Genomic DNA, 72,089 nt, shown 5'->3' with positions numbered 1-72,089 from the left:
CCCATCGTCCACGAGGGTGGGGGCGCGTAGGGCGCGCCCCCTGCCTCGTGGACCCCCTAGTGGCCCTCTGATGCCCATCTTTGGCTATATGGAGTCTTCCGTCGAGGAAAAAATCATAAGCTAGCTCATGGGACGAAACTCCGCCGCCACGAGGCGGAACCTTGGCGGAACCAATCAGGGCTCAGGACGAAATCATCACCATCGTCATCACCAACGATCCTCTCATTGGGAGGGGGTCAATCTCCATCAACATCTTCACCAACACCATCTCATCTCAAAGCCTAGTTCATCTCTTGCATCCAATCTTTGTATCCAAACCTCATATTGGTACATGTGGGTTGCTAGTAGTGTTGATTACTCCTTGTAATTGATGCTAGTTGGTTTACTTGGTGGAAGATCATATGTTCAGATCCATTATGCATATTAATACCCCTCTGATTATTTTCATGAATATGCTTCCTGAGTAGTTACGTTTGTTCCTGAGGACATGGGAGAAGTCTTTCTATAAGTAGTCATGTGAATTTGGTATTCGTTCGATTTTTTGATGACATGTATGTTGTCATCCCTCTAGTGGTGTCATGTGAACATCGACTACATGACACTTCACCTTGTTTGGGCTTAGAGGGAGGCATTGGGAAGTAATAAGTAGATGATGGGTTGCTAGAGTGACAAAAGCTTAAACCCTAGCTAGTTTATGCGTTGCTTCGTAAGGGGTTGATTTGGATCCATATGTTTCATGCTATGGTTAAGTTTACCTTAATACTTCTGTTGTAGTTGCGGATGCTTGCAATCGGGGTTAATCATAAGTGGGATGCTTGTCCAAGTAAGGGCAGTACCCAAGCACCGGTCCACCCACATATCAAATTATTAAATTACCGAACGCGAATCATATGAACGTGATGAAAACTAGCTTGACGATAATTCCCATGTGTCCTCGGGAGTGCTTTCCTTTATATAAGAGTTTGTCCAGGATTGTCCTTTGCTACAAAAAGGATTGGGCCATATTTAGACACCTTATTTACTTTTATTACTTGTTACCCGTTACAAATTACCTTGTCACAAAACTATCTGTTACCGATAATTTCAGTGCTTGCAGAGAATACCTTGCTGAAAACCGCTTATCATTTCCTACTGCTCCTCGTTGGGTTCGACACTCTTACTTATAGAAAAGGCTATGATAGATCCCCTACACTTGTGGGTCATCAAGAATCTTTTCTGGCGCCGTTGCTGGGGAGTGAAGCATGTTTGGTAGGTGGAATTTGGTAAGGAAAAATTATATAGTGTGATGAAATTTACTGTCACTTGTTACTATGGAACATAATCCTTTGAGGGGCTTGTTCGAGGTATCTTCACCCCGACCAGTAGAGCAAAGAGTTGCTCCTCAACCTACTGAACCTACTAAAAATGTTTACTTTGAAATTCCTTCGGGTATGATAGAGAAACTGCTAGCTAATCCTTTTACAGGAGATGGAACATTACATCCCGATTTGCACCTAATCTATGTGGATGAAGTTTGTGGATTATTTAAGCTTGTAGGTATGCCCGAGGATGTTATCAAGAAGAAGGTCTTCCCTTTATCTTTGAAGGGATAGGCATTGACATGGTTTAGGCTATGTGATGATATGGGATCATGGAACTACAACCGATTGAAATTGGAATTTCATCAGAAGTTTTATCCTATGCATCTTGTTCATCATGATCGTAATTATATATATAATTTTTGGCCTTGTGAAGGAGAAAGCATCGCTCAAGCTTGGGGGAGGCTTAAGTCAATGTTATATTCATGCCCCAATCATGAGCTCTCAAAAGAAATGATTATTCAAAAAATTTATGCTCGGCTTTCTCTCAGTAATCGCCCCATGCTCGATACTTCTTGTACTGGATCTTTTATGATAAAGACTATTGAATTAAAATGGGATTTATTGGAAAGAATTAAATGCAACTCTGAATATTGGGATCTTGACGAAGGTAAGGAGTCAGGTATAACACCTAAGTTTGATTGTGTTAAATCTTTTATGGATACCGATGCTTTCCGTGAATTTAGCACTAAATATGGACTTGACTCTGAGATAGTAGCTTCTTTTTGTGAATCCTTCGCTACTCATGTTGATCTCCCTAAGGAGAAGTGGTTTAAATATAATCCTCCCACTGAAGTAAAATTAGTTGAACCTATTAAAGTTGAAGAAAAGACTATCACTTATAATGATCCTATTGTTCGTACTGCTTATATTGAGAAACCACATTTCGCTGTTAGAATAAAAGGATCATGCTAAAGCTTCAACTGTGGTTAACAAAAGTAATATTCAGACACCTAAACCCCCTGAGCAAAATAAAGTTGAACCTAGTGTTGCTATGGTTAAAGATCTCTTGGCCGATAATACTGATGGACATGTTATTTACTTCTGCAATGAATCTGCTAGAATTGCTAGACCTGATACTAAAAATAAACATAGACCTATTGTAGGCATGCATGTTATTTCTATTAAAATAGGAGATCATTGCTATCATGGCTTATGCGATATGGGTGCTAGTGCAAGTGCAATACCTCATTCCTTATACAAATAAATTATGCATGATATTGCACCTGCTGAGATAGAGGAAATTGATGTTACAATTAATCTTGCCAATAGAGATACTATTTCACCAGTTGGGATTGTTAGAGATGTTGAAGTCTTGTGTGGGAAAGTTAAATATCCCGCTGATTTTCTTGTTCTTGGTTCCCCACAAGATGAATTTTGTCCCATTATATTTGGTAGACCCTTCTTGAATACTGTTAATGCTAAGATATACTACAATAAGGATATTGTTTCTGTTAGTTTAGGGGATATGTCTCATGAGTTTAATTTTGCTAAATTTCATAGACAACCCCATGATAAAGAATTGCCTAGTAAAGATGAAATTATTGGTCTTGCTTCTATTGCCGTGCCTCCTAGTGATCCTTTAGAACAATATTTTCTAGAACATGAAAATGATATGTTTATGAATGAAAGAAGGGAAATAGATGAAGTATTCTTTAAACAGGGACCTATTTTGAAACACAACTTGCCTGTTGAAATTCTAGGGAATCCTCCTCCACCCAAGGGTGATCCCGTGTTTGAGCTTAAACGTTTACCTGATACTCTCAAATATGCTTATCTTGATGAGAAAGAGATATATCCTATTATTATTAGTGCTAACCTTTCAGAGCATGATGAAAAGAAATTATTGAAAACTCTGAAGAAGCACCATGCTTCTATTGGATATACTCTTGATGATCTTAAGGGCATTAGTCCCACTTTATGCCAGCACAAAATAAAATTGGAGAAGGACGCTAAACCAGTTGTTGATCACCAACGATGGTTAAATCCTAGGGATATTTAAATTAGTGCCCCTGGTTCCTTAGTTGTGCTCACTTTTCCCCACGCTCCAAACTTTTGCTCACTTTTCCCCTCTTCCTTAGATGAAACTCTCACAAATGCTCATAGCGGGCGTTTGCCGTCTTGACCGTCCATTGACCGTTAATTGCTGACGAGTGGGGCCGAGTCTTCGTTTGACTGTTGCTTGCTGACGGGTGGGACCACAAGGAGACACATATTGGGCAGCTTGTCCGAATCTGAAACAGATCTAGATAGGCCGCACCGCACTGCACCGCTCCGCCCCTCCGCCGGCGTCGTGCCACGTCCACCGCAGTTGTTTCCTCCACCCTATGCCCCTATTCCGTTCGTCGACGACGCCGCGTCTCTGCCATATATAGCCCACCTCCCCATCTGGGATTACATAGCGATGTTGAGTGAGGACGCCCGGAAGGCAGTCGACCGTGGAGAGGATTGGGTCGAATCCGCGGCAGATAATTCATGGATTAAACCTGGGTAAGCATCGTTTCCTCTCGAATTGACGTTCTAAGTCGTATTCTAGGCCGTATTTGACTTCTGTTTGCTTGAATCGTTCGAATTTGTGCTTGATTTTACCCGGCTAACTGAAGCCTTTGTTTCAACAAAATAGGATTGATCCCACGCTGGCTTTCCGGCTGGCGATTAGAATGGAAACTAGTGTACTGCGTGGTACTAAACCGCATTTGATTTCATCATTTTCTATCCCAAAGTGGTAGAAACCAGCATATCTTCCAAAGATTTGCGAGCTGAGCTCCGAAACACCTATCCCTGGAGTGATGCCGATGCCGTTGAACTGAATTACTTCAGTAGTGACGAGCAAAGATTTCTCCCACTAACCTGCGACGATCATATGCTGTTGCTTTTTGCTGGGATTGCTGGCTGCCGATTCAGTAAACTCCAAATCGATGTGCTTTAGCCAGCGCAGAACGGGCGAAGGGGAAGGGAGTTCAGACATCATCTGTCTCTGCTAATAGCCAGCACCCCGGCACTCCTTGTAGGTCGACACCAAGTAAATCAAGTGGTTCATGGAGCCACAACATGCCTACTACCAATTCTGGTTCTGATTCAGTTGCTGCTTCTGATGTACTTTTTGCAGTTGGTGTAGAAGAAGATGCAGAACTTGATGAGGCAGTGCCTACAAATGATGAAGACGAGATGATGTTCCCTGAACTGGTCGATGTAGCCAGTCAGCAAGCAGTGGATGATGAATGTATGGAGGAGCCCATCAGCCAAGCTAGGTTTGATGACACTGACGATGAAGAGAAGGTGGAGAACATGGACAACTTAATCGAGGATGAATACGATGGTGATGACATGCCAACAATTGGGTGGAACAGGGAAAAACCTGAGCTTAGTGTAGGTACCATTTTTCCAATCAATGGTGGACTGTCGGAATGCAGTGACAACATGGTGCATTATATCTGAAAACACCTATAAGATTAAAAGGAGTGAGCCAACAAGGTTCATAGTTTTTTGTCCATATCCTAGGTGTAGGTGGAAGTTGCATGCATCTCGTATGAGAAAGAGCAAACATATTCAGGTAATACAAGTTCAGTTAGTAATTTAGTTTCAGATCATTGAGTAAGGTTTCTTAACTATTTTTTTTACCCTTTTATTTTGTTTTAGATAAAGAAAAACCCACACAAGCACACCTGTCCACCTGGAGGGGGAGGGGCGAAGGCCAAAACCAAGCTAGCAAAAACTAGGTGGGTGGTAGATGCTATATTGGATTGGCTGAGAGAAGAACCTGGACTTGGTCCAACAACACTCCATGGGAAGCTTTTTGAGAAGTACAAGATAGAAACTCCTTACATGAGAATTTTCAATGCTAGGGAAAAGGCTCTTGACAGAATTAATGGTCAATGGAGTGACAGTTTTTAGCTGCTTTACACTTTCAAAGCTGAAGTGGAGATGGCAAGTCCAGGGAGTGTTGTAGAGATTGACAAGCATACAGTTCCATTCAAAATAAAAGGGAAGTCATTTGAGAAGGAGTGCTTCAGAAGGGATTTTGTTTGTTTCAAGGCTTGCTGGCAGAGGTTTCTAGATGGTTGCAAGCCCTATTTGGCTGTAGATGCTACACATTTGACTGGAAGATGGAGAGGACAACTAGTAGCAGCTTCTGCAGTTGATGTACACAACTGGCTATTCCCAGTTACATTGGGTGTGGTGGAGGTAGAGTCTAAGGAAAGTTGGGTCTGGTTTCTGCAGCACTTGTGCAACATTATAGGCACACCCCAGGTTTAGCTATACACACAGATGCTTGCAAGGGTTTAGAGAGTGCAGTAGAAATTGTATTCCCTGGAGTAGAGCATAGGGAATGTATGCGACACCTAGCGCATAATTTCAAAAATAAGTTCACAGGTAAAGTTTATGATGAGAACTTATGGCCAGCATCATACACATGCAGCAAAAGGAAGCATGGACACCATTTGAGAGTGTTGTATGCTCAAAATCCTCTTGTGAAGGAGTACATGGATGCACATCATGGCAAGGTGTGGTCAAGAAGCAAATTCAACGAAATCTGCAAAGTAGATTATGTGACCAGTAACCTTGCAGAATGCTTAAATTCAAAGTTCAAGTCAGTGAAAGGGCTCTTATTGTGGCAAGCATTTGACAAGATGAGGCAGATGATCATGATAAAGATGGCTCTTCGCAAAAGAATTGCAGAAACACAATATGTTGGTCATCAAATGCTCCCATCACTGATTAAGGCATTGCACTTGAAGGCAAGAGGACTGAAGATGAAATGTATTCGATCTGGTACATATGAGGGAGAGGTTACCTATACTGACACTAAAAATAGGGTATGGAGGTATCCTGTGAACCTAAGTACTAGAGAATGTACTTGTAGGCAATGGCAGATCCGTGGGAAGCCATTCATACATGCCCTACATCTGATGACTGTTATCGGGGTGCAGATGGTGAAGTTGATCAATATTGCTCTGAGTATTTCTCTGTTGCCAAATTTATGGCTGCTTATGCTGACAATGTGCATGCACTCTTGGGGAAAGATCAATTGAACATAGTAGATCCAGGGTTCAAACTCCACGCTCCTGTCATTACTAGACCACCAGGAAGACCAAGGAACCAGATGATTAGAGCAGGTGAGGAGGGTCGTCTACCAAAGAAGCGTGCTTGCAAAAAATGTGGAGTTCTGGGGAATATTGCTAGGCTTTGTACCAATGCAGTGGATGCATCATTTGGAGAGGAGGAAAGATGGACAACAGCCAATGAAGAGGAGAATGCAGCAGCAATGGAGACTGAAGATGCAGAGGAGAATGCAACAGCAATGGAGACTAAAGATGCAGTGGAGAATGCAGCAGCAAATGAAGCAGTGGAGAATGCAGCAACAAATGAAGCATCTTGGTATGTGTTTGCATTTGTAGAATGCAACTACCCTTTTGTTTGCATTTGTTCTCTTTTTTGCCTATGGCTTATAATTTTATTTACCAGCTCTAGGGAGAAAAGTCTAAAATATGAAGAAGCCAAAGATTTTGAAACCATGGCCTTTGATGGTTTTGAAGCTATAAGAGAGGAAGAGGAGGGGTAATTTTTCCAATTGTGCCTTTAAAGATTACTGAACCCATAGATGACCGTCAAATGGTCGTCAAGTGCTCGGCGAGTGAACTACTCCATTAGCACCTCCACGGCGAAAACCCCAAGTAAAGATCAAAAGGAACAAGAGTATGAAAGAAAAGAGCATCTCAACTAAGGAAACCAAGAGCAAGACGGTGAAGCCAGCTGCAAACACAAGGAGCAAGTCAAAAATTTGAATTAAGTTGTTGGGAAATGTTTGTGTTGTCAATTTGAGGGCGAGTTAATCGCTTAAAACTTCGTAGATTTGTATTAAGATGTTGGCATCTTAAAACTTGGTAGATTTGAGCTACTGTGAAAACTTATCAGTTGTAATAATGTTGCTTCTACTTTGGTTTATTATTTGATTCAGAATTCAAATTTCCATCAAAATTTGAATTTAAATCAATATTTGAATTTGGGCCAAAATTTGGATTCGAGCCAAAGTTGAAGTTGAACATTGGAGGTTCATTGCTCTGTGTGGTGTATTTGATCGAGCATTTGAAGTCCAATATTCGTAGGTGAACAGTCCGAATGAGAAATGTGCTAGAAACGAGCTCGAAAGCTAGGGTAAACAACCCTATTTGTAATCAAGTTTTTTTGACCTTGTCTAAATGAGGAATATATATTTTTATTAACACTTGTTCCATATATATAGGGTAAAAACGAAGTCTCACTATTTATTGATTAATATTCATATTACTACATTTTTTTGAAAAAATATGCTTTAATTCAAAACCGTCAAATAACACGTTTTAGATATGAAAATGAAAAAGTAAGTTCAGATCCTTCTTATTCACTCCAAAATGAAGCTATGGAGATTTTTCTGTTTTTTTGAATTATTTTGATTTTTTTTCAAACCCTAAACCCTCTCTCCCTATTCTACGAACTCTAAACATGTTCATAGGTGATAGCTCATTTGTGTGAAGCCTTTTTTCATAAAAATGACCTGCACCAAGTTTATATTTTTTTCTCCTAACCTTGTCACATATGACGGCTATGTGCGCAAGAATTACAACATTTTGAATTTTTTTAAAATTTTTAGAAATATTTGAACTTGATTTCGACAGATCACTTCAAAAAATGATTTTTTCAAAAAACGCCCCTATACCGAGTTTATATTTTTTTTATGGTAACTAGGTCTCATAAACGGACGAACTACATTTTTTATATTTTTGCGATTTTTTCTAATTTAGTTATGGCCATTTGAAATCTGGTCAAACCCTAATAGCCCCATTGACTGGCTCATAACCCCGCAGAAATGCTCCAAACCCTAGCGTCGAACGTCCGCCGTCGGATCCTACCAAGCGCCAAACACCACCCGTCAGATGTGGGGGCAGGCATGCACGATCCGCATGACGCTGGTTTTGCATCCTGATTGGCTACTGCACTATCCTTCTCGGGTTTTTACGATCTGCCCCACTTTACATATGAAATTGTATTTTTCGCACATGACCACCACATGTCAGTGTTATGAGTTGGTTCAAATATTCAAACTGCAAAATACAATGTGGCAAATTGTCAATATAGCTTCCCCTTCTCCTCTTCTCCATCTGACAGACAAAGGCATCGAGCAGATCTCGAGCAGTTCCTCTGTTTCTTTCTCCATCTTCTCATTCTTCATCCTCTCGAGCAATTCCTCTGTTTCTTCCTCTCCGGCGATATGTCGACCTCCTCGTTAGCCCCCCGTTCCATGTGGCCAGTGTATGATCTAGTGCCGATGAATCGATGCACTGACTGCCCACGGACTGCGCCACTGAAGCGGTTGATTTCGAAGGAGGAGAAGAATGGGAACTTTGGGCGCGAGTTCGTCAAATGCGAGAGCAAGCCGGAGGGGCAGGTTAGATTTGAGTTTTCCTCACATCCTTTTATCTCTAATTTCTCAAAAATCTGTCAGATTTGGGATTTAGGTTACATGATTTCATTTTCAGATCGTGAAGAAATGCCACCATTTTGAGTGGATGGATGATTACATCCAGAGGCTTCAAGGGTTGGGCTTGCTGGATTCGAGGGGGAATGCAATCCGCGAGTTCAATCTGCCCCATGACAGTGCCGCTCCGGCAGCAGCAGCGCATCCGGAATACCTGACGGTGGTTGATGTCGAACTGAAGACGGAATTGAAGAAGATGAATAAGAACTTCAAGCAGCTGATTGAGTTGAAGAAGCAATCCAATCTGATAGCTTTAGGAATACTTGCTCTAGGAATTTTTACTTGATGTCCATCTCTCGTTAGATATGTTTGTCTACTGGTGTTGCCACTATTTAGCAATCCAAGTCTGTTTATCTCAAATGCAATTCTGTTTAGTGCAACTGTTGATCTCTGAATGTATGCAGTTTACTGTTATGTTTCGACACATTTAGTTTCAGCAGAAGACAATTACCAGTTCGGTGATAGGATTATTTTGTTAGCTAATAACCTCGAGTTTTGGATCATACCCTAGCTCGTCAGATAATAGTAAGCAGTACTTGAGCAGCACAAGGGATATACATCAAGTTCATCTCTTCTCTCTCGCACTTGCCAAACTTTTGTCCTTGAGTTCATCAGTTCTGCTAAAAAACCTAGTTCGCGGTCCCAAAGAGAATCAAGCTGCAATAGGCCCACAAAGGATAAATGAGGCCTAGAAACAAGTGGTGTTTCTTTTTTTGTTTAGGAATGATTGCTTTGTTGTTTTTTGTTTCTGATTGATTTTTTCATTAATTTGATTGCCCAATCTCTTCTATTTCATTGAGGAATTTTTTTGGCTTTCCTTTATGGGTCCCTTCATTTTTTTTGATTTGATTTCTCTTCATCGTATGTGCTTTTGTTTTGCTTGCTCACAGTCTGGCTTAGTTTGGCGGTGAAGTAATTTTAGAATCAAAGTATTTGCAAACCACAGTATTATTATGCCTAGCGAACCAATACTTCAGTATTGGAAAAAGAGGTCCAACCCTCTTTTTTATATACTTCAAAAATAGTGTAGTTTACTAGATATTAAAGTATATAAAACTACACTTTTGACTAAAGCCAAACATCTCAAAGTATTTGATACTTCAATATTTCTGGAAACCAAAGTATTCTTGGAATACCTAAAAAATACAGAGCTCCCAAACCAAAGCCGTGTACAATATGTTCTTATTTTTAGAAGGCATCTATAAACACATCATTTTTAGTTAGTTTGGTTAATTTTGCCCACGTCAATTAGCCATGTCTAAACTTGGGACAAACAAAATACAAACATAACAAGGCAATAATATAACACACATAACTTAACTTAGATAGGGTTGCTAGGGAAACACAAGTTCTTACATATAACACGACACCGATAGATAATTAACCTTACATAGATAGGGTAGCTAGCTCGGGCAACACACACACCAAACTCGCACTACATAGTAGATAGGGTAGCTAGGGCAACACCGCCATGTCTTCACCGTCGTCTTCACCTTAACCGCCGGCTTCACCGTCTTATTCGCCGCCGGCTTCAGTACTGCTCCTCCTGCCGTTCTCGTCGAGGTAGTACGGGAGGCTATGCATGCGGTTGCGAGCGGGGAAGACGCTCTCGAAGTCGGTGAATATGTTATAGGTGGTGAATGCGATGAACTTGCACCCACACCAATACACCTTGCCGAGCAGGTAGTAGGCATCAAACCTGTTGGTGAAGTGGGCGACGAGCCCTACCACTGGAGCGTTGGCATGTGGATGCTGCTCCACGAGGTTGAACATGAGCGGCGAGCCCGCCGGGAGGTGGTTGAAGCCTGCACGGAGGAACCCCCGTGCAAGCTCAGTGCTACCCCTCGAGCGTGAGAATGCCCACACGCGGAGCGATGCCTCAACGACGATGTTGGCGGGGTACCGCCGTTCCGGCACGGTGGGCGGCTCGAGGAACGTCGTCCTGTTGTACTGCATCTTGCTCGCTTCGCTGAGTGTTTGCTTTGGCTTTTGGGGGAAGAAGAGAAGGGGGAGGCGCAGATGGATCTATAGAAGAAGAGGCAATGAAGGGCAGTTTAAATAGCCGAGGGAGACGAAGAGGGTACACGCGGAAACGGCGTAGATCGTGACTCAATTCGTGCGTGAACCGATGTGATCATCAATGTGTGAATGTGAATCGATGCAAGCGTGCTCTGCGTGCACGTCTGCCTGCCTCCCCCTTCTGCGTGCTCTGCGTGAATCGATGCCACAACTGAATCGAGCGGCAGCCGTGCGACGTGAACCGATACCTGGACATATGGACGCGAGCGTGCAGCCTTCCCCTTCTGCCACCGACACGTAGGCCTGCGACGCGTGAAACGACGCTGCGGAGCGACTGAATCCACCGGCAACCATGCGGCATGGATCGATGCATGCGTGGCGGCATTCGCATGCATACCAGGCTGCATCGATGCCAAAGCCGGGCATGCATAGCAAGCTGCATCCATCGATAGCAGGATTTTTTTAATTTATTACGAACAAACTAACGGGCCCATCCTATGAACACAAACACGGCCCAACCAGTGAAACCACAACCACAATCAATAGAGTCCAATGTGGGCCCACAAGTCAGAGTTAACGGTCAAGATGGCAAACGTCTGCTATGAACATTTGTGAGAGTTTCAGCTAAGGGAGTGGGGAAAAGTGAGCAAAAGTTTGGAGCGTGGGGAAAACTGAGCACAACTAAGGAATTGGGGGCACAGATGGAATAATCCCTAAATCCTAAGATGAAAGAAGTGGTAAGAAAATAAATACTAAAGCTTCTTGAGGCAGGTATAATTTATCCCATTGCTGATAGTCAGTGGGTAAGTCTTGTCCATTGTATCCCTAAGAAGGGAGGTATTACTGTTGTTCCTAATGATAAATATGAATTTATCCCACAAAGAATTGTTACAGGTTATATAATGGTAATTGATTTCCACAAGTTAAATAAAGCTACTAAAAAGGATCATTACCCTTTACCTTTTATTGATCAAATGCTAGAAAGATTATCCAAGCATACACATTTTTGCTTTCTAGATGGTTATTTTGGTTTGTCTCAAATACCTGTGTCAAAAGAGGATCAAGAAAAGACAACTTTTAGTTGCCCTTTCGGTACCTTTGCTTATAGACGTATGCCTTTTGGTTTATTTAATGCACCTGCTACTTTTCAAAGATGTATGACTGCTATATTCTTTGACTTTTGTGAAAAGATTGTTGAGGTATTCATGGATGATTTCTCCGTTTATGGGACTTCTTTTGATGATTGCTTAAGCAACCTTAATCGAGTTTTGTAGAGATGTGAAGAAACTAATCTTGTCTTGAATTGGGAGAAGTGCCACTTTATGGTTAATGAAGGTATTGTCTTGGGACATAAAATTTCTGAAAGAGGTATTGAAGTTGATAAAGCTAAAGTTGATGCTATGGAAAAGATGCCGTTTCCTAAGGACATAAAAGGTATAAGAAGTTTCCTTGGTCATGCTGGTCTTTATAGGAGGCTCGTCAAGGACTTCTCTAAAATTTCTCGGCCTTTGACTAATCTCTTACAAAAAGATGTCCCTTTTGTCTTTGATGATGATTATGTAGAAGCATTTGAAATACTTAAGAAAGCTTTTATTTCTGCACCTATTATTCAGCCCCCTGATTGGAATTTACCCTTTGAAATTATGTGTGATGCTAGTGATTATGCTGTAGGGGCTGTTCTAGGACAAAGAGTTGATAAGAAACTAAATGTTATTCAATATGCTAGTAAAACTCTAGACAGTGCCCAAAGAAATTATGCTACTACTGAAAAAGAATTTTTAGCAGTTGTATTTGCTTGTGATAAGTTCAGATCTTATATTGTTGATTCTAAAGTAACTGTTCACACTGATCATGCTGCTATAAAATATCTTATGGAAAATAAAGATGCTAAACCTAGACTTATTAGATGGGTTCTCTTGCTTCAAGAATTTGATTTGCATATTATTGATAGAAAGGGAGCTGAGAACCCCATAGCAGACAACTTGTCTAGGTTAGAGAATGTTCTTGAAGACCCACTACCTATCGATGATAGCTTTCCTGATGAACAATTAGCTGTCATAAATGCCTCTCGTACTGCTCCATGGTATGCTGATTATGCTAATTACATTGTTGCTAAATTTATACCACCTAGTTTCACATACCAGCAAAAGGAAAAGTTCTTCTATGATTTAAGACACTATTTCTGGGATGACCCACATCTTTATAAAGAAGGGGTAGATGGTGTTATTAGACATTGTGTACCTGAGCATGAACAGAAACAGATCCTACGCAAGTGTCACTCCAAGGTTTATGGAGGACACCATGCTGGAGACAGAACTGCACATAGGTATTGCAATCCGGTTTTTATTGGCCGACTCTCTTCAAGGATGCTCGTAAGTTTGTCTTGTCTTGTGATGAATGTCAAAGAATTGGTAATATTAGTAGACGTCAAGAAATGCCTATGAATTATTCAGTTGTTATTAAACCATCTGATGTCTAGGGCTTTGATTATATGGGACTGTTTCCTTCCTCTAATGGGTATACACATATTTTAGTTACTGTTGATTACATTACTAAGTGGGTAGAAGCTATTCCAACTAGTAGTGCTGATCATAACACCTCTATTAAGATGCTTAAATAAGTTATTTTTCCGAGATTTGGAGTCCCTAGATACCTAATGACTGATGGTGGTTCACATTTTATTCATGGTGCTTTTCGTAAAATGCTTTCTAAGTATGATGTTAATCATAGAATTGCATCTCCTTATCACCCACACTCTAGTGGTCAAGTAGAACTGAGTAATAGAGAGCTCAAATTAATTTTGCAAAAGACTGTTAATAGATCTAGAAAGAATTGGTCCAAGAAACTTGATGATGCATTATGGGCTTATAGAACTGCATATAAGAATCCTATGGGTATGTCTCCATATAAAATGGTTTATGGTAAAGCATGTCACTTACCTCTTGAACTAGACCATAAGGCATATTCAGCTATTAAAGAGCTCAACTATGATTTCAAACTTGCCGGTGAGAAGAGGCTTTTTGACATTAGCTCACTTGATGAATGGAGAACCCATGCCTATGAGAATGCGAAACTGTTTAAAGAAAAATTAAAAGATGGCATGATAAAAGGATACAAAAACGTGAGTTTAATGTAGGTGATTACGTATTGTTATACAACTCTCGTTTAAGATTTTTTGCAGGCAAACTCCTCTCTAAATGGGAAGGTCCTAACATCATCGAGGAGGTCTATCGTTCCGGTGCCATAAAAATCAACAACTTCGAAGGCACAAATCCGAGGGTGGTAAACGGTCAAAGAATCAAACATTATATCTCAGGTAATCCCATAAATGTTGAAACTAATGTTATTGAAACTGTAACCCCAGAGGAATACATAAGGGACACTTTCCAGAATGTTTCAGACTCCAAAAAGGAATAGGTACGTGGTACGGTAAGTGAACCGACTCTAAAACAGTTCTAATGGCAATTTTTCTCCGTTTTGGAATATCTAAGAAAATAGAAAAATAAGAAGCCGACCGAAAAGGAAACGAGGCTTCCACGAGGGTGGAGGGCGCGCCCTACCCCCTGGGTGCGCCCCTGCCTCGTGGGCACCTTGTGTGCCCTCCGGACTCTGTTTTCTTGCACGATACTTCTTTTGGTCGGCAAAAAATCATTATATAATCTCTTGAAGGTTTTGACCACCGTATCAAGCAAATATCTTCTGTCTTTGTTTTGAGCTGTTTTTCTGATAGACCTAGATCGCCATGGCATCTTCAAGTGCCCCCAAGGACAAGTTCTTCGAGAAGGTCATCAACCCCTACCTCGTGGAGGTGCTGCAACACCCTCAAACCATTGAGATGCATGAGGGGTTGCTGCACATCCGTGATGTTGAGGGACCAAGGAGGACCGGAAGCGTGGAGACGAGGCTCAAGGCAATGGAGCAACAAGTTTTCAAGTGCCAGGAGATGGTGGAACGTGGACTCGAATCCAATCATATAATGATCATGGAGTTCACCAATAACCACAAGCTAGATGACAAGAACATTGGGGAGGCCATCTTCAAGCTTCACGAGAAAATCGAGCGCCTCCAAGCCCAGATCTATGACCTGCAAAACCAAAACTGTGAGTATGAATATAGATTCAAGAGGATGAGTTTGGCTGCAGATTTGAGGATCCCGGAGACTCGATCATCCTTATATGATGGTGAGCCTATGCCTTGGAAGATGGACGACAAGCCTACATCATCAACAACTCCATCATCACCACCTCCGAGGAAGGAAACATAAACACATGGGTATGGGTACTCCCCCTGGCAACTGCCAAGCTTGGGGGAGTGCCCCGGTATCGTATCACCATCACTTTTATCTTTACCATTTTTCTTAGTTCGATCCTTTTGGTTATATCTTGATCTAGTAGAATAAAGTTTTAGTATGATCTAGTTTTGAGTTTTGCTTTCTGATCCTTCTATGTAATCGAGTCCGTGAGCTATATATAATAAAGATTAGTGTCGAGTGATCTTGAGGGAATAAAATAAAAGAAAAAGAATAAAAAGAAATAAAGAGATCATATGGATCTTATGGAGAGTAATGACTTCACATATAAAGAGTATGATGAATAAAAGTTGTTGAGAGTTGACAAACATAGTTTTGTTCATCGTTGCAATTAATAGGAAGTAATAAAGAAAGAGAGGTTTTCACATATAAATATACTATCTTGGACATCTTTTATGATTGTGAGCACTCATTAAAATATGACATGCTAAAGAGTTGAGGTTGGACAAGGAAGACAACGTAATGGGTTATGTCTTCTTACATCTGAAATAAATTATATTGTCTTGGATCATCCAACATGTGAGCTTGCCTTTCCCTCTCATGCTAGCCAAATTCTTAGCACCAAGTAGAGATACTACTTGTGCTTCCAATTATCCTTAAACCCAGTTTTGCCATGAGAGTCCACCATATCTACCTATGGATTGAGTAAGATCCTTCAAGTAAGTTTTCATCGTTGCAAGCAATACAAATTGCTCTCTAAATATGTATGATTTATTAGTGCGGAGAAAATAAGCTTTATATGATCTTGTGATGTGGAAGAAATAAAAGCGACGGACTGCATAATAAAGGTCCATATCACAAGTGGCAATATAAAGTGACGTTCTTTTGCATTAAGATTTTGTGCATCCAACCATAAAAGCACATGACAACCTCTGCTTCCCTCTGTGAAGGGCCTATCTTTTATTCTTGTCTTATACTTCATGCAAAGAGTCACAGTGATCTTCACCTTTCCTTTTTACATTTTATCCTTTGGCAAGCACAATGTGTTGGAAAGATCCAGATATATATAGCTAATTGGATGTGAGGTTTCATGAACTATTATTGTTGACATCACCCTTGAGGTAAAAGGTTGGGAGGCAAAACTATAAGCCCCTATCTTTCTCTGTGTCCTACTAAAACTTCATAACCATAAATATCGCGTGAATATGCTTTCTGAGTAGTTACGTTTGTTCCTGAGGACATGGGAGAAGTCTTGCTATAAGTAGTCATGCGAATTTTGTATTCGTTCGATATTTTGATGACATGTATGTTGTCATCCCTCTAGTGGTGTCATGTGAACGTTGACTACATGACACTTCACCATTGTTTGGGCCTAGAGGGAGGCCTTGGGAAGTAATAAGTAGATGATGGGTTGCTAGAGTGACAGAAGCTTAAACCCTAGTTTATGCGTTGCATCGTAAGGGGCTGATTTGGATCCATATGTTTCATGCTATGGTTAGGTTTACCTTAATACTTCTATTGTAGTTGCGGATGCTTGCAATAGGGGTTAATCATAAGTGGGATGCCTGTCCAAGTAAGGGCAGTACCCAAGCACCGGTCCACCCACATATTAAATTATCAAAGTACCGAACGCGAATCATATGAACGTGATGAAAACTAGCTTGACGATAATTCCCATGTGTCCTCGAGAGCGCTTTCCTTTATATAAGAGTTTGTCCAGGCTTGTCCTTTGCTACAAAAAGGATTGGGCCATATTGCTGCACCTTATTTACTTTTATTACATGTTACCCGTTACAAATTACCTTGTCACAAAACTATCTGTTACCGATAATTTCAGTGCTTGTAGAGAATACTTTGCTGAAAACCGCTTATCATTTCCTTCTGCTCCTCGTTGGGTTCGACACTTACTTATCGAAAAGGCTATGATAGATCCCCTACACTTGTGGGTCATCACTTCTTCATGGGAGTTGCAATTTTCTTGCCATTCTTCTTGAAGTTCCCTTTCTTTCCCTTGCCCTTTTACTTGAAACTAGTGGTTTTGTCAACCATCAACATTTGATGCTTTTCTTGATTTCTACCTTCGTTGATTTCAACATCACGAAGAGCTCGGGAATCGTTTTCGTCATCCCTCGCATATTATAGTTCATCACTAAGTTCTAGTAACTTGGTGATAGTGACTAGAGAAGTTTATCAATTACTATCTTATCTGGAAGATTAACTCCCACTAGATTCAAGCAATTGTAGTACCCAGACAATGTGAGCACATACTCACTGGTTGAGCTATTCTCCTCTATCTTGTAGGCAACGTACTGTCGGAGGTCTTATACCTCTCGACACGGGCATGAGTATGAAATACCAATTTCAACTATTAGAACATCTTATATGTTTCGTGGCATTCAAAAGTCAAAACGTTTTTGAAGTCCCGGTTCTAAGCCGTAAAGCATGGTGCACTAAACTATTAAGTAGTCATCATACCGAGCTTTGTCAAACGTTCATAACTTGTGCATCTGCTCCTGCAATAGGTCTGTCACCTAGTGGTGCATTAAGCACATAATTCTTCTATGCAGCAATGAGGATAATCCTCAGACCACGGACCAAGTCCGCATCATTTATACCACCATATTTCAACTTCTTTTTCTCTAGGAACATATCGAAATTAAACGGGAAGCTACATCGCAAGCTATTGATCTACAACATAGATATGCAATTACAATCAGGACTAAGTTCATGATAAATTAATGTTCAATTGATCATATTACTTAAGAACTCCCACTTAGATAGACATCTCTATAATCTTCTAAGTGATCACGTGATCCATATCAACTAAACCATGTCCGATCATCACGTGAGATGGAGTAGTTTTCAATGGTGAACATCACTATGTTGATCATATCTATTATATGATTCACGCTCGACCTTTCGGTCTCAGTGTTCCGAGGCCATATCTGCATATGCTAGGCTCTCCAAGTTTAACCCGAGTATTCTGCGTGTGCAAAACTAGCTTGCACCCATTGTATGTGAACGTAGAGCTTATCACACCCGATCATCACGTGGTGTCTCGGCACGACGAACTGTAGCAACGGTGCATACACAGGGAGAACACTTATACCTTGAAATTTAGTGAGCGATCATCTTATAATGCTACCGCCGAACTAAGAAAAATAAGATGCATAAAGGATAAACATCACATGCAATCAATATAAGTGATATGATATGGCCATCATCATCTTGTGCCTTTGATCTCCATCTCCAAAGTACCGTCATGATCTGCATCGTCACTGGCATGACACCATGATCATCATCATCTTGATCTCTATCAACGTGTCGTCACATGGTCGTCTCGCCACGTAACATCCCAAAATTCTAAATTTTGGAATGTTATATCAAATAGATAGATCTGATTGATTGTTTGATTGTTATGTGACTGATTGACTGAAAGTGAGTGAAACTTGAATTTTTTTTGAAAGTTAAATGAGAGGGAATAAAAGGACTTTCCCAAACTTTTAGTTTTGCTTTTATGATCTCCGCGAATTCAAATTCATTTCATCATAAAACCTTAGAGAGAAGATGACATGACTTCTTCCATTTAAATAAATGAAAAGGACTTTTGAAAATATTTGAATTTCATTGGGAAATATTTCAAATTCAGAATCTTCAAGCAACTCAATGATTTTCATGAGAGAAGATAAAATGACTTCTTCAAAACATATGAAATATGAGTTGGGAGTTCAAAGAAACCAAATTTAACGCCCCTTTGAAATCATTTTTCAATTTGGAGTTATTTGGTTTTATTCAAATTATTTTTCTCCAAAAATCAAATATATGGAAATTAGGGTAAAATGATTCCCTACATCAAAAAATTGGAGAAAAATAAATTTGAATAAATTTTGGTATTTTTAGAAAGATTTTTAGTGGATTTTATTAGAGCAGTAGCACTGTTTGATTTATTTGAATTTTTGTGGATTTTATTTGCTGCTAGAAAAATGTTCACGTTCTAGAGAATCTTTTTCTGAATTTTTTTATATATTATATGCCTATATAATATTTTTATTTCTTTGGTTTTATTATTTTTGATTGTATCTGTTTAAAAATGTTTATTTTAAAAAAACTTCCCGGGCCGGCGAACTGGGCCGAAGCCCAGCCCAGCGCCCGAGCTTCGTCTTCCCCACGGAAGCGGAGACCCGCGCGCGCACGCCGGCAACGCTGAGTCCGCGCCGGCCTCCTCCTGCCCCCTCCTCCACGCAAACCCCGCCGCCCCTCCTCCAATAAATCTGCCCCGGGCCCCGTCTCTCCTCTCCTCCTCTCGCATCCCGCTGCCGCATCTCGCCGCCAACGCCGTCGCCGCCACCGCTGCACCGTGCTGTAGCCGCTGCCGCCGACGCCCCGCTCCGCCGCCACTCGTCGACGCCATCACCCTGCAAGTTGCCGCTGCCGGAGTCGCCACCGCCGTCCGCCTCGCCGCCGTCGAAGTCCACTGCCACCGGTAGCCCCCGTCCCCTCTCGACCGTCGGATCTCGATCCGACGGGTTAGATCACGATCTGTTTTTTTCTCTGAATCGTTTTTTATTTAGCGAACGGTTCATCCGTTAGCTTAGGCAGCGAACAATTCCGTTCGTTAGTGTCCCGTAGCGAACATTCGTTCGGTACACTTTTTCCTTTTTTGTTTTAGTTTTGGCCAGGGACCTAGATGTAATTATCTTTCTTACATATTAGTCCCTCTCTTTCAAACAAGCACAACTTTTTGCTCGTTTGTCCAAATTCAACGAAACCAACGCCCACTTCTTTGTTATGATCCCCTCTATCCAGTTAACCAACTTGAACATGTTTTTGAAAGTTTTAAAATTTGAATCCAAAAAGATTTGTATTTGAACTTCGTTTGATCGTAACTTGAGTTTTATAACTCCGATTTAGATGATTCGTTTTGCAAATCGAAGCTCTTGACCTAAACTTTCTGATACAGCCAAATTCACATAATTTTGGTACTGTTAGAAATTGTTTTATGTTGCAAGAGTTATTTGCTTGGTTTTGATGTTTTCTGAATTATCTTTTTCATTTTTTCCCGATCTTTTGAGTGATTGCTTATGTGTGGTTACTATTGCTTCCTTACGATAGATTGACCGGAGTGTGATGAGTAGAACTATCAGGAGTTGAGTGTGAATCATCTTCATCAATAGTATAGGCAAGTTCACACTTTGATCATATTCCTTTCATACCCAGTTTTTATGCATTTGGTTCACCCTCAAACATTGCATGGTTAGGATTTGATAACATGTGGGTATTGGGAAGTAGTTGATGAGGTAGGAACCTATTGCCCTACATTCAAACCTAGGGAGTTACTTCTACGTTGCTTATATTGCTATGCTATGCTCGTAGACGTGGTTTGGGTTTGAGTGTATTCATGACAGATGTGAGTTTTTAATTAATGGTTAACTTAAGGTGGCAACTTTAATACACATTTGGGTGGATTGAGACACCTGGGAATCCAGTGTTGCCCGTATTTTTGGAAACCCCGGGATACCGTCTGATTCTCCTATGGACTGCCACCCAGGCTCAAAGGGATCATAAGATTATTCATGCTAGAAACTTCCGTGTGCAGCCACATGCCATTATGGGCTCTGGCATAGTTGAGTATGTTGTGGGAAACCTTTCCATGATGGGCTAGCAGATGTAGGGGATTGTAGGTGTACAGGCCTATCTATCGGTTAAGGGGACCTCTTCGGAAAGACTGTGTCTCGGTCATCCATTTCTCAAACATTATGTAGTGCGAGAAATCCAATGGAGGAGATCGAGTCTTGTGGGGGGAAAGTGCACAAACCTCTACAGAGTGTACAAACTAATCATGGTTAGCTGTGTCCCCGGTTATGGACATCTTGAGTATCTGGTTCTTGGATTATCATGTTGATCTCATCACTCTAAATTAATTTTGTTGGGTTATTAATTACCTTTAATTGGGATTGAGATGGGGTTTACCATTCTCAATGATTTTCAACCAACTTTGTAGTTAAATAAAATATATTCCTTTGCAGTAGGGAAAAATTGGCTTTCCGCAAAACATATTAACCATACAGCCTCCACCAGCCATATATGAATGTAGTGATAGTTATTATTCATCATTATCCTATGGTGTGAATTTTCCAGTACATTCAATGTACTGAACCTTTGTGGCTGCAATGTCTCATGTTGTAGGAATCTTACGATGAGTAAGTGATACGTTAGGGTTACGATTTCTACACTCAACTTTGCCGTTGATGTTGATGGGAATCCACAACCTTGTTGTTACTTCCGCTATTTGGATTGAGGTAATAGTTTTTACGTTATTTTATACATGTGATTTACCTCTGTTATAAATCCTTGAGTACTGTGTGTGTGTCAGCATACCGATCCAGGGATGACACTTAAGCACAGAGACTTGACCGTCTAAGGTCGGGTCGCTACAAGATGGTATCGGAGCACATGTTGACTGTAGGACGTGACCCTAGAAACGGGCAAGCCCATAGGAAAGATTTTCTCTAAAACTTTATTTTCAAAAGGATCTTTTACCTCTCTTCTCTTCTGAGCTTATTCAACTATTCCCTTTTAGTGAGACCATACCCCTTTTCCCTTTTGACCACACGAATATTCAGCTGATGAGATCACTCCAAGAAGTTCAAGATATCAGACAACTAAGACCACTTCGGAATGAATAGGATTTTATCGTGCATTATAATAATGGAAACTACAACGGTTGAAGACTTTGAAGACTAGGGGAATTTTAAGGCTCTGAAGAATTCCCAGATTTGTACGACCTAGGAAGGCACCCTATCGGTGTCAAAATCGGCGGATCTCGGGTAGGGGGTCCTGAACTGTGCGTCTAGGATCGATGGTAACAGGAGGCGGGGGACATGATGTTTACCCAGGTTCGGGCCCTCTTGATGGAGGTAATACCCTACATCCTGCTTGATTGATATTGATGATATGAGTATTACAAGAGTTGATCTACCACAAGATCGTAGAGGCTAAAACCCTAGAAGCTAGCCTATGGTATGATTGTTGTATATGATCTATCGACTAGCCTGACCTCGGTTTATATAATGCACCAGAGGCCTAGGATAACAAGAGTCCTAGCCGAATACGCCGGTGGGGAGGAGTCCTTGTCTTGATCACCAAGTCTTGTGGAATCTTCCATGTATGCGGCAACTGTCCGAACTGGCCCATGAGTATACAACCATGGGGGTCCTCGGCCCAATCTAATAGATCGGGAGATGGCGTGGTGAGTACCCCCTAGTCCAGGACACCGTCAGTAGCCCCCTGAACCAGTCTTCAAGTTAGGGACGCTCCTGGATTCTTCGGAACTGCTCTTCATCTTCGGTCGCCGGTCTTGAAAACTGGTTCAACAAATCTTCTCATCCTCGATCTTGAGGATCGCCGAAATGCATTTGACGAGTTTACACGTCGGGTATCCGAGGAGCCCCTTTAAGTTTCCGGCCTTTATAAATGCCTTGTTATTTTTATGCCATACATCGGGTTTGAAGTTGTTCCCGGGAGGCAGTGTCCTCTTGCGTCCGAGCTCCAACGCCGGACTGTATTTGAGGTATCTTTTGCAGCCGAGAACCAACGCCGGACCACTTTCCGAGCTCCAAAGCCGGAATGTATCCGAGCTCCAACGCCGGACTGTATCCGGGCTCCAACGCCGGACTACATCGGAGGTGTCATATCACCTTGGTTCAAAAAAGTTGAAGGAGTTTAGCCGAGCTTAATGCTGGAAATGCCCTCTATGGAGCCAGCCAATAGCGCCCGAGCTTTATGCCAGACTACTTCCGAGGTGGTGCACCACCCGACCGTGGGCCGATTTTTTGTCAATATTTTTTATTGGTGCAATTTATTCTCTGCCGAGATATATAGCCAGTAGCCCTCAAGGTGTGTATCGATCTAAAACCCGAGATGCACCTGAAGGATGACGTAAGACCGCTGATCCCAGTAGCCGCTAAGACTCAAGTTGATTTGCAAAATCGTCCTGAGGATCAAGTCCTAGCTCGGCAGAATACTTCGGGACACAAAAAGCGGCATGCTCAGTCCTCGAGACTCAGGTTGGGTGCGGTCGACCAACCTAAGTATCAAAATCTCCTCAGAAACTGTATTGCACTTAAAATTTTCTGCATTGAACAGGCAATGCAGTAGCCCCCGAGACACTGGTCGGGTGGCAACACCAGATCAGGGGATCGATGTGCCCCTTTAAAATTTGTAAATAATAAGCCCGAAGCCCAGTAGCCCCCGAGCCTTAATGCGGGCACGGGTGGCCGAATTAAGGATCAATATCCATAGTAAAATCACAAATTATGTGTAATGACTCTATGTATCCAAGTACTTTACGTCATTAATGCTCGGATCCGCATTGTACAAAACTTTGTTGACCGACCATCAATCTGGCCATACGGTTTTATAAACAAAGGTACGCAAAGAGATATGTTATATTACTGTTTAACATAAGAAATGTCTTCCAAAGAAAATAGTCCCGCTATCGGTTCCTTTCTTTGGGTTGTCATGCTAAGCATGATCATAAAACCTCAGCTCTAATGTAAGAGCAAAATATCGAGGATTTAGTTTGGGAGGCCAATTAATAGCCCCTGGTAGTGTTCAGCGACAGTCGAGGTCAAGCTGTAAACACTTCGGCCATTGTTATGAATGGCACATCATTTAATACAGTCATCGGATCGCTGACCAGTTTATGCTTATTGTGACAGTCAGTTTTTGGCTTTCTCCATTGAGGTGCTTAACCATGTGAGCTGGAAGCACAATCACGGTGGTTCTCCCTTTGCACACCTAGCCGAACAAAGCGGAACATAGGAAGCAAGTGCAGGAGCCAGACAACCCAACTATTGATCGAAGACACAATTCAAAACCGATGCATATATAGCAATATCCGAGAATGTTTTTGCCGAATCTCTAAAGGTGTCCGGCGTTGCACTGTGAGACTTGTGCCGAAAACACACAAATAGTTTAAAAGTGCCATAAGCTTGGAAAAAGAAAAAACGTCAGTAAAAACTTGACGTCCGAACAAGATCAAGTGTTCGGTGCCAATCCGAAAATTGGCCTTAGAAAAAAAGTGCTTCTGTCGTGCTTTAACATGGCACATCCTATCTCAAGACTTCAAGCGGGTCAGCCTACGGCTTCAACCTCCTATCCCGAGGGCGGAGTACTTCTCATTAGGTCAGTTTAGCAAACTAAACTCTAGCAGCTTTGAGAGAGAAATTAGGCTCCCCGGCTAGTGACCACACGCTCGTGTCGAAAAAAGGAGTGACAAATAATAATAGTAATAAAAACTTTGCAACGACTCAGAAGAAAAACACTTATTACAAAACGGCTCATATAAATTTAAGAGCCCCCAAGTGACTTGTGTAATAGAATTTTATGTATAATGATTGTATGTACCGAAGTACTAATATCTTATCTTTGTTCACCCGAACTTTAAACGTGTCTTAACCAACTGTCGACTTCTCCCCCTTTGGTCAAGGACCGAAAAATGTTATGTACTCCACTTGTCGATAATATCGATAGTGTTTCCGATAACCAGGCAACCAGGCCATAAGGCTGTAACAGACAAAGCACGCTCAAGGAACTTATGCTATATTACAGACGAAGTGTAAGAAGCATCTTCAAAGAAAATAGTACCCCCACCGATACCTTTCTTCGGTGCTCATTGCTACGTCTCGAGCTAGCATTGGTTTTCCCCGAAGAGGAGGGGGTGATGCAGCACAGTAGCGTAAGTATTTCCCTCAGTTTTTGAGAACCAAGGTATCAATCCAGTAGGAGGTCACGCGCAAGTCCCTCGTACCTGCACAAAACGGTAGCAACTCGCAACCAACGCTTAGGGGTTGTCAATCCCTTCACGGTCACTTACGAGAGTGAGATCTGATAGAGATAATATTTTTGGTATTTTTGGTATAAAGATGCAAAGTGAAAAGTAAAAGAAAAACAAGTAAAATAAAGTAATGGAGATTGATATGATGAGAATAGACCCGGGGGCCATAGGTTTCACTAGTGGCTTCTCTCAAGAGCATAGATATTCTACGGTGGGTGAACAAATTACTGTTGAGCAATTAATAGAATTGAGCATAGTTATGAGGTTATCTAGGTATGATCATGTATATAGGCATCACGTCCGTGACAAGTAGACCGACTCCTGCCTGCATCTACTACTATTACTCCACTCATCGACCGCTATCCAGCATGCATCTAGAGTATTAAGTTAAAAACAGAGTAACGCCTTAAGCAAGATGACATGATGTAGAGGAATAAATTCATGCAATATGATAAATACCCCATCTTGTTATCCTCGATGGCAACAATACAACACGTGCCTTGCAACTCTTTCTGTCACTGAGTAAGGACACCGCAAGATTGAACCCAAAGCTAAGCACTTCTCCCATTGCAAGAACTACCAATCTAGTTGGCCAAACCAAACGGATAATTCAAAGAGACTTGCAAAGATAACTCAATCATACATAAAAGAATTCAGAGAAGATTCAAGTATTATTCATAGATAAGTTGGATCATAAACCCACAATTCATCGGTCTCAACAAACACACCGCAAAAAGAAGATTACATCGAATAGATCTCCACGAGAGAGGGGGAGAACATTGTATTGAGATCCAAAAAGAGAGAAGAAGCCATCTAGCTACTAGCTATGGACCCGAAGGTCTGAAGTAAACTACTCACACTTCATCGGAAGGGCTATGGTGTTGATGTAGAAGCCCTCCGTGATGGATGCCCTCTCCGGCGGAGCTCCGGAACAAGCCCCAAGATGAGATCTCATGGATACAGGAAGTTGCGGCGGTGGAATTAGGTTTTTGGCTCCGTCTTTGGTCTAATGGGGGTACGTAGGTATATATAGGAGGAAGGAGCACGTCAGTGGAGCTCCGAGGGGCCCATGAGGCAGGGGGGCGCCCAGGGGGGCCCTGCACCCTCGTGACCTCCCCGGAAACTTCTTGGAGTAGGGTCCAAGTCTCCTGGATCATGTTCGGTGCGAAGATCACGTTCCCGAAGGTTTCATTCCGTTTGGACTCCGTTTGATATTCTGTTTCCTCAAAATACTGAAATAGGCAAAAAACAGCAATTCTGGGCTGGGCCTCCGGTTAATAGGTTAGTCCCAAAAAATAATATAGAAGTGGAAAATAAAGCCCAATATAGTCCAAAACAGTAGATAAAGTGGCATGGAGCAATAAAAAAATTATAGATACGTTGGAGACGTATCACTCATTATTACTATGAGACTTGTGCAATAGATTTTTTTGTACTCATGAGTTCCGTTGTATGCCGACCATGATTGAAAACAATAAGAGCGCTAGCTTTCGGCTTCACCCAGTCTGAGGTAAGAGCTCGGAGGACCCAGTCGTGACAATCGCAGAGGTGCTCCCTTTACTCCCTAGCCGAACAATCGGGAACGTAGGGGTAAGCACAGGAGCCAGGCAACCCAGCTTGCAAATCACTTAAGTCAATATAGTGCATATTGTGGCATAATACACGAACAAGGAACGAAGCCGTGCAAGTATAATTATATGCAAGAGGAAAAGCTCCATCAAGGGAGCCCCCAAACAAACGGGGTATTTAAATTTGTGTGTCACAAACAAAGTTCTGACAAGGAACTTTGTCCAAAACAACTTTGTGCTGAAAAGTATAATGCTTGGTCGAACTGAACAAAATTTAAAACTAAAAGTTTTTTGAGCATGAACACAACTTAGCTGGTTAATGAGCTCGGTGTTGATGACGCGATTCGGGCTTGTGGCGGGACGAAGACGCCCATTGATCTGTGACAGATCCGACAAGGTTTGCAGTCCTCGGCATGGCCGAGGTCCCAGCCCCCAGTCCCGAGGTGTCCGGGCAGGGAGTTCGGCACTCCGGAGTAGTGACCACCTAACGCAGTCAAAATCAATTACCTGCACACATAAAGCAGTGCGGTCCAGGAAATAATAATATATATATATAATCCTTGCATAACTGTTTTACGCAAACATAATTTATTTAAAGAAATGTGGCCTGGCGCCGAAGCCAATGTCGATGCAGGGCGCCAGCGTGACACAGTGAAGGCGTGACAAAGCCTAAATTTGCAGGACGGTCCGAGCTCCGGGTGTGGCGTTCGCCGAACTATGTACGGCAACTGACCGAACCACCACGTGACCGTTTTTAATGTGGCCGCCATTTGATAGACCTGTGTACAGATGATGGAACAAACTAGAGTAATAATTTCTTGGGAAAAATAAACCCAACAAGCAAAAATTGTTAGGATTAATAGCACCTGGTTTATTTGTTGTAGCATTCCGAAGAAAAGCGACTCCCAAAATCGGGAATCGATCCGCACACCCATTGCCTGATGGGCGATAAAGCGAAGGCCTGGTGATGCTGGCAAAGGTTGGCTTGCCGAGGCGAAGCCCTCGGTCCGGCTGACATGACGGAGCAGTTCAGCTAGTGACGCCGAAGTCTCCGGAGTAGGTTGATGAAGAGATGGCGAAGCTCCCGGTCCAGCCGAGATGTCAAAGCCTCGATGTCAGCCGATGAGTCGAAGTAGGTCGGCATGATGGACACCGGCTTGAAGAAGCAACAGTGCGGCCCTGCCGATGCAGGTCGTGACGCGGTCAATGTCTAGCGCAGGTCGGCAGTCTTGGAGCAATATTGCTGGACTGGTTTGACACCAGCATGATGATGAAGATGACCTCATGGGAGGCTTAAAATTTTACAGACACGTGTTTAAAAACGACGCACAATACCCTAGAAGAGAATTCCTCTAAAAAGGTTGTCCAATATCACGTTCATAAAGAAACATGAATTCGGGTCGGATCCGTATTCGCGCAGAAAACAGATCCGAAAATTGGTCCACTCATCGGAAGGTTCCCGGAGTTTGAACCGTCGGATCGAGCTGAAATTTGGAAGGGTGGTAGATATGAGAATTCCGCAGTAGATGAACGGTTGGATCTTCCAAAGGACCTCCGATCCGAGCTCTGGAGACCACGCCCTAAACTCGTCCAGATTTGACAGGGCTCCTGTATATCGTAGATTGTCGGAGATTCCTCCATCGGAACTCGACAAAATTTTAAATGGATGTTGTAGATGTAATTCCACACTATTACATCGAAGCAATCCTCAAACTGACACTCGAGGAGGCGGTGACGGCGAATACAAGTTCGCTGTCCATAAAAAACAGCACGGCCGCCCGAGGGCAATGTTGACGTTGAGCCCTCGAGCTCCATGGATGATTCCTCCCTGATCTTGATAGAGATCGGAGTTGATGTTGTTGAAGGCCCTCATCCGAACATGACGATCGGAGGTAGGGCACAATCCTCGGTCCAGCCAAGGTGACCGGCCGAGCCGGTGACGAAGAAGCCGACGTCGCAGTTGACTTGCGGGTGAGCCGTCGATCCCTTTGCCGATCACACAACGGAACTCTCAATGAAAGCACCAATGTCTGTGTCAAAACCGGCGGATCTCGGGTAGGGGGTCCCGAACCGTGCGTCTAGGATCGATGGTAACATGAGGCGGGGGACACGATGTTTACCCAGGTTCGGGCCCTCTTGATGGAGGTAATGAAGGAAATATGCCCTAGAGGCAATAATAAAGTTATTATTTTATTTCCTTATATCATGATAAATGTTTATTATTCATGCTAGAATTGTATTATCCGGAAACATAATACTTGTGTGAATACATAGGCAAACCAAACGTCACTAGTATGCCTCTACTTGACTAGCTCGTTAATCGAAGATGGTTATGTTTCCTAACCGTAGACATGTGTTGTCATTTGATTAATGGGATCACATCATTAGGAGAATGATGTAATTGACATGACCCATTCCATTAGCTTAGCACCCGATCGTTTAGTATGTTCCTATTGCTTTCTTCATGACTTATACATGTTCCTATGACTATGAGATTATGCAACTCCCGTTTACCGGAGGAACACTTTGTGTGCTACCAAACGTCACAACGTAACTGGGTGATTATAAAGGAGCTCTACAGCTGTCTCCAAAGGTGAATGTTGGGTTGGCGTATTTCGAGATTAGGATTTGTCACTCCGATTATCGGAGAGGTATCTCTGGGCCCTCTCGGTAATGCACATCACATAAGCCTTGCAAGCATTACAACTAATGAGTTAGTTGCGAGATGATGTATTACGAAATGAGTAAAGAGACTTGCCGGTAACAAGATTGAACTAGGTATTGAGATACCGACGATCGAATCTCGGGCAAGTAACATACCGATGACAAAGGGAACAACGTATGTCGTTATGCGGTCTGACCGATAAAGATCTTCGTAGAATATGTAGGAGCCAATATGAGCATCCAGGTTCCGCTATTGGTTATTGACCGGAGACGTGTCTCGGTCATGTCTACATTGTTCTCGAACCCGTAGGGTCCGCACGCTTAAGGTTTCGATGATAGTTATATTATGAGTTTATGAGTTTTGATGTACCGAAGTTAGTTCGGAGTCCCGGATGTGATCACGGACATAACGAGTAGTCTCAAAATGGTCGAGACATAAAGATTGATATATATTGGACAGCTATATTCGGACACCGGAAGTGTTCCTGGTGATTTCGGAGAAAACCGGAGAGCCGGAGGGTTACCGGAACCCCCCCGGGAGAAGTAATGGGCCATATGGGCCTTAGTGGAGAGAGAGAGGGGCAGCCAAAGGTGGGCCGCACGCCTCCTCCCCCTGGTCCAAATTGGACTAGGAGAGGGGGGGCGGCGCCCCCTTTCCTTCTCCCTCCCTACTTCTTTCCCCCTCCTAGTAGGAATCCTACTCCTACTAGGAGGAGGACTCCTCCTTGGCCATAGGGGCCGGCCGGCCTCCTCCACTTGCTCCTTTATATACGGGGGCAGGGGGCACCCCTAGACACACAAGTTGATCCAGGTGATCATATTCTTAGCCGTGTGTGGTGCCCCCTTCCACCATAATCCTCGATAATATTGTAGCTGTGCTTAGGCAAAGCCCTGCGACGGTAGTACATCAAGATCGTCACCACGCCGTCGTGCTGACGGAACTCTTCCCCGACACTTTGCTGGATCGGAGTCCAGGGATCGTCATCAAGCTGAACGTGTGCTAAAACTCGGAGGTGCCGTAGTTTCGGTGCTTCATCGGCCGGGCCGTGAAGACGTACGACTACATCAACCGCGTTGTGCTAACGCTTCCGCTGTCGGTCTACAAGGGTACGTAGATCACACTCTCCCCTCTCGTTGCTATGCATCACCATGATCTTGCATGTGCGTAAGAATTTTTTTGAAATTACTATGTTCCCCAACAGTGGCATCCGAGCCTAGGTTTTATGTGTTGATGTTATATGCACGAGTAGAACACAAGTGAGTTGTGGGCGATATAAGTCATACTGCTTACCAGCATGTCATACTTTGGTTCAGCAGTATTGTTGGACGAAGCAGCCCGGACCGACATTACACGTACGCTTACGCGAGACCGGTTCTCCCGACGTGCTTTGCACAAAGGTGGCTAGCGGGTGACAGTTTCTCCAACTTTAGTTGAACCGTGTGTGGCTACGCCCGGTCCTTGCGAAGGTTAAAACAGCACCAACTTGACAAACTATCGTTGTGGTTTTGATGCGTAGGTAAGATTGGTTCTTGCTTAAGCCCGTAGCAGCCACGTAAAACTTGCAACAACAAAGTAGAGGACGTCTAACTTGTTTTTGCAGGGCATGTTGTGATGTGATATGGTCAAGACATGATGCTAAATTTTATTGTACGAGATGATCATGTTTTCTAACCAAGTTATCGCCAACTGGCAGGAGCCATATGGTTGTCGCTTTATTGTATGCAATGCAATTGCGCTGTAATGCTTTACTTTATCACTAAGCGGTAGCGATAGTCGTGGAAGCATAAGATTGGCGAGACAACAACGATGCTACGATGGTGATCAAGGTGTCGCGCTGGTGACGATGGTGATCACGACGATGCTTCGAAGAAGGAGATCACAAGCACAAGATGATGATGGCCATATCATGTCACTTATATTGATTGCATGTGATGTTTATCTTTTATGCATCTTATCTGGCTTTGATTGACGGTAGCATTTTAAGATGATCTCTCACTAATTATCAAGAAGTGTTCTCCCTGAGTATGCACCGATGCGAAAGTTCTTCGTGCTGAGACACCACATGATGATCGGGTGTGATAGGCTCTACATTCAAATACAACGGGTACAAAACAGTTGCACACGCAGAATACTCAGGTTATACTTGACGAGCCAAGCATATACAGATATGGCCTCGGAACACAGAGACCGAAAGGTCGAGCGTGAATCATATAGTAGATATGATCAACATAGCGATGTTCACCAATGAAACTACTCCATCTCACGTGATGATCGGACATGCTTTAGTTGATTTGGATCACGTAATCACTTAGAGGATTAGAGGGATGTCTATCTAAGTGGGAGTTCCTTAGTAATATGATTAATTGAACCTAAATTTATCATGAACTTAGTACCTGATAGTATCTTGCTTGTTTATGTTTGATTGTAGATAGATGGCCCGTGCTGTTGTTCCTTTGAATTTTAATGCGTTCCTTGAGAAAGCAAAGTTGAAAGATGATGGTAGCAATTACACGGACTGGGTCCGTAACTTGAGGATTATCCTCATTGCTGCACAGAAGAATTACGTCCTGGAAGCACTGCTGGGTGCCAGGCCTGCTGCTGGAGCAACACCATATGTTATGAACGTCTGGCAGAGCAAAGCTGATGACTACTCGATAGTTCAGTGTGCCATGCTTTACGGCTTAGAATCGGGACTTCAACAACGTTTTGAACGTCATGGAGCATATGAGATGTTCCAGGAGTTGAAGTTAATATTTCAAGCAAATGCCCGAATTGAGAGATATGAAGTCTCTAATAAGTTCTATAGCTGCAAGATGGAGGAGAACAGTTCTGTCAGTGAGCATATACTCAAAATGTCTGGGTATAATAATCACTTGATTCAATTGGGAGTTAATCTTCCAGATGATTGCGTCATTGACAGAATTCTCCAATCACTGCCACCAAGCTACAAGAGCTTCATGATGAACTATAATATGCAAGGGATGAATAAGACTATTCCCGAGCTCTTCGCAATGCTGAAAGCTGCGGAGGTAGAAATCAAGAAGGAGCATCAAGTGTTGATGGTCAACAAGACCACTAGTTTCAAGAAAAAGGGCAAAGGGAAGAAGAAGGGGAACTAGAAAAAGAACAGCAAGCAAGTTGCTACTCAAGAGAAGAAACCCAAACCTGGACCTAAGCCTGAAACTAAGTGCTTCTACTGCAAGCAGACTGGTCACTGGAAGCGGAACTGCCCCAAGTATTTGGCGGATAAGAAGGATGGCAAGGTGAACCAAGGTATATGTGATATACATGTTATTGATGTGTACCTTACTAATGCTCGCAGTAGCACCTGGGTATTTGATACTGGTTCTGTTGCTAATATTTGCAACTCGAAATAGGGACTACGGATTAAGCGAAGATTGGCTAAGGACGAGGTGACGATGCGCGTGGGAAATGGTTCCAAAGTCGATGTGATCGCAGTCGGCACGCTACCTCTACATCTACCTTCAGGATTAGTATTAGACCTAAATAATTGTTATTTGGTGCCAGCGTTAAGCATGAACATTATATCTGGATCTTGTTTGATGCGAGACAGTTATTTATTTAAATCAGAGAATAATGATTGTTCTATTTATATGAGTAATATCTTTTATGGTCATGCACCCTTGAAGAGTGGTCTGTTTTTACTGAATCTCAATAGTAGTGATACACATATTCATAATATTGAAGCCAAAAGATGCAGAGTTGATAATGATAGTGCAACTTATTTGTGGCACTACCATTTGGGTCATATCGGTGTAAAGTGCATGAAGAAACTCCATACTGATGGGCTTTTGGAACCACTTGATTATGAATCACTTGGTACTTGCGAACCGTGCCTTATGGGTAAGATGACAAAAACACCGTTCTCCGGTACTATGGAGAGAGCAACAGAATTGTTGGAAATCATACATACAGATGTATGTGGTCCGATGAATGTTGAGGCTCGTGGCGGATATCGTTATTTTCTCACCTTCACAGATGACTTAAGCAGATATGGGTATATCTACTTAATGAAACATAAGTCTGAAATGTTTGAAAAGTTCAAAGAATTTCAGAGTGAAGTTGAAAATCATCGTAACAAGAAAATAAAATTCCTATGATCTGATTGTGGAGGAGAATATTTGAGTTATGAGTTTGGTGTACATTTGAAACAATGTGGAATAGTTTCGCAACTCACGCCACCCGGAACACCACAGCGTAATGGTGTGTCCGAATGTCGTAATCGTACTTTACTAGATATGGTGCGATCTATGATGTCTCTCACTGATTTACCGCTATCGTTTTGGGGTTATGCTTTGGAGACGGCCGCATTCACGTTAAATAGGGCACCATCAAAATCCGTTGAGACGACGCCTTATGAACTATGGTTTGGCAAGAAACCAAAGTTGTCGTTTCTGAAAGTTTGGGGCTGCGATGCTTATCTGAAGAAGTTTCAACCTGATAAGCTCGAACCCAAATCGGAGAAATGTGTCTTCATAGGATATCCAAAGGAGACTATTGGATACACCTTCTATCACAGATCCGAAGGCAAGACTTTTGTTGCTAAGTTCGGAAACTTTCTGGAGAAGGAGTTTCTCTCGAAAGAAGTGAGTGGGAGGAAAGTAGAACTTGATGAGGTAACTGTACCTGCTCCCTTATTGGAAAGTAGTGCATCACAGAAAACTGTTTCTGTGACACCTACACCAATTAGTGAGGAAGCTAATGATAATGATCATGAAACTTCAGGACAAGATACTACTGAACCTCGTAGATCAACCAGAGTGAGATCCGCGCCAGAGTGGTACGGTAATCCTGTTCTGGAAGTCATGCTGCTAGATCATGATGAACCTACGAACTATGAAGAAGCGATGGTGAGCCCAGATTCCACAAAATGGCTTAAAGCCATGAAATCTGAGATGGGATCCATGTATGAGAACAAAGTGTGGACTTTGGTTGACTTGCCCAATGATCGGCAAGCCATTGAGAATAAATGGATCTTCAAGAAGAAGACTGACGCCGACGGTAATATTACTGTCTACAAAGCTTGACTTGTCGCAGAAGGGTTTCGACAAGTTCAAGGGGTTGACTACGATGAGACCTTCTCACCCGTAGCGATGCTTAAGTCTGTCTGAATCATGTTAGCAATTGCCGCACGGCAGATGAATGTCAAAACTGCATTCCTGAATGGATTTCTGGAAGAAGAGTTGTATATGATGCAACCGGAAGGTTTTGTCGATCCAAAGGGAGCTAACAAAGTGTGCAAGCTCTAGCGATCCATTTATGGACTGGTGCAAGCCTCTCGGAGTTGGAATAAACGCTTTGATAGTGTGATCAAAGCATTTGGTTTTATACAGACTTTTGGAGACGCCTGTATTTACAAGAAAGTGAGTGGGAGCTCTGTAGCATTTCTGATATTATATGTAGATGACATATTACTAATCGAAAATAATATAGAATTTATGGATAGCATAAAAGGATACTTGAATAAAAGTTTTTCAATGAAATACCTCGGTGAAGCTGCCTACATATTGGGCGTCAAGATCTATAGAGACAGATCGAGACGCTTAATTGGACTTTCACAAAGCACATACCTTGACAAAGTTTTGAAAAAGTTCAAAATGGATCAAGCAAAGAAAGGATTCTTGCCTGTGTTACAAGGTGTGAAATTGAGTAAGACTCAAAGTCCGACCAATGCAGAAGATAGAGAGAAAATGAAAGATGTTCCCTATGCTTCATCCATAGGCTCTATCATGTATGCAATGCTGTGTACCAGACCTGATGTATGTCTTGCTATAAGTCTAGCAGGGAGGTACCAAAGTAATCCAGGAGTGGATCACTGGACAGCGGTCAAGAACATCCTGAAATACCTGAAAAGGACTAAGGATATGTTTCTCATATATGGAGGTGACAAAGAGCTCATCGTAAATGGTTACGTTGATGCAAGCTTTGACACTGATCTGGACGATTCTAAATCGCAAACCGGGTACGTGTTTACATTAAACGGTGGAGCTGTTAGTTGGTGCAGTTCTAAACAAAGCGTTGTGGCGGGATCTACATGTGAAGCGGAGTACATAGCTGCTTTGGAAGCAGCAAACGAAGGAGTCTGGATGAAGGAGTTCATATCCGATCTAGGTGTCATACCTAGTGCATCGGGTCCAATGAAAATCTTTTGTGACAATACTGGTGCAATTGCCTTGGCAAAGGAATCCAGATTTCACAAGAGAACCAAGCACATCAAGAGACGCTTCAATTCCATCCGGGATCTAGTCCAGGTGGGAGACATAGAGATTTGCAAGATACATACGGATCTGAATGTAGCAGACCCGTTGACTAAGCCTCTTCCACGAGCAAAACATGATCAGCACCAAAGCTCCATGGGTGTTAGAATCATTACTGTGTAATATAGATTATTGACTCTAGTGCAAGTGGGAGACTGAAGGAAATATGCCCTAGAGGCAATAATAATGTTATTATTTTATTTCCTTATATCATGATAAATGTTTATTATTCATGCTAGAATTGTATTATCCGGAAACATAATACTTGTGTGAATACATAGACAAACCAAACGTCACTAGTATGCCTCTACTTGACTAGCTCGTTAATCGAAGATGGTTATGTTTCCTAACCATAGACATGTGTTGTCATTTGATTAATGGGATCACATCATTAGGATAATGATGTAATTGACATGACCCATTCCATTAGCTTAGCACCCAATCGTTTAGTATGTTGCTATTGCTTTCTTCATGACTTATACATGTTCCTATGACTATGAGATTATGCAACTCCCATTTACCGGAGGAACACTTTGTGTGCTACCAAACGTCACATCGTAACTGGGTGATTATAAAGGAGCTCTATAGCTGTCTCCAAAGGTGAATGTTGGGTTGGCATATTTCGAGATTAGGATTTGTCACTCCGATTGTCGGAGAGGTATCTCTGGGCCCTCTCGGTAATGCACATCACATAAGCCTTGCAAGCATTACAACTAATGAGTTAGTTGCGAGATGATGTATTATGAAACGAGTAAAGAGACTTGCCGGTAACAAGATTGAACTAGGTATTGAGATACCGACGATCGAATCTCGGGCAAGTAACATACCGATGACAAAGGGAACAACGTATGTTGTTATGCGGTCTGACCGATAAAGATCTTCGTAGAATATGTAGGAGCCAATATGAGCATCCAGGTTCCGCTATTGGTTATTGACCGGAGACGTGTCTCGGTCATGTCTACATTGTTCTCGAACCCATAGGGTCCGCATGCTTAAGGTTTCGATGACAGTTATATTATGAGTTTATGAGTTTTGATGTACCGAAGTTAGTTCGGAGTCCCGGATGTGATCACGGACATCACGAGTAGTCTCGAAATGGTCGAGACATAAAGATTGATATATTGGACGGCTATATTCGGACATCGGAAGTGTTCCGGGTGATTTCGGAGAAAACCGGAGAGCCGGAGGGTTACCGGAACCCCCCGGGAGAAGTAATGGGCCATATGGGCCTTAGTGGAGAGAGAGAGGGCAGCCAAAGGTGGGCCGCGCGCCTCCTCCCCCCTGGTCCGAATTGGACTAGGAGAGGGGGGGGGGCGGCGCCCCCCTTTCCTTCTCCCTCCCCACTTCTTTCCCCCTCCTAGTAGGAGTCCGACTCCTCCTTGGCGCGCCATAGGGGCCGGCCGGCCTCCTCCCCTTGCTCCTTTATATACGGGGGCAGGGGGCACCCCTAGACACACAAGTTGATCCAGGTGATCATATTCTTAGCCGTGTGCGGTGCCCCCTTCCACCATAATCCTTGATAATATTGTAGCGGTGCTTAGGCGAAGCCCTGTGACGGTAGTACATCAAGATCGTCACCACGCCGTCGTGCTGACGGAACTCTTCCCCGACACTTTGCTGGATCGGAGTCCGGGGATCGTCATCGAGCTAAACGTGTGCTAAAACTCGGAGGTGCCGTAGTTTCGGTGCTTGATCGGTCGGGCCGTGAAGACGTACGACTACATCAACCACGTTGTGCTAACGCTTCTGCTGTCGGTCTACAAGGGTACGTAGATCACACTCTCCCCTCTCGTTGCTATGCATCACCATGATCTTGCGTGTGCGTAAGAATTTTTTTGAAATTACTATGTTCCCCAACAGGTAATACTCTACGTCCTGCTTGATTGATATTGATGATATGAGTATTACAAGAGTTGATCTACCACGAGATTGTAGAGGCTAAAACCCTAGTAGCTAGCCTATAGTATGATTGTTGTATATGATCTATCGAATAGCCTGACCTCGGTTTATATAATGCACCAGAGGCCTAGGATAACAAGAGTACTAGCCGAATACGCCGGTGGAGAGGAGTCCTTGTCTTGATCACCAAGTCTTGTGGAATCTTCCACGTATGCGGCAACTGTCCGAACTGGCCCATGAGTATATGGCCATGGGGGTCCTCGGCCCAATCTAACAGATCGGGAGATGACATGGTGAGTACCCCCTAGTCCAGGACACCGTCACACCCCTTATGGAACTTGGCAGGCTATGGAAGATGTCACTACCCGAGATCAAGGTGTATCGGAGAAAGACCGGAGAATGGAGCATTAGAACTCAAAGTTTTGTCAAGAAACCCTAAGGCAGGAGATATCAACTATGGAATGGTAGCTCATGGTAATGACATGAGCAGAAACACGGATATCCATGATGTTATCGCCCGCTTATGCTATTGCCACCGTGCTGAGTTAAGCATGCAGTTCGTCGTAAGGATTGGATGGTGGAAGGTTGATGGAGCACCTATCAGCAAAGGATGCAGTTTTAATCTTAGCTGGTCTATCGCCAGGATCTGGAGTATTACATGAGGAGTTTTAAGATGGACCTACAGGAAGCCGTATTTGACGAGAAATCATTTTGTGAAGAACTTAGGACCCAGAAGCTGAAAGTAGCCAAGCTGGAGGAGCAAAACCTCAAGACAGCGGAGATTCGCCAAGAAGTGAAGGACAGTAGTGAAGGAAATATGCCCTAGAGGCAATAATAAAGTTATTATTTATTTCCTTATATCATGATAAATGTTTATTATCCATGCTAGAATTGTATTAACCGAAAACATAATACATGTGTGAATACATAGACAAACAGAGTGTCACTAGTATGCCTCTACTTGACTAGCTCGTTGATCGAAGATGGTTATGTTTCCTAACCATAGACATGAGTTGTCATTTGATTAACGGGATCACATCATTAGGAGAATGATGTGATTGACTTGACCCATTCCATTAGCTTAGCACTTGATCGTTTAGTTTGTTGCCATTGCTTTCTTCATAACTTATACATGTTCCTATGACTATGAGATTATGCAACTCCCGTTTACCGGAGGAACACTTTTTGTGCTACCAAACATCACAACGTAACTGGGTGATTATAAAGGTGCTCTATAGGTGTCTCCGAAGGTACTTGTTGGGTTGGCGTATTTCGAGATTAGGATGTGTCACTCCGACTGTCGGAGAGGTATCTCTGGGCCCTCTCGGTAATGCACATCACTTAAGCCTTGCATGCATTGCAACTAATGAGTTAGTTGCGGGATGATGTATTACGGAATGAGTAAAGAGACTTGCCGGTAACGAGATTGAACTAGGTATTGAGATACCGACGATCGAATCTTGGGCAAGTAACATACCGATGACAAAGGGAACAACGTATGTTGTTATGCGGTCTGACCGATAAAGATCTTCATAGAATATGTAGGAGCCAATATGAGCATCCAGGTTCCGCTATTGGTTATTGACCAGAGACATGTCTTGGTCATGTCTACATTGTTCTCAAACCCGTAGGGTCCGCACGCTTAACGTTACGATGACAGTTTCATTATGAGTTTATATATTTTGATGTACCGAAGTTTGTTCGGAGTCCCGGATATGATCACAGACATGACGAGTAGTCTCGAAATGGTCGAGACATGAAGATTGATATATTGGAAGCCTATGTTTGGACATCGGAAGTGTTTCGGGTGCTTCGGAGATGGAGATCATAAGCACAAGATGATGATGGCCATATCATATCACTTATATTGATTGCATGTGATGTTTATCTTTTATGCATCTTATCTTGCTTTGATTGACGGTAGCATTATAAGATGATCTCTCACTAAATTTCAAGATAAAAGTGTTCTCCCTGAGTATGCACCGTTGCCAGAGTTCGTCGTGCCCAGACACCACGTGATGATCGGGTGTGATAAGCTCTACGTCCATCTACAACGGGTGCAAGCCAGTTTTGCACACGCAGAATACTTAGCTTAAACTTGACGAGCCTAGCATATGCAGATATGGCCTCGGAACACTGAGACCGAAAGGTCGAGTGTGAATCATATAGTAGATATGATCAACATATTGATGTTCACCATTGAAAGCTACTCCATTTCACGTGATGATCGGTTATGGTTTAGTTGATTTGGATCACATGATCACTTATAAGATTAGAGGGATGCCTTTCTAAGTGGGAGTTCTTAAGTAATATGATTAATTGAACTTAAATTTATCATGAACTTAGTCCTGGTAGTATTAGCATATCTATGTTGTAGATCAATAGCTCGCGTTTAGCTCCCCTGTTTTATTTTTGATATGTTCCTAGAGAAAACTAAGTTGAAAGATGTTAGTAGCAATGATGCGGATTAGATCCGTGATCTGAGGTTTATCCTCATTACTGCACAGAAGAATTATGTCCTTAATGCACCGCTAGGTGACAGACCTATTGCAGGAGCAGATGCAGACGTCATGAACGTTTGGCTAGCTCAATATGATGACTACTTGATAGTTTAGTGCACCATGCTTAACGACTTAGAATCGGGGCTTCAAAGACGTTTTGAACGCCATGGAGCATATAAGATGTTCCAAGAGTTGAAATTGGTATTTCATAATCATGCCCGTGTCGAGAGGTATGAGACCTCTGACAGTACTTTGCCTACAAGATGGAGGAGAATAGCTCAACCAGTGAGCATGTGCTCAGATTGTCTGAGTACTACAATTGGTTGAATCAAGTGGGAGTTAATCTTCCAGATAAGAGAGTAATTGACAAAGTTCTCTAGTCAATATCACCGAGTTACTAGAACTTAGTGATGAACTATAATATGCAAGGGATGACAAAAGTAATTCCCAAGCTCTTCGTGATGCTGAAATCGACGAAGGTAGAAATCAAGAAAAGCATCAAGTGTTGATGGTTGACAAAGACCACTAGTTTCAAAAAGGGCAAAGGGAAGAAAGGGAACTTCAAGAAGAACGGCAAGCAAGTTGCTGCTCAAGTGAAGAAGCCCAAGTCTGGACCTAAGCCTAAGACTGAGTGCTTCTACTGCAAAGGGACTGGTCACTAGAAGCAGAACCGCCCCAAGTATTTGGCGGATAAGAAGGATGGCGAGGTGAACAAAGGTATATTGGATATACATGTTATTGATGTGTACTTTACTAGTGTTTATAGCAACCCCTCGGTATTTGATACTAGTTCAGTTGCTAAGAGTAGTAACTCAAAACGGGAGTTGCAGAATGAACAGAGACTAGTTAAGGGTGAAGTGACGATGTGTGTTGGAAGTGGTTCCAAGATTGATATGATCATCATCGTACACTCCCTATACTTTCGGGATTAGTGTTGAACCTAAATAAGTGTTATTTGGTGTTTGCATTGAGCATGAATATGATTTGATCATGTTTACTGCAATACGGTTATTCATTTAAGTAAGAGAATAAATTGTTGTTCTGTTTACATATATGGTTACACACCCAATGAAAATGGTTCGTTGGATCTCGATCATAGTGATACACATATTCATAATATTTAAACCAAAAGATGCAAAGTTAATAATGATAGTGCAACTTATTTGTGGCACTGCCGTTTAGGTCATATTGGTGTAAAGCGCATGAAGAAACTCCATGCTGATGGACTTTTGGAATCACTTGATTATGAATCAGTTGATGCTTGCGAACCATGCCTCATGGGCAAGATGACTAAGACTCCATTCTCCGGAACAATGCAGCAAGCAACAGATTTGTTGGAAATCATGCATACTGATGTATGTGGTCCGATGAATATTGAAGCTCGCGGCATGTATCATTATTTTCTGATCTTCATAGATGATTTGAGCAGATATGAGTATATCTACTTGATGAAACACAAGTCTAAAACATTTGAAAAGTTGAAAGAATTTCAGAGTGAAGTGGAGAATCATCGTAACAAAAATAAAAGTTTCTACGATATGATCGCAAAAGTAAAATATTTGAGTTACGAGTTTGGCCTTCAGTTAAAACAATGTGAAATAGTTTCACTACTCACGCCACCGGGAACACCACAGTGTAATGGTGTGTCCGAACGTCGTAACCGTGCTTTATTAGATATGGTGCGATCTATGACGTCTCTTACTGATTTACCGCTATCGTTTTGGGGTTATGCACTAGAGACAGCTACATTCACGTTAAATAGGGCACCATCTAAATCCGTTGAGACGACACCGTATGAACTATGGTTTGGCAAGAAACCTAAGCTGTCATTTCTTAAAGTTTGAGGTTGCAATGCTTATGTGAAAAAGTTTCAACCTGATAAGCTCAAACCCAAATCAGAGAAGTGCGTCTTCATAGGATACCCAAAAGAAAATGTTGGGTACACCTTCTATCACAGATCCGAAGGCAAGATATTCGTTGCTGAGAATGGATCCTTTCTAGAGAAGGAGTTTCTCTCAAAAGAAGTGAGTGGGAGGAAAGTAGAACTTGATGAGGTAACTATACCTGCTCCCTTATTGGAAAGTAGTTCATCACAGAAATCGTTCCTCTGACTACTACACCAATTAGTGAGGAAGCTAATGATGATGATCATGTAACTTCAGATCAAGTTACTACCGAACCTCGTAGGTAAACCAGAGTGATATCCGCACCAGAGTGGTACGGTAATCCTGTTCTAGAGGTCATGTTACTTGACCATGACGAGCCTACGAACTATGAGGAAGCGATGATGAGCCCAGATTCCGCGAAATGGCTTGAGGCCATGAAATCTGAGATGAGATCCATGTATGAGAACAAAGTATGGACTTTGATTGACTTGCCCAATGATCGACGAGCCATTAAGATTAAATGGATCTTCAAGAGGAAGACGGACGCTGATAGTAGTGTCACTATCTACAAATCTAGAATTGCCGCAAAAAGGTTTTCGACAAGTTCAAGGTGTTGACTATGATGAGAGTTTCTCACTCATATCTATGCTTAAGTCTGTCCGAATCATGTTAGCAATTGCCGCATTTTATGAAATCTGGCAAGTGGATAAACAAAACTGCATTCCTTAATGGATTTATTAAAGGAGAGTTGTATATGATGCAACCAGAAGGTTTTGTCAATCCTAAAGGTACTAACAAAATATGCAAGCTCCAGCGATCCATCTATGGACTGGTGCAAGCATCTCGGAGTTGGAATATACGCTTTGATAAGTTGATCAAAGCATATAGTTTTATACAGACTTGCGGTGAAGCCTGTATTTACAAGAAAGTGAGTGGGAGCACTACAACATTTCTGATAAGTATATGTGAATGACATATTGCTGATCGGAGATAATGTAGAATTATTCAGCAAAGCATAAAGGAATGTTTGAAAGGAGTTTTTCAAAGAAAGACCTCGGTGAAGCTGCTTACATATTGAGCATCAAGATCTATAGAGATAGATCAAGACACTTAATAAGTTTTTCAATGAGTACATACCTTGACAAGATTTTGAAGTAGTTCAAAATGGAACAGTCAAAGAAAGAGTTCTTGCCTGTGTTACAAGGTGTGAAACTGAGTAAGACTCAAAACCCGACCACGACAGAAGATAGAGAGAGAATGAAAGTCATTCCCTATGCCTCAGCCATAGGTTCTATAAAGTATGCCATGCTGTCTACCAGACCTATTGTATACCCTGCCCTGAGTTTGGCAAGGGAGTACAATAGTGATCTAGGAGTACATCACTGGACATTGGGCAAAATTATCCTTAGTGGAATAAGGATATGTTTCTCGATTATGGAGGTGACAAAAGGTTCGTCGTAAAGGGTTACGTCGATGCAAGTTTGGACACTAATCCAGATGCCTCTAAGTCTCAATCTGGAAACATATTGAAAGTGGGAGCAATTAGCTAGAGTAGCTCCGTGCAGAGCATTGTTGACATAGAAATTTGCAAAATACGTACGGATCTGAATGTGGCAGACCCGTTGACTAAACTTCTCTCACAAGCAAAAAGTGATCACACCTTAGTACTCTTTGGGTGTTAATCACATAGCAATGTGAACTAGATTATTGACTCTAGTAAACCCTTTGGGTGTTGGTCACATGTCGATGTGAACTATGGGTGTTAATCACATGGTGATGTGAACTATTGATATTAAATAACATGGCGATGTGAACTAGATTATTGACTCTAGTGCAAGTGGGAGACTGAAGGAAATATGCCCTAGAGGCAATAATAAAGTTATTATTTATTTCCTTATATCATGATAAATGTTTATTATTCATGCTAGAATTGTATTAACCGGAAACATAATACATGTGTGAATACATAGACAAACAGAGTGTCACTAGTATGCCTCTACTTGACTAGCTCGTTGATCGAAGATGGTTATGTTTCCTAACCATAGACATGAGTTGTCATTTGATTAACGGGATCACATCATTAGGAGAATGATGTGATTGACTTGACCCATTCCATTAGCTTAGCACTTGATTGTTTAGTTTGTTGCTATTGCTTTCTTCATAACTTATACATGTTCCTATGACTATGAGATTATGCAACTCCCGTTTACCGGAGGAACACTTTGTGTGCTACCAAACGTCACAATGTAACTAGGTGACTATAAAGGTGCTCTACAGGTGTCTCTGAAGGTACTTGTTGGGTTGGCGTATTTCGAGATTAGGATTTGTCACTCCGACTGTCGGAGAGGTATCTCTGGCCCCTCTCGGTAATGCACATCACTTAAGCCTTGCAAGCATTGCAACTAATGAGTTAGTTGCGGGATGATGTATTATGGAATGAGTAAAGAGACTTGCCGGTAACGAGATTGAACTAGGTATTGAGATACCGACGATCGAATCTTGGGCAAGTAACATACAGATGACAAAGGGAACAACGTATGTTGTTATGCGGTCTGACCGATAAAGATCTTTGTAGAATATGTAGGAGCCAATATGAGCATCCAGGTTCCGCTATTGGTTTTTGACCAGAGACATGTCTCGGTCATGTCTACATTGTTCTCGAACCCGTAGGGTCCGCACGCTTAACGTTACGATGACAGTTTCATTATGAGTTTATATATTTTGATGTACCGAAGGTTGTTCGGAGTCCCGGATATGATCACGGACATGACGAGGAGTCTCGAAATGGTCGAGACATGAAGATTGATATATTGGAAGCCTATGTTTGGACATCGGAAGTGTTCCGGGTGAAATCGGCATTTTACCGGAGTACCGGGAGGTTACCGGAACCCCCCGGTAACCTAATGGGCCTTAATGGGCCTAGTGGAGGAAGTGGAGAGGAGGCCAAGGGGCAGCCGCGCACCCCTTCCCCCCCAGTCCGAATTGGACAAGGAGGGGGGTCGGCGCCCCCCTTTTTCCTTTTCCCTCTCTCTCCTCCCCCCAAGTCCTAGTCCAACATGGAAAGGGGGGAGTCCTACTCCCAGGAGGAGTACGACTCCTCCTGGAGCGCCCCTTGCCAGGCCGCACCTCCTCCCCCTTGCTCCTTTATATATAGGGGCAGGGGCACCCCAGAGACACAACTGTTGATCATTGATCTCTTAGCCGTGTGCGGTGCCCCCCTCCACCATAGTCCTCGATAATATTGTAGTGGTGCTTAGGCGAAGCCCTGCGACAGTAGAACATCAAGATCGTCACCACGCCGTCATGCTGACGGAACTCTTCCCCGACATTCTTCAGGATCGGAGTCCGGGGATCATCATCGAGCTGAACATGTGCTAGAACTCGGAGGTGCCATAGTTTCGGTGCTTGATCGGTCGGGTCGTGAAGACGTACGACTACATCAACCGCGTTGTGCTAACGCTTCCGCTTTCGGTCTACGAGGGTACGTGGACAACACTCTCCCCTCTCGTTGCTATGCATCACCATGATCTTGCGTGTGCGTAGGAATTTTTTTGAAATTACTACGTTCCCCAACAAGTAGGACCATGGTTCATGTCAAGGATGTTGAAACCCGGAAGTTTGGAACGCAACTCCAAAAATATTAAAGGATGTCACGAGGGACTTCGCGTCAACAAAGATGATCTGGCAAAAGAACTTGAGAAGGACAAGCACGATCGGAAGAATCCATCGGAGACATGAACAAGACTTGAAGAGTTGGGCGCCGTTGACCTTTAAAAGACCAAACCCTTGTTATATACCTACATTAGATGTGATGATTGTGATCTGTTATTTATTTGTTGTTTTCTTCGACAGCCACAATAAAATCTGTCTTTTCAAAACTTTTTGTTTGTATTGTGTGCACCCCTCTCGATCTCTCTTATCTCACCCAAAACCCTTAGATCCCAAAATATGACGAATGGAGATGGATGAGTAATTCCGAGATTCATGACACAACCGGAGGTAGCACACTGGATACAAAACATGGAAGATCGCATGAAGGAGCACGGTATTGAAGGGGAGTATATGGTTCCATACACCCTACGAAAGATCACACAAGGTGCTGCAAAATGGTGAGAGATACATCAAGCCATACAAGGATGGAATGGAACCAATGCTTGGGATGAATTCAAGACGATTCTACTAAGGTCTCGTCTTACCCGAGAGGCATGTGAACCTAAAGAGAAGAAGCCTTGTGCATGTAAGATTTGTGGAGAAATTGGACACAACCATAAAGAACACAATGATGAATGCCCTAATTGTGAAGTAAGTCACCCAGCTGAAGAATGCCCAACTAGGCAGATTACTTGTTTTGTGTGTGAAGGAACTACCCACTACCCTGCTCAGTTTCACATTTACCCCATGGCACAAAGAACCATCCAGCAGAAGAAAGAAGCAATGAAAGGAGCCCTAATGGAATTTTTTCAAGAACCTGTGATGAAGGAAGAGGTGGAGGACACACCTAAAGAAGAACCAACTAGACCTTACACCAAGTCATGCTATTCATGTGGAGAAGAAGGACACATCTCCCAGAATTGTTTGAATGGGGATCTAGTAGAATTCCCGACGGAGGAGCTAGAGTATGACCCACAGGAAATAGAAGCCCTGATTGGAACGGAAAAGTCCAGAAAGAGAAGTAGACTGGATTCCAGGAAGGATTTGAGTCATATCACCTGTTACAGGTGCCAGGGTTTAGGTCATTACGCCTATAAATGTCGAAAGAAGAAGCCAAGAGTCCAGAGGGTGGACACCATCCCCAAGAAGCCTAAAGACTTATCGGAAGTTATGTGTTTACGCTGCAAGGAAACATGACACTATGCAAATAAATGTCCCGACAAGATGAAAGCTGGAGCTAAGTAGTTGATAATTTAATATTGGTAATAAGCGTAGTAGGAAGCTTTTGGGGGGGGGGATATGGAGTGAGTTATGGAATGTAAGTTTGAGATATTGTAATGAATTCATGAAAGCAATAAAGTTCTTGTGTCATGATTTCATACGCTGAATCTTTATGAGTTGTTACCCTATGAAGAAAGAGTTTGACCATTTTAGAGGATATGAGAAGTATGGTCTATGGATGAGTTTGTGCATTTTAAGGGTGGTAGTACCCTGTGAGGACACTTGACCCATGGAAGGGAGAATGATATACCACGAAGTGGGTTTTGGACAAAATAAGGAGTCTTGTCTCGATATGTGGAGTATCCCCAAGAGTATGAAGAGATGAAGTACTATTGGATAAAGGAGGTATGATGTTGGAAATATGGAGCAATGGCAACTCCATGATGAGTTTGAGTAATCACGTCTTAGTCTTGTACAAATAGAAGGAAGGGAGACAATACAATTGGATGGATTTTAAGTATGCTAGGAAGCTGTTAGTTGGATGTTGGAATAATGATCAGTTGCCTAGAGGATGAGTTCAAGGTTTACAAGTGATGAGATGGGCCATAACCCACATGCCCCAGGACCTGCCAAGAAGCAAGCCCACTCTTGCTGAAGGAAAAACCCTGGAAGAAGTTACGATTTTATTCGATAGGCGATTTTATAGGAGTAATGCAAAACCTGAGAGTTGTGAAGGAACGATAGGTGTTTTGTTTGGCTTGCAGAATCAATGGATTTATCCGAACTTGGTTCGTCGACAAGAGAAATTCTGCAATGTTTGTGAGGATGACCGAGTGTTAGAATGCGAGATTCACTAAACCATATACAAGGTAATGATTTGGGTGCGGGATGGAATGATCACCATACCGACTTACTCTTATTGTTCGCTTTGCTATATGGGATGGTAAATCTGAGTGACTTGCCTATAGTAGAGAGACGACGAACAAAACCTTGTTTGAACCTTAGAATGGTGTAAGTATTTTTTCCCTTGTACAAGGCACCTGTTGCGAATCGTAGGATATACGGTGAGGTTCAGCCAGACCCATTTTCCTGCAGGAGAAACCATAAATTGTTGACCACCATGAGATGTCGATAGTTTTTTAGTATGGGTGTCATACCCGTCAGCTAATAAGACCCAGTCTCGGAACAACCTTACCAACAAAAAGGACAAAAGAATTGCGGTAAAGGTTTTGCCACTCTCGGAAGAGCCCCAAAAAGGAATCTTCCCGAGAATCTGAGGAGACCAACACTGTCAAGAATAAAGGATGGAGTATATGAGTTTTTATGGAACCATAACCTTGTTTCTAAGGGTGGTAGTACCCAGACCCCTGTGATGATCAATGGAATTTGAGAAGACCCTGACCCTAACCTATTTCTTTCTAGCATCTCGGAATCTCGAGGATGAGATTCATTTTAAGGGTGTTAGGTTTGTAACATCCCAAAATTCTAAATTTTGGAATGTTATATTAAATAGATAGATTTGATTGATTGTTTGATTGTTATGTGATTGATTGACTGAAAGTGAGTGAAACTTGAAAACTTTTTGAAAGTTAAATGAGAGGTAATAAAAGGACTTTCCAAAACTTTTAGTTTTGCTTTTATGATCTCCATGAATTCAAATTCATTTCATCATAAAACCCTAGAGAGAAGATGACATGACTTCTTCCATTTAAATAAATGAAAATGGTTTTTGAAAATATTTGAATTTCATTGGGAAATATTTCAAATTCAGAAACTTCAAGCAACTCAATGATTTTCATGAGAGAAGATAAAATGACTTCTTCAAAACATATGAAATATGAGTTGGGAGTTTCAAAGAAACCAAATTTAACTCCCCTTTGAAATCAATTTTCAATTTGGAGTTATTTGGTTTTATTCAAATTATTTTTCTCCAAAAATCAAATATATGGAAATTAGGGTAAAATGATTCCCTACATCAGAAAATTGGAGAAAAATAAATTTGAATTAATTTTGGTATTTTTAGAAAGATTTTTAGTGGATTTTATTAGAGTAGTAGCACTGTTTCATTTATTTGAATTTTTGTGGATTTTATTTACTGCTAGAAAAATGTTCACATTGTAGACAATATTTTTCTGAAAACTTTTATATATTATATGCCTATATAATATTTTTATTTCTTTGGTTTTATTATTTTTGATTGACTGTGTTTAAAAAATGTTTATTTTTTTTAAAAAACTTTCCGGGCCGCCGAACTGGGTCGAAGCCCAGCCCAGCGCCCGAGCTTCGTCTTCCCCACGGAAGCGGAGACCCGCGCACGCACGTCGGCGACGCCGAGTCCGCCCCGACCTCCTCCTGCCCCCTCCTCCACCCAAACCCCGCCGCCCCTCCTCCAATAAATCCGCCCCGGGCCCCGTCTCTCCTCTCCTCCTCTTGCATCCCGCTGCCGTATCTCGCCGCCAACGCCGTCACCGCCACCGCTGCACGCCGGTGCCCCACGCCGCAGCCGCTGCCCCCACGCCGCTGCCGCCGACGCCCCGCTCCGCCGCCACTCGCCGACGCTGTCACCCCGAAGTCGCCGTCGCCGCCGGAGTCGCCACCGCCGTCCGCCTCGCCGCCGTCGAAGTCCACTACCGCCGGTAGCCGCCGTCCCCTCTCGAACGCCGGATCTCGATCCAACGAGTTAGATGACGATCTGTTTTTTCTCTGAACCGTTTTTTATTTAGCGAACGGTTCATCCATTAGCTTAGGCAGCAAACGATTCCGTTCATTAGTCTCCCGTAGCAAACGTTCATTTGGTACACTTTTTCTTTTTCTGTTTTAATTTCGGCCAGGGACCTAGATGTAATTATCTTTCTTACAGGTTAGTCCCTCTGTTTCAAACAAGCACAACTTTTTGCTCGTTTGTCCAAATTTAACGAAACCAACGCCCACTTCTTTGTTATGATCCCCTCTGTCCAATCAACCAACTTGAACATGTTTTTGAAAGTTTTAAATTTGAATTCAAACAGATTTGTATTTGAACTTCGTTTGATCGTAACTTGAGTTTTATAACTCCGATTTAGATGATTCTTTTTGCAAATCGAAGCTCTTGACCTAAACTTTCTGATATGACCAAATTCACATAATTTTGTTACTGTTAAAAATTGTTTTATGTTGCAAGAGTTATTTGCTTGGTTTTGATGTTTTCTGAATTGTCTTTTCCGTTTTTTCCTGATCTTTTGAGTGATTGCTTATGTGTGGTTGCTATTGCTTGCTTACGATAGATTGACCGGATTGTGACGAGTAGAACTATAAGGAGTTGAGCGCAAATCATCTTCATCAACAGTACATGCAAGTTCACACTCTGATCATATTCCTTTCATACCCAGTTTTTATGCATTAGCTTCACCCTCAAACATTGCATGGTTAGGAGTTGATAACATATGGGTATTGGGTTGTAGTTGATGAGGTAGGAACCTATTGCCCTACATTCAAACCTTGGGAGTTACTTCTATGTTGCTTATATTGCTATGCTATGCTCGTAGACGTGGTTTGGGTTTGAGTGTATTCATGGTTAACTTAAGGTGGCAACTTTAATACACATCTGGGTGGATTGAGACACCTGGGGAATCCAGTGTTGCCTGTATTTTTGGAAATCCCGGGGTACCATGTGATTCTCCTATGGACTGCCACCCAGGCTCAAAGGGATCATAAGATTATTCATGCTAGAAACTTCCGTGTGTAGCCACATGCCATTATGGGCTCTGGCATAGTTGAGTATGTTGTGGGAAACCTTTCCATGATGGGCTAGCAGATGTAGGGGATTGTAGGTGTACATGCCTATCTATCGGTTAAGGGGACATCTTCGGAAAGACTATGTCTCGGTCATCCGTTTCTCAAACATTATGTAGTGCGAGAAATCCAACGGAGGAGATCAATTGTTGTGGGGAAAAGTGCACGGACCTCTGCAGAGTGTACAAACTAATCATGGTTAGCCGTGTCCCCGGTTATGGACATCTTGAGTATCTGGTTCTTGGATTATCATGTTGATCTCATCACTCTAAATTAATTTTGTTGGGTTATTAATTACCTTTTAATTGGGATTGAGATGGGGTTTACCATTCTCAATGATTTTCAACCAACTTTGTAGTTAAATAAAATATATTCCTTTGTAGTAGGGAAAAATTGGCTTTCCGCAAAACATATTAACCATACAGCCTCCACCAGCCATAAATGCATGTAGTGATAGTTATTATTCATCATTATCCTATGGTGTGAATTTGCCAGTACATTCAATGTACTGACCCTTTGTGGCTGCAACGTCTCATGTTGTAGGAATCTTACAGTGAGTAAGTGATACGTTAGGGTTATGATTTCTACACTCAACTTTGCTGTTGGTGTTGATGGGAATCCATAACCTTGTTGTTACTTCCGCTATTTGGATTGAGGTAATAGTTTTTACATTATTTTATACACATGATTTACCTCTGTTATAAATCCTCGAGTACTGTGTGTGTCAGCATACCGATCCAGGGATGACACTTAAGCACAGAGACTTGACCGTCTGAGGTCAGGTCGCTACACGCCAACTACTGCTTTTGCAACTATTGCTATCGCATAGCGATAAAGTAAAGCAATTGTATGGCGCTTGCATCTTATGCAATAAAGAGAGAACCATAAGGCTTCTACCAGTTGCCGGTAACTTTAACAAAACATGATCATCTCATAGAAAAATTTATATCTCATCACGTCTTGACCATATCACATCACAACATGCCCTGCAAAAACAAGTTAGACGTCCTCTACTTTGTTGTTGCAAGTTTTACGTGGCTGCTACGGGCTTCTAGCAAGAACCGTTCTTACCTACGCATCAAAAACCACAACGCGGTATAGTGATTGCTTTTTGATCTTCAGAAAGAACCCTGTTCATTGAATCTGATTCAACTAAAGTTGGAGAAACTGACACCCATGAGCCACCTGTGTGCGAAGCACATCGGTAGAACCAGTCTCGCGTAAGCGTACGCGTAATGTCGGTCTGGGCCGCTTCATCCAACAATACCGCCGAATCAAGAATCAACTAGTGACGGCAAGCTATATGTATATACCCACGTCCACAACTCCTTTATGTTCTACTCGTGCATATAACATCTACGCATAGACCTGGCGCTGATACCACTGTTGGGGAACACAGTAATTTCAAAAAAATTCCTACGCACATGCAAGATTTATCATGGTGATGCATAGCAATGAGAGGGGAAGAGTGTTGTCCACGTACCCTCATAGACCGTAAGCGAAAGCGCTATGACAACGCGGTTGATGTAGTCATACGTCTTCACGATCCGACCAATCCTAGTACCGAAAGTACAGCACCTCCGTGATCTGCACACGTTCGGCTCGGTGATGTCCCACGAACTCTCGATCCAGCTGAGTGTCGAGGGAGAGCTTTGTCAGCACGACGACATGATGACGGTGATGATGATGCTACCGTTGCAGGGCTTCGCCTAAGCACTACGATGATTTTACCGAGGTGGATAATGGTGGAGGGGGCACCGCACACGGCTAAGGGATCAATGATCAACTTGTGTGTCTATGGGTGCCCCCTGGCCATGTATATAAAGGATGGAGGGAGGAGGAGGTCGGCCCTCATAGGGCACGCCCAAAGTGTGGATTCCTACGGGTTTGAGAACTATGTAGACATGACCGAGACTCATCTCCATTCTATAACCAATAGCAGAACCTGGATGCTCATATTGGTTCCTACATATTCTACGAAGATCTTTATCGGCCAAACCGCATAACGATATACGTTGTTCCCTTTGTCATAGGTATGTTACTTTCCCAAGATTCGATCGTCGGTATCTCAATACCTAGTTCAATCTTGTTACCGGCAAGTCTCTTTACTCGTTCCATAATGCATCATCCCGTAACTAACTTATTAGTCACATTGCTTGCAAGGCTTATAGTGATGTGCATTACCGAGAGGGCCCAGAGATACATCTCCTATACTCGGAGTGACAAATCCTAATCTTGATCTATGCCAACTCAACAAACACCATCGGAGACACCTATAGAGCATCTTTATAATCACCCAGTTACATTGTGACATTTGATAGCACAAAAGGTGTTCCTCTGGTATTCAGGAGTTGCATAATCTCATAGTCCGAGGAACATGTATAAGTCATGAAGAAAGCAGTAGCAATGAAACTGTAACAATCATCGTGCTAAGCTAACACATGGGTCAAGTCAATCACATCATTCTCTAATGATGTGATCCCGCTTATCAAATGACAACTCTTTGTCTATGGCTAGGAAACTTAACCATCTTTGATTAACGAGCTAGTCAAGTAGAGGCATAGTAGTGACACTCTATTTGTTTATGTATTCACACATGTACTAAGTTTTCGGTTAATACAATTCTATCTTGAATAATAAACATTTATCATGATATAAGGAAATATAAATAACAACTTTATTATTGCCTCTAGGGCATATTTCCTTCAGGCGCCGCCAGTCAACCATTTACTTTTTGCAGATGACAGCCTGCTGTTATTTAGGGAAAATAGTATGGGTGCTACAGAGGTGCACCAATCCCTGGATGTTTATTGTCAAGCTTCGGGATAGCGCATAAATTGTGACAAGTCCTTGATTTATTTCAGTAAGGGGGTTCCTGATAGTGTTCACCAGCAAATCAAAGATCTACTCCATGTTCCCAATGAAACTCTGAATGAGACGTATCTTGGTATGCCAAGGTACATCAAAGAATGGAGCATTTAAGTATTTGGAAGACCAGTTATGGAATAAAGTCCAGGGATGGATTGATAAAACCTTGTCCACGGCGGGTAAGGAGTATTGGTGAAGGCGGTGGCCCAAGCAGTTCTGGTCTATTCAATGTCATGTTTTAAACTACCAAGAGGTTTGTGTGAGCACTTGAACCTATTGATTAGAAAGTTCTGGTGGGGAAGTAAGAATGGCCACCGTAAGCCCCACTGTGTGTCCTGGAAGGCAATGACACAACCCAAAAATATGGGCGATTTGGGTTTTAAAGATTTTGAGCTTTTTAACATGGCTATGCTAGCTAAGCAAGCATGGAGGATTCTGCAAAACCCCGATTCTCCGGGTGCCCGTATCCTCAAAAGCGTCTACTTCCCAGCATCCTCTTTCCTAGACGTTGTTTTAGGAAATCGTTCGAGCCAAATTTGGAGGGCTGTGATTGAAGGGAAAGATGTCTTGAGACAGGGACTGATCAAATGGATTGGTAATGGTGAATCAACTAATATCTGGAATGAAAATTGGTTGCCACGAATAGAGATGATGCGCCCGTATGGGAGTAGGGTTGCAAACCCGCTGTCCAAGTCGTAGAATTAATTGATGCCACCTCCGCTACCTGGGACAGGGAAAGGATAGCACAAGTGTTTCTGATGATGGATGTGCCTTTTATAGTTAGCATACCTCTGTGTACGAGGAATATGGCTGACTTCTGGTCTTGGCACTATGAAAAGACCGGAAGTTTCATGGTCCGGTCAGCATATGCCATGTTGGTTTCAACCAGAAGAAGAAGGGAGGCGTGGCTCGAGGAAACTGGGTCTTCGAGTACAGACTCTGATGGCGGCGTGTGGAAATCATTATGGAAGACAAAAATACCAGGCAAAGTACGGATGTTTTTGTGTAGACTTGCGAGGCAATCTCTGCCAACTAAGGATGTCAGATCACATAAAAATATGTCAACGACAAGCTTGTGTGGTTTGTGTGGAGCACCGGATTCCTGGCAATACTCACTATTGGAATGCGCTTCAGCCAGATGCGTTTGGGCCCTAGCTGACGATGAACTATCTGAACAACTGAGTATTTCAACAGAACCGAATGCCAAACACTGGCTCTTCATGTTGATGGAAGTGCTTTCGTATTTTGCCTCTGTAAAACTTTTAGTGACACTTTGGGCTATATGGTGGGCACGACGGCAAGCAATTCATGAAGGAATTTTCCAAAGCCCATATGCCACTCACGGTTTTGTTGAGAAATTTATAGGGGAGCTGGAGACTATTGGGATCAGCAAACCAAATGGTAACACGGGAGGAACAACACATACAAATGCTATAGCCATTTCTTGGCCTAGGGCACCACCAGCAGGTTTTGCCAAAATCAATGTTGATGCCGGCGTCGCACGGCACAATAGGGGAGGAACGGCGGCGGCAATATGCAGGGATGATAGTGGCAGTTACTTGGGCAGCTCAACATTGGTAATCCCGGGGGTTTGTGATGTGGTGACACTGGAAGCAATCACTTGGAGGGAAGCACTAGCGCTGGTTGAAGATCTGCACATTCATGAGTTCATCATAGCTTCAGATTCAAGACAAGTGATCAACAACATAAACAACAGCTACAGAGGAAAGTATGGCGCGATTATCTTTGAGATTAACCATCGAGCCTCTAGCTTCAATTGTATTTTTACTTTCAAGGGTCGGGTGTCGAACGGCAATGCCCATAGAATAGCTAGATCATCGCTTTCTTTATAGCAGGGGCGCCATCTTTGGCTTGTTTATCCCCACGCAAATTGTATTCCACAAATTGTGGCCTATGATCAATAAAGTTTGATTTTACCCCTCAAAAAAAACTTGGACTAGTTGTTTGCCCGCGGGGAGAGTTCCTTGGGAGCTTCTATTGAGCACTTTCAGCACCGCAGAAGTCTACCGGCGCCTACAGCAAACGCCAAGTGGGCCGGCCCACCAAAGCTCCAACGAAGAAATTGTTTCACAAAAAAAGACCGACAAAAACTAATGAGTAGTAGCACTCGAATTTGAGGTCGGTACTTCGGGAATTGGTTCAGCTAACCACTACACCCACTACACCTCCGTGACAAAGACCAACGCGAACTTTAAAAGAACTATTGAAGCCGCATTATCTATTACGTGATAAAACTTACATTTTTATATTTTTTGTGAAAAAGAGTTTATCAAATTTTGAAAAAATTTCACGAATTGGAAAAGTTCATCGTTTCTCAAAAGGTTCATCCAATTTGATAATAATTATTCATCTATTAGAAAACAATTCACCAATTTTGAAAAATTTCACAAAATGTGAAAGATGTTCATAGATTTTGGGAAAAAAAGCTAAAAGAATTTGAAAGAAAAGTTCATCAAATGCGAAAAAGTTCATCGAATTTGAGAAGAAGTTCATCAAATTTTGAAAAAAAGTTCACCGAATTTAGAAAAAGTTCATCGAAATTGAAAAAAGTTCATTGAATTTGAAAACATTTCATCGATTTTCAAAAAGTTCACCGAAGTTGTAACTAAGTTCACCAATTTTAAAAAAAGATCATCGAATTTGAGAAAAGGTTCACAACTTTGAAAAAAAGTTCATCGTTTTGAAAAAAAGTTCATCGAATTTCAGAAAAAGTCCATTCGAAAGTGAGTTCATTGAATTTGAAAAATGTTCATCAAATTTAAAGAAAAATCATAAAATTTGAAAAATAAATCATCGAATTGTAAAAAGTTCATCGAATTTTTAAAAAACTTCAATTGTGAAGAATAGTTCACTAAAAAAGGTTCATTGATTTTGAAAACAAAATTTCATCAAATTATAAAAACACATCATCGATTTGGAAAAATTTCACGCATTTAAGAGAATAAAAACACATGAAAATCGATGAGGGAGGAAACCTGGAAGAAGAAAAAAAGAAAACAGAAAACAAAAATGGAAAAAAAGGAAAAAGGAAAAAAACAGAGAAGGAAGGAATAAAAGCTAGGAAGACTCTAATCTTAATAGATCCCGCTTCCTAATGCGGTGGTTGTACGAAGGAAATTTGGTGAGAGAGGTCGCGGGTTGGAATTGTAGTGAGGGCGTTGAATTTTTTGCACATTAACATAGACAGTAACGGGTCGGGCCAGCGCAGGGCGCTGTAGGTGCCCGTTTGTAAATTTTCCTATAACGGGCACCTGCAGCGCCAAATAGGATTTGCCAAGTTCCTTGGCTAGTATGCTGTGATCAGGGCGTGTTTGGTTGCCTGCATGAGTCCCAACCAAGCCCGCACAGAAAGAAAACGGGCTATTTAGTTCGCTGCATGCACTATTGGGCATGCATAACACGGAATTTAAAGCACCTTTGAAACTGGCTCGCTGGAAACGCTCAGATTGACAGTTTCTTGCGAGCTAGGCCAAGGCGAGCGCAAACAAGCGGGCCCTTGCACGAGTGAAGACGGGAGGGACGCGAGGTGATTACGTGAGGTCTTCTTCAACCTACAGTAAGCTTCTCTCTAATCTCCTCTCTTCCTTGTCCCTCTGATCTACACAACGGTGCTTCGACTCGAGATAAGCTCTACACGAAAAAGATGCACCTTGACGCTACGGTTCCATTCAGGTGATCGGTTCGTAGTTTCATCGGTCGTAAGTTCTTTATTCCATGTTCCCGTTTGGAGTTATTCTGGACAAATTTTGTCAGATTCATCGTGCACGGTAGATCGTTTGAAATTTTCTTTGACCAACAACCTAATCTCGCAGTTCCACACAACATTCGTGTTGTAAGTTTTTGGTTTTGACGATCGTTGCTTCATCTCTCCTTGAACAGCAGTCTAGTCCACTCATGCCGCCATGTCGAGATCTTATGTCCTCTACTCAGAGACCTCCTATTCGTCCCTCTCGACACCGATGCCCTTCCCCTTGATCTCCTTGCCCGTGTCCTACTACACTAGAGTCGTTTCTGACGTCGCTCATCTTGGCCTACTCTCTGTCGTCCTCCTACATGATAGAACCTATGGCTGAAGCATAGGGAATGACATTCATTTCCTCTCTATCTTCTGCAGTGGTCGGGCATTGAGTCTGACTCAACTTTACACCTTGTAACACAGGCAAGAACCCTTTCTTTGCTTGATCCATTTTGAACTTCTTCAAAACTTCATCAAGGTATGTGCTTTGTGAAAGTCCAATTAAGTGTCTTGATCTATTTGTATAGATCTTGATGCCCAATATATAAGCAGCTTCACCAAGGTCTTTCATTGAAAAATTCTTATTCAAGTATCCTTTATGCCATTCAGAAATTCAGTATGATTTCTGATGAACAATATGTCATCCACATATAATATCAGAAATGCTACAGAGCTCCCACTCACTTTCTTGTAAATACAGGTTTCTCCAAAAGTCTGTATAAAACCATATGCTTTGATCACACTATCAAAGCGTATATTCCAACTCCGAGATGCTTGCACCAGTCCATAAATGGATCGCTGGAGCTTGCACACTTTGTTAGCACCTTTTGGATCAACAAAACCTTCTAGTTGCATCATATACAACTCTTCTTTAAGATATCCATTAAGGAATGCAGTTTTGACATCCATTTGCCAAATTTCATAATCATAAAATGTGAAAATTGCTAACATGATTCGGATGGACTTAAGCATAACCACGGGTGAGAAGGTCTCATCGTAGTCAACTCCTTGAACTTGTCGAAAACCTTTCACAACAAGTCAAGCTTTGTAGACAATAACATTACCGTCAGCGTCATGTGGTACCCTGGCTCAGAGTGACCGGTTTACCCTGCATTGCCAGCCCAGAGACCATGTCTTCTGGCAACACACAACATCTTGGTACAAAAAAACAACCGCTTTATTGATACTAGCGGGTCGGAGTTTATATTACAACAGATGTCGAGGCCGAGCAGCACACACGGTGGGGCTGAACAATATGTACATTATTTAGTGAACATAATGGGGCCTCGATCATATCAACTATGCGGCAGCGGAACAACATCGTAGCGGGAACTCCATAGCACAGGGACACCGATGTGGAAACGATCTAGACTCGAGCAGCGCTCCTTTCCAACGCGACTTTCCTGAAATCTGGCATGACACGCCAGGTCAGCACATTGAATGTAATTGCAAGCTCACAACAGACATAAACATAATGACAAACAATATCACGATATTTAGCCAATTAATAATGCAATAATGTTCCAACATGTTGTGCTCATGCTCTTGGGATAAACGTCCCTTGGGACCAACTTACCAATCGTGATCGTTCTCGGATCACAAAACAAACCGCCATCGTGGTCTTAACCAGAGTAACTTGTGATCCTTACGGCAATCACCACCACACCACCATCGCTGTCTTAACCAGAGTAACTCATGATCCTTTCGGCGATCACCACCACACCATCATCGTGGTCTTAACCAAGGTAACTCGTGATCCTTTCGGCGATCACCACAACACCACCATCGTGGTCTTAACCAAAGTAACTCGTGATCCTTTCGGCGATCACCACCACGACCCATATTGGGTCTCGAACAGCTCTATGGCCTTTCCGCCATCATCATAAGTGCAATGATCATAACTTAGTGTGCATGTTTATTAAACATTGACTCATGGTGGGACCTACTGCGAGTTGTCCGTGACCGTGGACTCGGCTATCGATAGATTATACACTCTACAGAGGTAGCACACTGTACCCACACCACGGAACCCATGGCCTCGCACTCCCATTCGGGTGGACCAACGGCATTCCGGCAAAACCCTTCCATTGCCATGACACTCTCCCGGCCACTCCGACCCAATCCCCAACGGGCTAGTCCTGGGTGGCCCTGTGTCTACCAAAGACACACCGACCACCGTCGTGGCCAAAACAATCCCACTCGAGGACCCGGTACCAAAATCTCAACAACGGGCACACAAGGTTATGCCTGCTTACCGGGCCAGGGTAAGCACGTCCATAACCTTCCCTAGTTGGAGGCACCGACCAGAGACATGTCAATGGAACGAATCAAGGCGTTCCCACAAAGGCAAATGTGGTTGCACTGGGAAAATCTAAATTCAGCGGCACCATGACCCTGTCAACGATATATTCAAGTTGAGTTATATTCAGGTTCAACTTAAAATGAAAATGACCGGTGTCATAGCATGCCATGAAATGCAATACTACACATGCATCATATAATACGAAAATGACTGCTGTCAACCATATTCACACTAAGCATAAGCATCAACAACTTATCTTACTTTCCTGGTCTCACTTTAACAATATATTTTTCAGCAAGTAACATTATTTCCTCATGCAAGAAAATAACTTTGATTAATTCCTCAATGCATAGCAAAGATTCTACCATCATCACCTCAAGCAAATCCTAATTTCTTTCCCAATCAAGTTAGGTTCAAACATTCTGGAAATTAAGTAAAACGGCTACACCAGCACTAAACAGGATATATTCTAGCAAATTTAACTATTTATTTATACAAGAAAATAACTTTAAGCAATTATTCACACACATAACAACTCATTTTATCATTAGCATAATTAGATCTTAGCCTCTTTACCAACTAAACTAGTTTCAAGGTTCTGTAAATCAAGCATAATACCAGCACACACTTTAACATCATATAAATAACATAATAGTTATTTAAAATGCATGGATTAATCATTCAATTAAAGTAAGAAATTCATCAATATTGAAATGGCACCATGAAAATGTTGCTGTGGCTTGCCTTAGTGCAGATGAGGTTCACAAGCCTTCTGGTGATCCTCAAGACAAGCCTCACCCTCTGAAAATAATTTTAAACACAAGAAGAAAATATCAAGAACTCTTCTGAAAATCACCAGAAATTCTAGACAGCTCAGAAAAATCTCATTTTTGGTGAGCTGTTAGATTTCCTTGCAAAGAACATAATGCAAAAAGAGTCAATTCATTTGGACTTATGGTTGAAAAGTTATGGCTGTTTGAAGCTCTCTGGAATTGAATGAAATTTGAATTTAAATAAACAGACTAGGGGGGTGATGTCGAAGGTGTAAAGCCTCAGGGCGCCACCACTCGTACCACTTCACGCGCATATAGAGTGGCTGACTAGCGGGCCCCGCTTGTCAGGTGAGAAGGAGGGGAGAAGGAAACAGGGGAAGGTCGCGGCTTCGCTGGAGCTCTCGCTGGCGACGAAGGCTCCTTGGCCAAAACCAGATGGAGGGATCAAGAGAGGGGGTTGAGGCACACCTGCCCGTACCCGTAGCGTAGCTAGGGGCGGTCAGACGGCGTCGGAATCTTGACTCTAGTGCAAGTGGGAGACTGTTGGAAATATGCCCTAGAGGCAATAATAAAAGCATTATTATTATATTTCCTTGTTCATGATAACTGTCTTTATTCATGCTATAATTGTGTTATCCGGAAATCGTAATACATGTGTGAATAACAGACACCAACATGTCCCTAGTAAGCCTCTAGTTGACTAGCTCATTGATCAACAGATAGTCATGGTTTCCTGACTATGGACATTGGATGTCATTGATAACGAGATCACATCATTAGGAGAATGATGTGATGGACTAGACCCAATCCTAAACATAGCACAAGATCGTATAGTTCGTTTGCTAGAGTTTTCCAATGTCAAAGTATCTTTTCCTTAGACCATGAGATCGTGTAACTCCCGGATACCGTAGGAGTGCTTTGCGTATGCCAAACGTCACAACGTAACTGGGTGACTATAAAGGTAGACTACGGGTATCTCCGAAAGTGTCTGTTGGGTTGACATGGATCAAGACTGGGATTTGTCACTCCGTATGACGGAGAGGTATCACTGGGCCCACTTGGTAATGCATCATCATAATGAGCTCAAAGTGACCAAGTGTCTGGTCACGGGATCATGCATTACGGTACGAGTAAAGTGACTTGCCGGTAACGAGATTGAACGAGGTATTGGGATACCGACGATCGAATCTCGGGCAAGTAACATATCGATTGACAAAGGGAATTGCATACGGGGTTGATTGAATCCTCGACATCGTGGTTCATCCGATGAGATCATCGTGGAGCATGTGGGAGACAACATGGGTATCCAGATCCCGCTATTGGTTATTGACCGGAGAGTCGTCTCGGTCATGTCTGCTTGTCTCCCGAACCCGTAGGGTCTACACACTTAAGGTTCGGTGACGCTAGGGTTGTGAAGATATGTATATGCAGAAACCCGAATGTTGTTCGGAGTCCCGGATGAGATCCCAGACGTCACGAGGAGTTCCGGAATGGTCCGGAGGTAAAGAATTATATATAGGAAGTGCTGTTTCGGCCATCGGGACAAGTTTCAGGGTTATCGGTATTGTACCGGGACCACCGGAGGGGTCCCGGGGGCCCACCAGGTGGGGCCACCTGTCCCGGGGGGCCACATGGGCTGTAGGGGGTGCGCCTTGGCCTACATGGGCCAAGGGCACCAGCCCTACTAGGCCCATGCGCCTAGGGTTTCCATGGGGGAGGAGTCCAAGTGGTGGAAGGCACCTCTAGGTGCCTTGGGGGGGAGGGAATCCTCCCCCTGGCCGCCGCACCTAGGAGATCAGATCTCCTAGGATGCGCACCACCCCCCCTTGGCCCTCCTATATATAGTGGGGGAGAGGAGGGACTTCATACACCAGCCCCTGGCGCCTCCCTCTCTCCCCGTTACGTCTCTCTCTCTCGTAGTATAGGCGAAGCCCTGCTACTGTGACGCCCTGCATCCACCACCACGCCGTCATGCTGCTGGATCTTCATCAACCTCTCCTTCCCCCTTGCTGGATCAAGAAGGAGGAGACGTCTCCCCTCCCGTACGTGTGTTGAACGCGGAGGTGCCGTCCGTTCGGCGCTTGGTCATCGGTGATTTGGATCACGTCGTGTACGACTACATCATCACCGTTCTTTGAACGCTTCCGCACGCGATCTACAAGGTATGTAGATGCATCTGATGACTCATTGCTAGATGAACTCCTAGATAGATCTCGGTGAAACGAGTAGGAAAATTTTTGTTTTCTGCAACATTCCCCAACAGTGGCATCATGAGCTAGGTCTATGTGTAGTTCTTCTTGTGCGAGGAGAACACAATTTGTTGTGGGCGTAGATTTGTCAACTTTCTTGATGTTACTAGTCTTTTCTTGCTTCAGCGGTATTGTGGGATGAAGCGGCCCGGACCAACCTTACACGTACGCTTACGTGAGACCGGTTCCACCGACTAACATGCACTAGTTGCATAAGGTGGCTGGCAGGTGTCTGTCTCTCCCACTTTAGTTGGAGCGGATTCGATGAACAGGGTCCTTATGAAGGGTAAATAGAAGTTGACAAATCACGTTGTGGCTTTAACGTAGGTAAGAAGACGTTCTTGCTAGAACCCTAATTCAGCCACGTAAAACTTGCAACAACAATTAGAGGACGTCTAACTTGTTTTTGCAGCAAGTGGTTTGTGATATGATATGGCCAAAGTTGTGATGAATGATGAATGATCTATATGTGATGTATGAGATGTTCATGCTATTGTAATAGGAATCACGACTTGCATGTCGATGAGTATGACAACCGGCAGGAGCCATAGGAGTTGTCTTTATTCTTTTATATGACCTGCGTGTCATCGAGAAACGCCATGTAAATTACTTTACTTTATTGCTAAACGCGTTAGCCATAGTAGTAGAAGTAATAGTTGGCGAGCAACTTCATGGAGACACGATGATGGAGATCATGGTGTCAAGCCGGTGACAAGATGATCATGGAGCCCCAAGATGGAGATCAAAGGAGCTATGTGATATTGGCCATATCATGTCACGTTAATTATTTGATTACATGTGATGTTTATCATGTTTTGCATCTTGTTTACTTAGAACGACGGTAGTAAATAAGATGATCCCTCATAACAATTTCAAGAAGTGTTCTCCCCTAACTGTGCACCATTCCTAAAGTTCGTCGTTTCTAAGCACGCCATGATGATCGGGTGTGATGGATCCTTACGTTCACATACAACGGGTGTTAACGAGCCTAGCATGTACAGACATGGCCTCGGAACACATGCAAAACACTTAGGGTTAACTTGACGAGCCTAGCATGTACAGACATGGCCTCGGAACACAGAAGACCGAAAGGTCGAGCATGAGTCGTACAGAAGATACGATCAACATAAAGATGTTCACCGACGTTGACTAGTCCGTCTCACGTGATGATCGGACACGGTCTAGTTAACCCGGATCATGTAATACTTAGATGACTAGAGGGATGTCTAATCTAAGTGGGAGTTCATTAATATTTTATTAGATGAACTTAATTATCATGAACTTAGTCTAAATATATTTTACACTATGTCTTGTAGATCAAATGGCCCACGTAGTCCTCAACTTCAACGCGTTCCTAGAGAAAACCAAGCTGAAAGACGATGGCAGCAACTATACAGACTGGGTCCGGAACCTGAGGATCATCCTCATAGCTGCCAAGAAAGATTATGTCCTACAAGCACCGCTAGGTGATCCACCCGTCCCACAGAACCAAGACGTTATGAACGCTTGGCAGACATGTGTTGACGACTACTCCCTCGTTCAGTGCGGCATGCTTTACAGCTTAGAGCCGGGGCTCCAAAAGCGTTTTGAGAGACATGGAGCATATGAGATGTTCGAAGAGCTGAAAATGGTTTTTCAAGCTCATGCCCGGATCGAGAGATATGAAGTCTCCGATAAGTTCTTCAGCTGTAAGATGGAGGAAAATAGTTCTGTCAGTGAGCACATACTCACTATGTCTGGGTTGCATAACCGCTTGTCTCAGCTGGGAGTTAATCTCCCGGATGATGCGGTCATTGACAGAATCCTCCAGTCGCTTCCACCAAGCTACAAGAGCTTTGTGATGAACTTCAACATGCAGGGGATGCAAAAGACCATTCCTGAGTTGTTCTCAATGCTGAAATCAGCGGAGGTAGAAGTCAAGAAGGAACATCAAGTGTTGATGGTCAATAAAACCACTAAGTTCAAGAAAGGCAAGGGTAAAAAGAACTTCAAGAAGGACGGCAAGGAGGTTGCCGCGCCCGGCAAGCAAGCTGCCGGGAAGAAGCCAAAGAATGGACCCAAGCCTGAGACAGAGTGCTTTTATTGCAAAGGGAAGGGTCACTGGAAACGGAACTGCCCCAAGTACTTAACAGACAAGAAGGCCGGCAACACCAAAGGTATATTTGATATACATGTAATTGATGTGTACCTTACCAGTACTCGTACTGACTCCTGGGTATTTGATACCGGTGCCGTTGCTCATATTTGTAACTCACAGCAGGAGCTGCGGAATAAACGGAGACTGGCGAAGGACGAGGTGACGATGCGCGTCGGGAATGGTTCCAAGGTCGATGTGATCACCGTCGGCACGCTGCCTCTACATTTACCTACGGGATTAGTTTTAAACCTCAATAATTGTTATTTAGATGCCAGCTTTGAGCATGAACATTGTATCGGGATCTCGTTTAATTCGAGATGGCTACTCATTTAAATCTGAGAATAATGGTTGTTCCATTTATATGAGAGATATGTTTTATGGTCATGCTCCTATGGTGAATGGTTTATTCTTAATGAGTCTCGAACGTAATGCTACACATGTCCATAATGTGAGTACCAAAAGATGTAAGGTTGATAATGATAGTTCCACATACTTGTGGCACTGCCGCCTTGGTCACATAGGTGTCAAACGCATGAAGAAGCTCCATGCAGATGGACTTTTAGAGTCTCTTGATTATGAATCATTTGACACGTGCGAACCATGCCTTATGGGTAAAATGACCAAGACTCCGTTCTCAGGAACAATGGAGCGAGCAACCGACTTATTGGAAATCATACATACTGATGTGTGCGGTCCAATGAGTGTTGAGGCTCGCGGTGGCTATCGTTATGTTCTCAACCTCACTGATGACTTAAGTAGATATGGGTATGTCTACTTAATGAAACACAAGTCTGAAACCTTTGAAAAGTTCAAGGAATTTCAGAGTGAGGTTGAGAATCAACGTGACAGGAAAATCAAGTTTCTATGATCAGATCGTGGAGGAGAATACTTGAGTCACGAATTTGGTACACACTTAAGAAAATGTGGAATAGTTTCACAACTCACGCCACCTGGAACACCTCAATGTAACGGTGTGTCCGAACATCGTAATCGCACTCTATTGGATATGGTGCGGTCTATGATGTCTCTTGCCGATTTACCGCTATCTTTTTGGGGCTATGCTTTAGAGACTGCCGCATTCACTTTAAATAGGGCTCCGTCGAAATCCGTTGAGATGACACCATATGAATTATGGTTTGGGAAGAAAACTAAGCTGTCGTTTCTAAAAGTTTCGGGATGCGATGCTTATGTCAGGAAACTTCAACCTGAGAAGCTCGAACCCAAGTCGGAAAAATGCGTCTTCATAGGATACCCAAAAGAAACTATTGGGTACACCTTCTACCTCAGATCCGAAGGCAAGATCTTTGTTGCCAAAAATGGGTCCTTTCTAGAGAAAGAGTTTCTCTCGAAAGAAGTAAGTGGGAGGAAAGTAGAGCTTGATGAAGTATTACCTCTTGAACCGGCAAATGGCGCAACTCAAGAAAATGTTCCTGAGGTGCCTGCACCGACTAGAGAGGAAGTTAATGATAGTGATCAAGATACTTCTGATCAAGCTCCTACTGAGATTCGAAGGTCCACAAGGACACGTTCCGCACCAGAGTGGTACGGCAACCCTGTCTTGGAAATCATGTTGTTAGACAACGGTGAACCTTCGAACTATGAAGAAGCGATGGCGGGCCCGGATTCCGAAAAATGGCTAGAAGCCATGAAATCCGAGATAGGATCCATGTATGAAAACGAAGTATGGACTTTGACTGACTTGCCCGTTGAACGGCGAGCCATAGAGAATAAATGGATCTTTAAGAAGAAGACAGACGCGGATGGTAATGTGACCATCTATAAAGCTCGGCTTGTCGCTAAGGGTTATCGACAAGTTCAAGGGGTTGACTACGATGAGACTTTCTCACCGGTAGCGAAGCTAAAGTCCGCCCGAATCATGTTAGCAATTGCCGCATTCTACGATTATGAGATATGGCAAATGGACGTCAAAACGGCATTCCTTAATGGTTTCCCTAAGGAAGAATTGTATATGATGCAGCCGGAAGGTTTTGTCGATCCTAAGAATGCTGACAAGGTGTGCAAGCTCCAACGCTCGATCTATGGGCTGGTGCAAGCATCTCGGAGTTGGAACATTCTCTTTGATGAGATGATCAAAGCGTTTGGGTTTACGCAGACTTATGGAGAAGCCTGCGTTTACAAGAAAGTGAGTGGGAGCTCTGTAGCATTTCTCGTACTATATGTAGATGACATACTTTTGATGGGAAATGATATAGAACTCTTGGACAGCATTAAGGCCTACTTGAATAAAAGTTTTTCAATGAAGGACCTTGGAGAAGCTGCTTATATATTAGGCATCAAAATCTATAGAGATAGATCGAGACGCCTCATAGGTCTTTCACAAAGCACATACCTTGATAAGATATTGAAGAAGTTCAATATGGATCATTCTAAGAAGGGGTTCTTACCTGTATTACAAGGTGTGAAATTGAGTTCAGCTCAATGTCCGACCACGGCAGAAGATATAGAAGATATGAGTGTCATCCCCTATGCCTCGGCCATAGGGTCTATTATGTATGCCATGCTGTGTACCAGACCTGATGTAAACCTTGCCGTAAGTTTGGTAGGAAGGTACCAAAGCAATCCCGGCAAGGAACACTGGACAGCGGTCAAGAATATCCTGAAGTACCTGAAAAGGACTAAGGAAATGTTTCTCGTTTATGGAGGTGACGAAGAGCTCGTCGTAAAGGGTTACGTCGACACTAGCTTCGACACAGATCTGGATGACTCTAAGTCACAAACCGGATACGTGTATATGTTGAATGGTGGAGCAGTGAGCTGGTGCAGCTGCAAGCAGGGCGTCGTGGCGGGATCTACATGTGAAGCGGAGTACATGGCAGCCTCGGAGGCAGCACATGAAGCAATATGGGTGAAGGAGTTCATCACCGACCTAGGAGTCATACCCAATGCGTCGGGGCCAATCAAACTCTTTTGTGACAACACTGGAGCTATTGCACTTGCCAAGGAGCCCAGGTTTCACAAGAAGACAAGGCACATCAAGCGTCGCTTCAACTCCATTCGTGAAAATGTTCAAAATGGAGACATAGAGATTTGTAAAGTACATACGGACCTGAATGTAGCAGATCCGTTGACTAAACCTCTCCCAAGAGCAAAACATGATCAACACCAGAATTCCATGGGTGTTCGATTCATCACAATGTAACTGGATTATTGACTCTAGTGCAAGTGGGAGACTGTTGGAAATATGCCCTAGAGGCAATAATAAAAGCATTATTATTATATTTCCTTGTTCATGATAATTGTCTTTATTCATGCTATAATTGTATTATCCGGAAATCGTAATACATGTGTGAATAACAGACACCAACATGTCCCTAGTAAGCCTCTAGTTGACTAGCTCGTTGATCAACAGATAGTCATGGTTTCCTGACTATGGACATTGGATGTCATTGATAACGAGATCACATCATTAGGAGAATGATGTGATGGACTAGACCCAATCCTAAACATAGCACAAGATCGTATAGTTCGTTTGCTAGAGTTTTCCAATGTCAAAGTATCTTTTCCTTAGACCATGAGATCGTGTAACTCCCGGATACCGTAGGAGTGCTTTGCGTATGCCAAACGTCACAACGTAACTGGGTGACTATAAAGGTAGACTACGGGTATCTCCGAAAGTGTCTGTTGGGTTGACATGGATCAAGACTGGGATTTGTCACTCCGTATGACGGAGAGGTATCACTGGGCCCACTTGGTAATGCATCATCATAATGAGCTCAAAGTGACCAAGTGTCTGGTCACGGGATCATGCATTACGGTACGAGTAAAGTGACTTGCCGGTAACGAGATTGAACGAGGTATTGGGATACCGACGATCGAATCTCGGGCAAGTAACATATCGATTGACAAAGGGAATTGCATACGGGGTTGATTGAATCCTCGACATCGTGGTTCATCCGATGAGATCATCGTGGAGCATGTGGGAGACAACATGGGTATCCAGATCCCGCTATTGGTTATTGACCGGAGAGTCGTCTCGGTCATGTCTGCTTGTCTCCCGAACCCGTAGGGTCTACACACTTAAGGTTCGGTGACGCTAGGGTTGTGAAGATATGTATATGCAGAAACCCGAATGTTGTTCGGAGTCCCGGATGAGATCCCAGACGTCACGAGGAGTTCCGGAATGGTCCGGAGGTAAAGAATTATATATAGGAAGTGCTGTTTCGGCCATCGGGACAAGTTTCAGGGTTATCGGTATTGTACCGGGACCACCGGAGGGGTCCCGGGGGCCCACCAGGTGGGGCCACCTGTCCCGGGGGGCCACATGGGCTGTAGGGGGTGCTCCTTGGCCTACATGGGCCAAGGGCACCAGCCCTACTAGGCCCATGCGCCTAGGGTTTCCATGGGGGAGGAGTCCAAGTGGTGTAAGGCACCTCTAGGTGCCTTGGGGGGGAGGGAATCCTCCCCCTGGCCGCCGCACCTAGGAGATCAGATCTCCTAGGATGCGCACCACCCCCCCTTGGTCCTCCTATATATAGTGGGGGAGAGGAGGGACTTCATACACCAGCCCCTGGCGCCTCCCTCTCTCCCCGTTACGTCTCTCTCTCGTAGTATAGGCGAAGCCCTGCTACTGTGACGCCCTGCATCCACCACCACGCCGTCGTGCTGCTGGATCTTCATCAACCTCTCCTTCCCCCTTGCTGGATCAAGAAGGAGGAGACGTCTCCCGTCCCGTACGTGTGTTGAACACGGAGGTGCCGTCCGTTCGGCGCTTGGTCATCGGTGATTTGGATCACGTCGTGTACGACTACATCATCACCGTTATTTGAACGCTTCCGCACGCGATCTACAAGGTATGTAGATGCATCTGATGACTCGTTGCTAGATGAACTCCTAGATAGATCTTGGTGAAACGAGTAGGAAAATTTTTGTTTTCTGCAATGTTCCCCAACACGCCCTGGCCTGGGAGGGGCTGGAGCTACAGCGGCGACCAGAGGGGATCGCCGGCGAGCTCGAGCTCGAGGGCAGCGGCCCGCGGCCTGCCTAGCCGGGCTACGGCTTCCTACATGTTTGTGGGGTGTGTGGGAGTGGTGGATAGTGCTCAAGGAGGCTGGGGGCGGCTCCATTTATAGGCGAGCGGAGAGGGGGGTTCGGGCTCCGCCGGTGGACACCTATCCACGGTGCCCGGCGACGAGCGGCGTCAGTGAGAGGGGGAGAAGGCGACGTAGCTCACGCGGGAACTATGGGCGAGCGGGGACGAGCACAGGAACAAGGAGATGGCGACGAGCATAGTGCAAACCGCACTGTTGGGTTGGCCGGACCGTGCCCGTGCTCGCTGCGGCGAGCTCCGGTGTCGGCGAGCGCCAGGGAGGAGTAAATGGCGTTGAGACAACGATGGTGGCGAGGTTTGGCACGCTTAGGCAGGCGGGGAAGAGAGCACGCGAGCAAAAAAGGCTCGGGCGCGTCGCAGAGCACGTCGGCTGCATGCCAGCACGCCTGGACGAACGCGGTCACCGCATGAACTATGACCTCATGCCGACCTAAGCCCAAACTCCATGTCTGGCATGTTGTTCGTGGTAGTTTTTAATGTTACCACGCCTTGGTTTGGCTCCAGGTGCAGTAGAGAAGATTTCACACGCCAGGTAAGCTTCTGATCAGTAACTTTGAGGTGTTACTGAGGTTAAATGGCTGGGAGTTGGGGGCTATGCTTTGGAGGCTAGTGATACGTCTCTAAAGTATCTATAATTTTTGATTGCTCCATGCTATATTATCTACTGTTTTGCACATTATTGGGCTTTATTATCCACTTTTATATTATTTTTGGGACTAACCTATTAATCGGAGGCCCAGCCCAGAATTGCTGTTTTTTTGCCTATTTTAGGGTTTCGAAGAAAAGGAATATCAAACGGAGTCCAAACGAAATGAAACCTTTGGGAACGTGATTTTCTCACCGAACATGATCTAGGAGACTTGGACCCCACGTCAAGAAACAAAGGTGGAGGCCACGAGGTAGGGGGGCACGCCTACCCCCCACAGGCGCGTCCTCCACCCTCGTGGGCCCCCTATTGCTCCACCGATGTACTCCTTCCTCCTATATATACCTACGTACCCCCAAACGATAAGACACGGAGCCAAAAACCCTAATTCCACCGCCGTAACTTCCTGTATCCACGAGATCCCATCTTGGGGCCTGTTTCGGAGCTCGGCCGGAGGGGGCTTCTACATCAACACCATAGCCTCTCCGATGAAGTGTGAGTAGTTTACCTCAGACCTTTGGGTCCATAGTTATTAGCTAGATGGCTTATTCTCTCTTTTTGGATCTCAATACAATGTTCTCCCCCTCTCTTGTGGAGATCTATTCGATGTAATCTTCTTTTTGCGGTGTGTTTGTTGAGACCGATGAATTGTGGGTTTATGATCAAGATTGTCTATGAATAATATTTGAATCTTCTCTGAATTCTTTTATGTATGATTGATTATCTTTGCAAGTCTCTTCGAATTATCAGTTTGGTTTGGCCTACTAGATTGATCTTTCTTGCAATGGGAGAAGTGCTTAGCTTTGGGTTCAATCTTGCGGTGTCCTTTCCCAGTGACAGTAGGGGCAGCAAGGCACGTATTTTATTGTTGCCATCGAGGATAATAAGATGGGGTTTTTATCATATTGCATGAATTTATCCCTCTACATCATGTCATCTTGCTTAAGGCGTTACTCTGTTTTCATGAACTTAATACTCTAGATGCATGCTGGATAGTGGTCGATGAGTGGAGTAATAGTAGTAGATGCGGGTAGAAGTTGGTCTACTTGTCTCGGACGTGATGCCTATATACATGATCATACCTAGATATTCTCATAACTATGCTCAATTCTGTCAATTGCTCAACAGTAATTCGTTCACCCACTGTAAAATACTTATGCTCATGAGAGAAGCCACTAGTGAAACCGATGCCCCCCGGGTCTATCTTCATCATATTAATCTTCCAACACTTAGTTATTTCCTTTGCTTTTTACTTTGCTTTTATTTTACTTTCCATCTTTATCATAAAAATACCAAAAATATTATCTTATCATATCTATCAGATCTCACTCTCGTAAGTGACCATGAAGGGATTGACAACCCCTTATCGTGTTGGTTGCGAGGAGTTATTTGTTTTGTGCAGGTACTAGGGACGCGCGCGCAACCTCCTACTAGATTGATACCTTGGTCCTCAAAAACTGAGGGAAATACATACGCTACTTTGCTGCATCATCCTTTCCTCTTCAAGGAAATCCAACGCAGTGCTCAAGAGGTAGCAGCTAGCCATCATCTACTAAGGTGATGACGCACAAGAAAATTCAGGCATAGGGGAGCAAGTAAAATGGTAGTTGTTGTAGAAGCCACCATTTTTGTCCAGAACAGAAAATATTTTCTGTAGCAAAAATATTCCAAGTGATGAAATATTTTTGCTCAGGAAGGTGCCCTAGGGTTCAAAGAATATTTGGGAATTTTCTCAGATTTTGGTGGGCCATAAAAATGAGGGTTGCTTTGGAGCTCATTGAACTAGCTAGTGTTTTAGAGAAGAAAATGAATATTTTTCATTTAAGAAAAATATTCCCAAGATTATTTTGAGATGGATCAGAAGGGGAA

The sequence above is a fragment of the Triticum urartu genome, chromosome 1A (assembly GCF_056163025.1).
Source record: "Triticum urartu cultivar PI428250 chromosome 1A, HENAU_Tu73, whole genome shotgun sequence".
Classification (NCBI taxonomy): Eukaryota; Viridiplantae; Streptophyta; class Magnoliopsida; order Poales; family Poaceae; genus Triticum; species Triticum urartu.
This window is presented reverse-complemented; position numbering follows the sequence as displayed.